The sequence below is a fragment of the Cryptomeria japonica genome, chromosome 11, assembly GCF_030272615.1.
Source record: "Cryptomeria japonica chromosome 11, Sugi_1.0, whole genome shotgun sequence".
In the NCBI taxonomy this organism is placed as follows: domain Eukaryota; kingdom Viridiplantae; phylum Streptophyta; class Pinopsida; order Cupressales; family Cupressaceae; genus Cryptomeria; species Cryptomeria japonica.
This window is the reverse complement of record NC_081415.1, coordinates 68,143,190-68,215,278: the sequence shown is the minus strand read 5'-3', so window position 1 is coordinate 68,215,278 and position 72,089 is coordinate 68,143,190. Positions and strand designations below refer to the sequence as shown.

Genomic DNA, 72,089 nt, shown 5'->3' with positions numbered 1-72,089 from the left:
AATGGAGATAGTTGTTTGTAAATCTTATGACCTTGAGATGGTAGGAGTATGGCACATTAAAGGGGATATTTCTAAGGTTGGAAGACAAGGGAAAAAGGATCATGAAGGTGTTAGATGGATTCATCCCCCTAGAGGATGGATAAAAGCCAATTTTGACGGGTCGGCCAAGCGAAATTTGGGGCCAACTGGGAGTGGGGGAGTGTCAAGAGACCACTATGGAAAATTTGTTTTGGCGGTGGCACTCCCCTTGGGCTCTCAGTCCAATCACCTTGCCGAAGCCATAGGAGCTTTCCAGTTATAGACGTTGCTAGCAAATTGAACATCAAAAACTTTTGGATAGAGGGGGACTCAAAAGATATAATTGAATCTCTACTAGGTAACCCCCCCCCCCCCCCCCTCATGGACCATTAAAAGTTGGATCGATGAAGCCAAATCCCTTCTATCCAAATTTGAAAATGTCAATATATCTCATGTGTTTTGGGAAGCAAATGCGGTGGTAGATTTTTTTGCCAATGAAGGGGTCAATATTTTCGGATGACGGACGTGGCACTCCTATAATGATTTAGAAGTGAGATCGAAGGAATTATTTGGATATGATGTAACGCATGGAAATTTTTTGATTTCAAACTATGATTGAGCGGATTAGAGAGGGGTACCATTTTATTCATTTCAAGGACAATGCCTTAATTACTTCCACAAGTTGCAAGGAGTGGCACATTTTGTGGGTGCCTAGGTTCTGTTTTAGGTTTTCTTCCAAGTTAAGCTACTCTGTATGAACATAGAAGCTTGAGAAAAAATGGGGGGTAGCAGGAAGAGGGTGGAGCCAAGTTGCTGTGAAAAGCATCAGAATAATCAAAAAGTTTGGAGACAAATTGAAAAAGGAGAACTAAAACCTTTTCTGGAAAAACTTCACAATGCTAAACCTAATGTGGTCAAGAATTTTGTTAAAAATTGGAAGGAGGAAGGATTAATTCTCTCTAGAAGAAAAGTGATTATAAATGAGGATCTTATTGGGGAAGTTATCGACCTTTCCACAAAGGGGATGAAATTCTTCTACAATAGAAAGATCTCTGATGAAGCAGTCATCAAATTCCCAAAATCTGAAGAGGAAAGGAAAGCACTGGTGAAGGTTTCAAATAACTATATTGAGGCTAGCTCCATTAAGAAGCTCTAGAGGGAAGTTCTGAGGGTTGTGATGTAATACATAACTGTGGACGGTCACTTCACCAGAGTCTATGGATACCACTTTGTTCTCCTCAACCAATTTCAGTACAAGGTTAGGGTTTCTTTCCCCTACTATTTGTTGAGCTCTCTTAAAAATTGTATTTTGGAGCACCGTAAAAACCCTAGGAATTTCCTGGTTCTGCATATTGGTTTGATTCAGCTCATTCATGAGCACTATGCTAATATGCCTACCCCGTCCAACCCCATTTCGATCCCGAAATCGGATAAGTATGATACTGAAACTAGTATGTCTGAGGGTAATTCGAATGGATATTCTGATTGGGAAGAGGAAATTACCCCACCATCTAAAAAGGTGCCTAAAAAATCTGCCTTGAGTAGACCTTCCGTAAAACTTGATCTCTTTGTAAAACCTCGACCCAAAGCTAAAAAGATGGTGAAGTCCCTTAAGAAAAAGATGGTTTCATACTCTGAGGACTCTGCGAAATTCTCTTTTAACACCTCCAATCCCTCTGAAGGATCCCATTCCTCTCACTCTGCCACTGATATCTAGAGAATAGGTTGAGATTCCCAAAAAGATCTTAAACCTAAAAAAAACCTTGCAGCTTGAAGGGGAAGTCAGAAAAATCAGGGAAACTATGAACTCCATAATGAAACAAATCCAAAAGATTGTGAAAAACTCTGCGACCACTATGACCAAGCTGGTGGACAAGTTGGACAAGAATTAGCAGGGTTTCCTGGTTGTGGACCTCGGCGCTAACAGAGAAAAAGACTAGAAAGAGGAGTCCTGTCCTTCCAAGAGAACTAGAGAAAACTTGAAGAGAAAGGTGGAGTCCTCTAATCAAGATCCAGGATCTGAAGAAGGCAGCCCAAGAGATGACCACTCTAGAAAATGAGATAGCTAAGACTTTAAAGTCTCTAGGTTAACAGTTATCAGGTTTTAGCTTCTGCTATTTTTCAGGTTTTAACTTTTGCCGTCCTTTTGCTTGTTTTGATATCTTTTTGTCTGTTTGACAACATTTATATTATAGAGAACTCTAAATGTTTAATTTATATTAGTTTGTAACTCCGTAGTTTTGGGTCTCTGTAAAACTTGTTTTTTCCCTAATAAAAAATATTCACTAAATATACAATGATTAATCACTGAAATTAAATATAAAAAGTTATTTGTTAATAATAAGATCCAAAGGAGAAAAAAATATTAATTGCATGTAGATGATATATTATTACATCAAATAATGGAGGCCTCATAGTGAATGTAGTTGAGATTGTCACTTTGAATTGATGGATTATTTGGCTTGTATAATATCTTATAGTGTATATTCTAATTGTCAATTGACTATTCTCTTGTACAAGAGTTATGTCCTTTCAATTCTACTTTTATTTATATAAATAATAATGAAGACTTGACAATGAAATAAATAATATTAATTGGAGCTTCACCAAATTAGATCCATGTTGAGTGAAAGTGACCTAGAGCTGCAAGATTGAGTTGCAAAGAATTTACTAAAAATTTAAAAGTATTTTCTAAGTTGAAAGTATCCATTTTTAGTCTTGAGAGAAGCAAATTTCAATGTGAATTATATATAACCATCTATTGGGAAAAATATGTTTTCTCAATTAATGGTGTCTACTTTACCATTTATAAAATAGTGTTATACATATTCACAAAAAAGGGTGGGTGGAAATAGTCACACCTTGAAAGTCTACATAAGGTTCAACCCAAATTAGACACAATTTTATATAAAGTCATTATACAAAAAAGGTAAGAGTAGAAAGGAAGGAGGAGGATCCATCATGTGTGATTTGACTTTTTTTATGAATGGTGTCTATATTATGATTTATAAAAGAATATTACACATACTCAAAAAAAGTGGGTGAAAATAGTCACACCTTAAAAATTCACATGAAACAAAGTCATGATCAAAACATAATTACATAAAATAATTATGTGAAGAGAGAAATAAAATTAAAAAAAATCATTCACTCATTTTAACTACTCATTATCAGTAATTATTAACTATGATTTAAAGGGTGGAACTTATGTGAATTCAATTATTGATCAACATAGCCATCATGTCTAAGAAACTAAGAATTTGGGACTATATGTAAGTTTGTATTGTGTAATATAAAGGTAATTTGTCTATTATTTATCAAATGAAGAAGAAGATTCATGACAAATAATTACTACCAGTCTTGAAAATTAACAAATAGTATACTTGAAAACCAATATGACGAGGCAAATGCAACCTACATTGGTATTGAAATGGTAGTTTCTAATGGCTATCAGAAGGTCTGGCTAGAAAGTGAATCTTTAAACATTATTAATTGTCTAAGGGATGTTCAGGCCCCTAGCTGGACAATCAAAAGTTTAACCCTTGATAGCATTGAAATGCTTTTCTTTGGAGGATTATAAAATTTCCCATGTTTTTCGTGAGGCTAATAAAGTTGTAGATGGATTTGCTAATATTGGTGTCAAGCAACATCATATTGTTTGGTGGGTGACTTATAGTCACATCCCCATGAAAATTAAAAATCTAATCTCTTATAATATTAGATTGTGCTAATTGGATAGCTTTCCTGGTAATGATGGTTCATTACTCTTGGCTCATGTGGTGGAGATGGGTGAGATTTACACTCCCCATTATAGAAGGAAAAGGTAGATATTTTATTTTCAATTTTTCTTGTCTTGAGGTGATTACAAGTTTGGCTTTCACCTAATTTGTTGGGTCTCGTTTTTCTCTGTTTAGTTGCAGGATTTTCATTAGCTGCAACAAAGCTATGCATGGACAAAGAAACAAGGTAGATCCATCCTCTTATGAGAAATGGCAAAAAAAAAAGTTTGTTTGAAGTAAACTTCTGGTGGGTGGTATTACCCCTTACTTGGAGAAACTTTATGGCGATAATGCTCTAGTGACCAATGCCTTTTAGGATGGATGGGAGAATGGGGTTCTAAGGGCTTACAAGGTCAAAATATTAGTAACTGAAGACCTGATTGTAGAAATTACCTGAATGTTGGTGGAGGGAAAGAAAATTTATAGGGACCAAAAGGCATTTGATGAGGTGGTCAATATCTTGTTTAAATGTGTTGAATGGAATAGGGTTAAGAGGACTATTGATGGGGGTTATAATCAGGCATCCATTAAACACCTTTGGGATGAAGTTACAGAGGTTATCATGAAGTACCTAACCCTCAATGATTGCTTTACTATCTTGTTCAGTTACCATTTCATTCAATTCTGAATAGTTGATTTCTCTAGCCCCTAATTAGGCAAGCGACCCTAGATGACAATCACTTTGCTCAATCCATAAGGTAGCACCCAACCCAACTGATTGGATGTGCTAGAAAGTCTCCAATTCATTTACTGCTTGTTTACTACAGTCTGCATCCTTCATGAAGGCAAAGTATTCTCCTTCTAATGGAGCATGCTAAAGCCTTGTCCATTCAAACTAAATCCTCTGACTCCAATTGTAAAATTGTGTTTGCCTAAAATGTGTGCTAATATTTTTATGATTCCTCCACTGACTCTAAGGATGCACCTTCTAATGATGATGCTTGCTACCATATTGGTAGCCACAAATTCCCTAGGAAGGATAAGTCCACCCCCACATGGCCTCATGGGTATGAAACTAATAAGGAAGATTGATTATGTACCCTCAAGGGAGTATGTTTCAAACTCTTTCTCCCTTGGCTCTACCAAGAAGAGTAAATCCCAAGTGGGGGAACCATGTAAATCTGTTAAATTTAAAAAGGTGAAACATAAGAAAAAAGGTCCTAATTTGTCTTTTTTTTCCGTTAGGGATAAAAAAGCATCTGGTGTCATCCATGTTAAGAAGCCTTTGGAAAATTTAAATAATAATAAAATTGATGAGATGGTAGGGGACAAGGTCGACACTCCTGATTCTGGTGGGGACCAACAAGGGATGGACTTCCACATTGAAATCACTGTTTAAAATGAAAAAGGTACCCTTGTGGGAATGTATAAGGGTTCCTTTATCATGGGAATAGGGGACATGCTGATGGTGGTCAAGGATGTGATAGAAGGACAAAACAATTTGTTTAAATGTATGATTTCTAAGCTCAATTTGCTCAAGGAAAGGGTTAATAACATTAATAATAAGATGGATATGGGACAATTAAATGTGAACAAGCCCTCGTCTATGGATAATGTAGATAATGCTTGTTCTAATCTAGAATGTGGCCAAGGATGTGAAAACTGTGAAGTTGGATCTTTAGGAAAGGATTAGGTCTCTGGAAGATACCATTGATAAAATTTATGATAAGCTCAGGGTTGTGGTGTCTATGAGTAGAACTACTATGCATAATAGTTCTAAAGGCCTCATGAAATTAAAAAAGAGGGAAAGCACTCTTAAAAGTCTATGAAAGGGTAATTCATGCTCTCCCTCTGCTTCTGTGAAGGATGATGGGAAGAATGTTGTTGCAAATCAACAAGGCACGAGTACTGAACCTATTCTTGGCCCCTTCATTAGAATGTGCAACTATGATAAAGGTAAGAATGAGCATCCATAGGTTTTTCATGATGTTCTAACCATCAATGAAGATGTTATTAGCAAGAATGCCAAAGTTTCAAATTCGTTAGAAAATCTCCAATAGGCTTTCGGGTCTGATGACCCTTTTTTGTCTCTTCTATTTTCTTGTTGGCCAGCTGTATGCTTACATTTTTTTTTTTTTTGGTGCTAGCTATCTTTTTTTGTAAAGGGTTTCAGATCTTCTTCAAAATGTCTATTTTACTCTAATAAAAAACAAACAGTATACTTGAATATGAATTGATAAAAATAATTGCAAGTTTCATTAGAATAGGTTTGTGTAGTGCAAAATCGACCAACAATTATGGGACGATGTACTCACATTTTGAATCATTTCCAAGCGAGAAAGAATCCATTTTTATTATTGAGAGAAGTAGACTTCAATGTGACATTAGATTTGATTCTTCACTATTATTTTATGGTAGAGAGATCCTAATATAGTAAGATATCTTCTCATGGAGGATATTTTTTACATAAAAAATAAATGCAACTTTAATTTATCTTAGTTTAGTTTAAAATCTAGTCCAAACAATTTACCACAATGCAAGACAAATGAGTACAGTTGTATTTTCCCACAAAAATATTGATGGATAGAGGTAGAGAAGAACACTTAAAATATATACATAGTTATTTTACACAAAGGAATATAGATCTTTGACACTTACATAGAATAATCTAGAAGCTTAGCCAACATTCCTTATCTTTATAGAAACTTTTCATAACCTTCTCAATAATACTTAGATATTATACTTTGCAAAAGAAATTATTTTTAGACAAAAATAAATTCCTCTGAGCCACTATTCTTATTGTTTTTTTAATCTTCACTTGTATCATTATAGATAATCCTTACTATATAGGTACAACCCATTAATAATTAGTATGGAAAGTAAATGATGCACCTTGCACTGCTTTCCTTTCTATTGTTGTGTGACTTCGTGCCTTCATAAATGAGTTGTCTTCTAAGAAAAGAATCATGACCAATCATGTGTGTGCACACACACACACCCCCACAACCCCACACACTTAATAATATATCGCCTCTATTTTTTTTATGAATATATCCTATTTAACTTTGAATTAATTAAAAAAATCATAGTACAATATAAATAGAAAAATGAAAGATTGCGATAAGGCACACCCATAAGTCTAAACATAAGGATATACCCTTAAAAACATAAAATCAAAATAACAACTGATCCTAATAGAAACTTAAACAACTATTAAAATCTTGGTGAAAGATAGCCATTATTATCTAGTTTACCCCAAACATCCATGAGGACGAAGTTACGAATGGGCTCTCAACCAATAAGAACATTATCTTCAACATTTTCTTTCAAAGATAACTGGATACGGATCAAAGAGATGACTAGTGGCACACGAGGAAATTCACTGATGTTTGGCCATTTAGTGTCCCATCGAGGAGCAGGTGGACATGAAGGTTGGGATCATCCTATATGAATAACAAAGTCGTCGTTATTCTAAAGAATGGGATCTGTGATTGTCATGACTGTGTCATCTGAAAAAACAACTACACCCATATTGACGGCCATAAAAAAGGACCTTCATTTTTCTCTTTTATTTAAAATAAAATAATTGCCTACAAAGAAAAGTAGCGATTTCATGTCTAGCAGCCCATAATATGAAACATTAAGTATATAGTTAAGTACAAAATTTTCAATATCTTACTAAACACAGCATAAATTAAAATATATCCGAAGAGAAAATATAATTGAAATGTAGGATATAAAACCACTTCCCAAGTGTTCAAAAATTTTAGTAGCAGTACAAAACATCATAGGAAGAGATAAATAATAGTAAGACTAATCAGAGGACATAAACATGCTTATTTAATAATGCTATTGCAGAATCCTGTCTGTATCGCATAACACTACGTTCAGCTCTCTAATCATGACAAAATCCTTTCTTTCATCCATATTGCAAAATCATATTTAATTTTGATTACATTCAACGGTCATATTCGTAGTCGAGATTAACATATTTCGACAGTCGGAAGTCCTAAAATTTTAAATTTCATTTAGTCACTTTTTTTTTTAAGTCGCACATGTTCCACCAACCTCCCTTGGGTGGATTTGGTAAAATTTCACCCAAAGTTAAATTTTTTTAATTGTAAAAGTGATTGGTTTGTTTAATATTCTTTTTTTTTTAGTGTTTTAATTATTTGTTTTATAGTTAAAATTTTCAAAATATTAGGTGAAGATTGATGATTTATTCTTTTGTTGGATTTTCATTCAATTGATATATATGTTTAAAAAATATGAATTATTTTTATAAATAAAGTTAAATATATTTATATGTTTGAGATTTTAGAAGTCATTAGCTAACCTTTCATAAATAAAAAGTACTCAATTCATAATAACTATTAAACCTTTTGTTTTGACAAAGTGAAGTGTAGTCTATGTGCAAGAGTGGGCATAACTTTATTCATTAAACCAACAAAATTACAATAGTATCTCTACAAAATCTCATTAAATAAAATACAAAATAAGGAAAATGTGCGTTATTCGATTTCATCCAGCTTGGTAACCATGTCGAGGCAATCCTGAATTAAGTGCTTAATTGTCCTGCTAGGAGTCATATGATTAATTAGATGATTAATAATATTTAAGGAGTCACTTTCAAACCATACAATTTTATGACCTCCCTGGAAAATAAGCTTAAGCCCAAGTTAAGTTGCATTTGCCAAAGCAAAATGGTTTGTCTATGTACCTAGTGGGAGTGCCATTGCAGAGACAATCCTACCATTGTAATCATATGCAACTCTCCCACAACCTACTAGCCCAAAATTTCCCTTAGCCACCCCATAAACATTAATTTTAATCCACCTTCTGGGCAAGGTAACCCAACCAATATTTGGTCTAGTCTGCTTAAGCTTAGTAGGTGGTTTAGAGATATCACAATTGATGTGTCATATCTTAATGATCTCCCAATCCAACACCAAGGTACTTGAATAGACGAGTCAAGCCAGCGAGATGGGTGGGAGGAAACAAAATTTTCTTGGTGGAATTCTAAATACGATGGGCCACAGAGAAGGTTGAAGACTCTTTGTCCCTAAAAATATGATTGTTCCTTTCCTTCCATATGCCCCAAGAAATGTGGGGAATCATGAATCTCCACAACACAATAAGGGATAGGTTATCAGAAGGGCATCTCCATTGAAGCCAACAATCTAAGAGGCTAAAGGGGAAGCTCCACATAAGCCCCAAGAGATTGAAAAAATAGGACCATATATCCTAGGCAAAACCATAGTGAATCAACAAATTATAGACATCCCCAACATTGTCTTTACATGAGAAATATTTATTCAGGATCAACATCGCATGCTTGCACAAATTGTCAATAGATACCACTTTATTCTGCATGAAGATCCAAAAAAAAATATTAATCTTGGGCAATAGAAGATGATTCTAGAGGTGAGACCAAAAAGGTACAGGAGCACAAGTTTTGGACTGCAAGGCAAAATCTTGAGAGACTGAAAATCCACTAGAGGAGGAGCCACCCCAAAACATAGAATCCTCATCGGGGGATGCAGGAATATGAATAAAAGAAAGCCAAACCTGAAGAGGCTTCAATGCAGGATCCAATTGAAGAAGATCAACCCACTGACCTTCCTGAATATAACCAATGACCCATAAGCCAACCTGATCCACACATAAAGCTCTATGTTGAATGGCTAAGGGATTATCAATTAAGGGACCATAACCAGCCCACCAATATTCCTAGAATTGAATCTTCTGGCCACTTCCAAGACTACATCTCAATCCTTTCAAAATGATGGATTTCGTAATTAGAATATTAATCCAAATAGCCGACGCTACCTAAGGGAAAGTAGGGTCTTCTAACACTTATTGATGAGAGCAGAGCGGGCTCGGATATTTGTTCCAAATGATAGAGATCCACTCATTAGACTCTGTAAGACATCTCTATAATTGTTTAGCTAGGAGGGCTTTGTTAAATTCTTGAACCTGTCTAATGGAAAGACCCCAAAGCCTCTTAGGGAGACAAAGCTGATCCCAAACGACTAGATGAAGGAGATTCTTGGTCTCCATACTAGTCCATAAAAAATTCTTTTGGATTTTCTCCATTTTGTCCGTAAATTTCAGAGTGATCTTGAGTAAGCTCATCGCATACACATGTAATTTTTGCAAAGAATCTTTAATCAATTGGAGCTTACCCGCTTGGCTCAAAAGAGCACCAAAAATCTTTATGTGTTTGTGCTACTAAAATCCAACATATTATAGGTCATCTCAATGTCAATCCCATGACCTTATTTTCTATATTGCATGTCATGCACTTCAAACTCTCCATTTACTAGCTATAGAGAAAAAACAATAGCATGGGAGGGTCACTGAAATTTCTTCATGTTGATCATGGTTGGCACTTTAATGGTTACCAAGGGAGTGGGAAAGCATATTGATTTAATTTTGGGGAAAACCGTTCTTATGTTTATTCATTTATTTTAACATCACATTATTCAAATATTTTGACTAGGTCCATAGAGTTTTGATCAATAAAAGCAGGATAGGCTTGCAACATTACATATCCACAGAGAAACACCAAGAGTGCATGAGGGATGCAAAAATAGCAAAAAAATACCCACCAAAACATAGCAAAAGCCCAACAGGGTGAACAACGAGACAAAAACTAAACTAAAAGACTAGCAAAACAAAGAAGAACCGAAACAACCACCCAATACAGATAGAAAGAGATGGTCTACTACATGAGGGTACCCTTTTCCTGCCAATCCTGCCACAAACTAAGCACTTTATTAGAAAAAAGACATTTTTTTGCTCGACCCAATCCTAGAGTTAGAAGGGACCAATGTGGAATCACGTGTGGCTTTAAGCAGAGATGTCGTGGGGCTAGAACCCATATCCAGGGACTCTATGCATTTTATTTTGTTCACCCTTTTCCTTTCCATCTCGACCTAGACTGTAGGGAGGCATTGTGCTTACTAGCCGTGTTCTTGCAAGCAAGGCTAACCTCCTCAATTTTCTTTTTGAGGGCCTCCTGGGTTTTCTTGACCTCCTCCAGCTCAAGCTTGGTCACTTCCATCTTTATCTTGGAGTCCATATCATTAATTTATCTTACAATATTATATTATTTAATTTATTAGTTGTATATGAAAATTATTAGGTGTTGGAGACTTTTTAAAATATGATTAAATAAGTGATATGAGTCTTTATATGGATAATATTAAGAAAATATATTTAATTATTAACACAAATCATTTCAAACTCTAGGTATCTACCCCTGCCATTAATGAACATGCTAGAATAAGAAAATATAATAGCCCTCTATAGGGGTTTAATATTGTGGGGTGTGTTGTATAAAGCAGGTCCCACAGACAATTCTAGTTCCTCTAGATCAATCGGGTCAACTCCATACTAAAATGGATCCACTACAAGAACTAACCTAGAGTGAAATTTTGATTATATGCTACGATACCTCTATTCACAATTATCTATCATAGATTAGGGGTTTAAATAACCTATTTTAGACACCTTTTACAAATGAACTTATTTGAGGTATTATATTTGATGATGTGGATATAAATTGATTGATTTAAAATAGTAAACTTGGGAAGTAATCTATTATTAAAACCTAAGAATAACTCAATATCACCATATATGATTTTGAGAACCACAAAATAAAAATGCACAACTAGTAGATTTTATTAATGGGGTAATAAAGCAATAGTAGAATTGCAAGTGAGGAATAAATGAGTAGAAGAATTACAAATCATGAATAAAGGAAAATAATATTGTGAGTGAGGAATGAAGAAGTAGAATAATTGTTATCGAAGTAATAAATAAAAAGAAAAGATATTTTCCACTTTTTTGTGCGAATGAGGTGTAAAATTGTTATTGAATGTTTGATTATAAAAAAAAGATATTTTATTATTCTTCTATGTTATAATTGTTCTTAAAATAAAGGACCTTGAATTCAATTTTTATCTCTTATACCTCCAAATATGATGAATATCTAATTTCCTTTAAGATTAAAAATATAAAAATATGTTGATCATGAGAAATTTTGAAGATTTATTATATAAATTTAGGTCTTATTAAACATATTTATATGATGTTATTTATAATTATCTAAATTTTATTTCTAAATCATAATATTTTACCAATATTTCTTTTTAATATATATATATATATATATATATATATATATATATATATATATATATATATTGAGATCAAGCGCTTTTGACTGGAGCTATGAACCAATGAGATCACAAGGAGGACCTCATCTCCGAATCGAGGGTCAATGCATCCTCTTTGAAGCACCCTACACAGCTTGAGAGCTCAGTTGTGAATTTCCTAACCAACGAACGAAGAGTAATCGACCAACCAGCATCGAGGGGACCAAGAGCATGCTCCAAATTTATTCACTCACTCCTCGGTTGCACCAATAGTGAATAACCTCTCTGGCCAAGTCAATGGATAGGGGCCGATGTGGGCGGTTAGTAGTGACGGCGGGTGCCGACGGGGGCGGTCAGTAGTGAATGGCGGGGGCCGGTGAGAGTGGAGAGGGGCCAAGCCTCGAGCTTCGAACTCATGACCTCCACTATAGGAGGCTCGCAGCTGTATCGCTACGCTATGGGGTGAACCCATTTTTTAATATATTTTTTAATTCTAAATGTTATTTTATTATGTTATGAATATCAATTATTTATTATTTAATTCACACAATATCAATTTTGATATTGAAAGTGATTAAGATTGGCTTATATGGGATCTAAACAATACCCTTTGTTGTTTTGTGGCCATTGACTATAAATTCCTTATTAGATTTTTGGATTCCTAATAGGTTTCTCCATGTTAGTGTTTTTGTTTCTAGGATGCCTTTCCTACCAACATTGTTATTCATTTTATTAATTATTTTTCCTTTTGTTTCATTGTTTTAGGATAAAGGAAAAAATTACTTCTAATAATCACGAAATATACTATAATCATCATGGTTACAAGGGTTTATATCTTGTTTATGGGGTTTATAGGGTTCCTAGACTCTTCTTTTGATGATCTAGCTTTAGTCAACTTGACTTTTCAAGAGTTTTTGAAACTATTGTGCCAGGAGTGTTCTTAAGATTGGTGGACTTCATATGTAATAATTTTCTTTTTTGATATATGTTTTGCCTTTATGAACTAAACTCAATTTGCTCTATCTTATATTATTTCCAAAATATAATTAAATAAAAAATAAAAATAAAAACATTTATTGGTATTAATTATTCCATAAGGTACATTCAGATTAGATTATAAAAAATCTTCGAGATATACATTTTGTAAATTATTTTTCATTGATCAAGGTAACTATTATCTTGGTCAAAGACAATGAAATGGTAACAATGCAGTCTTTTTGTTTCAAAATCACTATTTAACTGTAAATAATCAAATTAATTATCAAACAATTTTATAAGTCAAACATCCTTAATAAAGTGAATAAAGTTAAAATAAAAGGAAGTATTATCATCATTATCCACATTGTTTGCTTTGCTAGTTTCTTGTTTTAATATTTTTTTGGTTTATGCTTCGTTCATAGTCTCATTTTTAAAGATTCCATATTTTCTTTTGTAAAATAACATTCTTCAAAATGTTCAAAATAAATAAATGTTGGCAAGTTATCTCCTCCCACACTTAATTAGTGAATATGGTCTTTTTTATTCTTGATATTATAACTTGTATTTTATTCAATAGAAATTAACTCATCTTCAATGATTGGAGGTTCCTTGTAGATTGAATGTATTTATTTTTCCTCAACTCTGAAAAAACAAAAAACAAAAAACATCTTCAATATCGTCTTTTGATAGTCATTAATGCACATGCTATACAATGTAAGAACATGATAGCAATTGATCTAGTTATGTGAAGGTGAACAAACCTAGAGTGCTTTACTTTACTTTAATCATGTCTAGATGTAAATTTGGATATTTTAAGATGGAATTTGTCAAGTTGGATAAGAGATGTTGGGAAAGGTCTTAGTTTCATTTCTATTAGATATAGTCAAAGTCATAAGGTGAATATGTTTTAGATAAAAATTGAATATTATTATCTGATTATATATAGTGAAAGTTATAAGGTGAATATTTGTAGATGAAATTTTAATATCTGTGTTGAGTAATTTGAATGCAAGGTTGGAAAGCATATCATTATTGACATGTTAAGTGCAATTGTAATAAAAAATGATATTATTTTTGAAACTTAAAAAGTGAATATGCAAAAGTATATATATATATATATATAAAGTCGTGACCTACGTATACTAGATTTTAAATATGGATAAAGTGAAAAAAAAAGATATATTTAGCACATTTAAATGAGGTGATTCAAACTTTATTTCAATATGAGGAAAATGAGGAATGAAATATATAACTTTTATTAATCTTTCTTCTTTGAGAAAAATAGAAATAAAAGTCTATAGTGAGTTTAAAGTCTTCAAAATTGTTCGTGTTTAGTGTTCAAGAGAAAATCATATATATGTTTCTTTTCAATATTTTTTTTCATAAATATGATGCTCAATTAATTACACTTTGTATAAAAGTTAATGGCCCTCTAGCCATTCAAACTAATGTACTCAAATTTCCGTCATAAATACCTACCTAGGAATTACATATTACATGAAACTTTATTATGAGATCCAAATTCAAATTTTCATATTGCTTCAATTTTTAAAACTTTGTTATCTTGATTAATACACATTATTCTTTATATCATATTAACAATATAAGTAGCTATCACCTAGGAAAGTTTTGGTGTGACGCAGTTAAAGTGTAGATTTTTTTTGTGAATAAAACTCATTTACATTAATAATGATAAAGTACACTATTCACAAAAAAAACTAGGGGATACTATATCACCCCTTCAAGAGCCAAAGCAACAGTGTCTAGATAGTAAGAAAATACGTTGAACATGTTCTAAGCCTATAAAGCAAAGAAATTAAAATGACCATTAGGTGACTAAAGTAGTGACTGAAGGAGGTGGATCCTTGCCATCCTTAAGACCCTATACAATAGCAACATCAAAGTTATCATCCAAAAGGACTTCTCTTCTTTAGTAGCAGCCTCCTCTTTTTTCTTGTCTTGATCTATCCGAGAGGGAAAGGTTGCAAAAGTCAAACACAAAAATCCTTTAGAAGAACTACGTCATCTGTTGTCACCACCAGAAGTTGACCACCACTAGCACCACCATCAGTTGGGTCCACACCCTCCAAGCCCCACTAGGAGGTAAAACCCCTGCATGATAGAGAGGTGGAGCACAACCTATTGAAAGCACAACCACCACTAGACTAGCGATAGGAAGCTTGAGACTAAGGGGTTTGAGATCGTCGAGTAGAAGAGCTACATCCACTTCAACAACCATGGGTCAGACACCGATTACGGGAGGCTAAAGGACCAATAGAGGTATGGGTAGAAGGATCTAGAGGCACTCTAGGGATCATACAAGGGATATTTCCCCAATGATCCAAAAGGGTTTGAAGGTTTTCCACTTCTAGTGAAACCTTGTTGACTTGCACTTGAATTTGTAGCATAACATTATTACATATACAAGCTTTAGTAAAAAGCGAGACATGAATATCAATAGAGCTATGAAGAAAAAAATAACATTCCTATCTTTCCATATTGTGAAGAGAATTTCCAACCTAAAAGCATGCCAAATTTAGGTAAATTTGAAAGGGATGTGAGGAAAATCCCCAGAAGGGCTATATGCTAAGAAAAGGGTTCTGCTTGGAAAGTTTGAAGGAAATCATGAATCCAAGTCCACTAATTATGAGCATAGTGGTAGAACTACCAGAAGAGGTGAATGAAAGTTTTAGGTTGGCCATAGAAAGGGCAACATGGATCAGGGATACCCATATTTCTTAGACGAGAACCCAATGACAAGCCTTGGAAAGGAATACACCAAGAAAAATGAGCAAGTTTGGGTTCGATGATAGTAGACCAAATATTATGGAATTTGTGACTCCAAACCATTTGAGAGGACTACAAATATCATTAAATATTTAAGGCTAGCACCATAGGCTAGTGTAGAGAGAGCTAATGGTGTCCCATAAAGGGTTTGTAACTACAAAAGGAGGTATTGGGGAACCAATGCCAATCTTTCCACCAAGGTTTCATAGAATGAATACCTAGCTTGTGTAGCATATTATAGGTAGAGCATATATGATTGAGTTGAATATATTTGTCGATATGAGTAACCAAGCTAGAAATGGGTTCCCATATCTTCCCATGAGAAAAGACTCATAGTAGCTCTAGAAAAAATGTCCCAAGGAGTATGAATTCCACACTTATGAAAGAAAGTACCATGAAATCTAGGCACCCAGGCCAAGGGAAGCCCTTGAATCTAAATGAGCGAAGACCACCAAATGTTGTGCTGGCTGAATGAGAGGCCATCTTTGAACCTTGAAGAAAAGGCAATGTTGGACAAGGATTTTCCAGGCTTCATTGCTAGATATGGCTCATGTGATCCATTTGTCATGTAACATGAGAGACCTTTCTTCTAAGTAGAAAGAAGCCTAAGTCCACTGGACTCTTGTAGAAGGCAACAAAACTCCTAGGACACTCTATGAAAACCATAATGGTTAATTGAAGAGGCCCATAAGGAATCTTTGAAAATATTCTCAATCTTATTGTAATTTTTTTTGCATTGAGCCCAACAAGAAGAGGAGCAAACATGAGTTGCCACCGAAATCTTCCAACCGATCTAAAACTTCATATTTAAAGAAAGAAATTTGGTGATCCAGTATGCCAAATTTTTCTCTATTTTGGCAAGGACCATGTATTCCAGAGATCCATAGGAGATCCCTGGAAAGTGAAATGAATTCCTAGAAATTGAAATATTTCACGATGACCTATCAACTTCTACCCATATTAGAGGATCCAATTGGGGGCCAAAAGGAAGGATTGTCAATAGCACTAGGTTTTGTGCCATTAAATTGTCGACCCAAAAGCTAAACAAAAAGTGTCAAGACATTGGAGAACCTCCTAGACATTGTGTTCATCTTCAATGAGGTTGAGAAAAGACTCATCAACAAAGTGGCCATTGACAAGTTGTGTAGGTGACTCAGGTAGGGAGTTTCCCCTAACCCGCCCGACGGAGATGGCATTGGCAAGAAAATACCCAAATCCCTTGGCAACCATCACATATAAGGAGGGAGCCAAAGGGCAACCTTGGCGAAGAGATCTGTATAACCCAAAAGCCGAGGAATAGCAACCATTAATGGTTATGCAAGCGGAAGCATCCCCTAAAAACATCTTCACAAACTGGATGAACCTACTTTGCTTAATTTGAGATTAATTCAGTTGACATGTAAAGAGTTTCTTTTAAGCATTTTGGAATGTATAAACTACTATTGTAGTTTATTTTCAAGTAGAATAAATAAATAAATAGAGATATATACAAAGAATATTTTGTTTGTGAGAATAGTTAGATCATAAAACATAGTTTGAAGATACAAATAAAAAGAAATAAGAAAACTTGATTACATAGCTATAATTGATATAAAGAAAATAGTTTTTCGTTATATACATCGAAATGTAATGTTTAACATAACTTGATATCCATACTTATGACTATTTTAACACCAAAACATAAAATTACAAAGAAATAAAAAAACTAATACATTTTATGAAAATGTAGAAATAAAAAGAATTTATTTTTATCAATAAACTGTTTTTTAATTAAGCTGATAGGCTTTTTGTATGGGGGTTTCCTTGCCGGGAAAGTGTCAGCCATCCGGAAAAGCCATCGGGAAAAAAGGCGGGTTATAGTTCACTTGTCGGAAAGTTGCCGCTTGCTTGTTAAGCCGATATTTATTTGACCGGACACACATTCATAAATACCATTTATTACTGGCAGTTGGAAACATTACTTCGCATGTTGCAAACTCGAAGGGTTTATTTCGCCGGGCATCAACTGGGCAAATGGCATTTATTTCACGTGTTGTCTTCGTAACACCTGTACACTGCAGGTGCAGGCCAGTTCATCATTTGCTGATGTAACAATTAAGAAGCACGGAGTAGGGATTTAGCTCGTATTGTTTTTTGTTTAGCTCAATTTGAAGCAAGCCCTTGCATGGTATTCTCACAGCATACATTTCTTCGAAAAGCTCAAACAGATTGAAGAAGGTACATACAGGTAACTTAAAAATTTTATTCTCCCTTCATACCCAATTGAGTGGAATTCTGTATTTGTTTATTTTATTGTTCAAACTTGTAATTAGATTTTTAGTTTCTTCAACCTTTCATGGATGGAGCCCTAGTTCTGTTACAAAATTCATTTTGTGGTCTGTCAATAATTATGGGATTCAAGTGGTAATGTTCCCTTCATTCGCAAGTAAGTTTTTGTTTGTCTTCCTGCATTTCATCAACGAAACCCTGCAGTTACGGTTTTTACTTTCCATGATTAAAGGCGCAGTGTTGTCTCATAATTCGTTTTGTAGATTTATAACAATTAGGAAAATAAATTGTAATGTTTCCCCTCATACGCAGGTAACTAGAATCTGTTTTTTTAATGCATTTTGTCTGCGAAACCCTGCAACTAGAATCAGGATAAAACATTGAGCACATTAGATGTTGTTGTATTGTCTTAACTTTCTTCTTCTGTTTGTGTTTGCTGGCGTCAGTAGGCTCAAGCCCTTTACCAGACTCTATACGTCGCCAGCTTCATCGACAACTACCGACAGGAGCTCGCTACATACCCTGCTTTGACTACAGGTTAGGTTCATTGTTTGTCTGATATTATTGCCAGAGCTTAATTTCCTGCAAATCTACAAGTTTGATTATAATATGTGTGCATTTATATTCAACTTTGAGTCCGAATTCTGAGTTATGTTGAATCTATAATCTGCCCAATTCGTTCATGTTAGACTTTGTTGTGCAGAAATCTTTCTACTCCAAGATTTAGAAACAGAGTATATATATTGTGATCCTTGTCTTCTACAATTTCGGCATTTGGATCCTTGGTTTGAAAATTTGTTTAAAGCATGAAATCTTTAGAGGGTGACTTATTTTTAATTGAGGTTTGAGTGGATTCAAAGAGCCGGAGAATTCTTTCCTCGCCACATAAAGTTGGAATAGTTCTATGATTTACAGCAGATTCTGTGGCTCTTCCAGTACATAACATGTCTTATGGAGATCTGAATATGCGGTTTTGCCATAGTTTTAGGTTTATGTTTATTCCATTCAATTAGATTTTAATACCAGACAAGTTTTCTGTGGATTTGAATTTTGGGTTTTACCATAACTTATGTTTATTGTTTGTCTGATATCATTGCCAGAGCTTAATTTCCTGCAAATCTACAAGTTTGATTATAATATGTGTGCATTTATATTCAATTTTGAGTCCGAATTCTGAGTTATGTTGAATCTATAATCCGCCCAATTCGTTCATGTTAGACTTTGTTGTGCAGAAATCTTTCTAGTCCAAGATTTAGAAACACAGTATATATATTGTGATCCTTGTCTTCTACAATTTCGGCATTTGGATCCTTAGTTTGAAAATTTGTCTAAAGCACGAAATCTTTAGAGGGTGACTTATTTTTAATTGAGGTTTGAGTGGATTCAAAGAGCCGGAGAATTCTTTCCTCGCCACATAAAGTTGGAATAGTTCTATGATTTACAGCAGATTCTGTGGCTCTTCCAGTACATAACATGTCTTATGGAGATCTGAATATGGGGTTTTGCCATAGTTTTAGGTTTATGTTTATTCCATTCAATTAGCTTTTAATACCAGACAAGTTTTCTGTGGATTTGAATTTTGGGTTTTACCGTAACTTATGTTTTATTTTTTTATATCATACCATTCAAGTAGGCTTTCAATGCTAAACATCTGTTATGATAATTTGAATTTGGGGCTTTGCTACAATTTTGCATTTAGTTTTCATCAGCTCAAGTATCAATATCTAACATGCCTTTAGGATTTGAATTTTGGGCTTTGCTATACTTTTGCATTCAGCTTCATTCCAGTCAATTGAGCTTTACAATATCACACATGTCTTCCACAGATTTGAATTTTGGGGTTTTCTATAATTTTTCATTTAAGTTAATTCCATTCAACTAGGTTTTCTGTAACCACTATAGATAGACTTTCAACATAACCGACAAGTGATCTCCCACCAAGGATCTCATATGCACAACAATAGAAGAATCTAATCAAGAATACTATATTTCTTCTATATATAAAGATTCTATTTTTATTCATCAATGCAATACTGTGCTTATTAGCAGTGTTGTTTGACAAAGCAAGCTAATGTAGTTGTGAAGTACAACAGATGTAATGCAATTGATTTTGAATTGTGATTATCAACAGTATTGTTTGTAGAAGCAAGCTAATGTCTACATTTTAGCATTATTTCATATTGTAAACAAATCACAAGTTGTTTGGATAGTAGAATAGTGACAATGTAGAGTTTGAACTATAGATCATGGAAGAGCCAAATGAAGAAATTCATAAAACTAAAAATAGTCATAGAGCTAAACTTATGAAATCGAAGGACTGATCTAATAGAGCTAGAAAAAGAAATAGAAACAAGAAAACCGGTCACCATACCTACCAATGTCATACAAAATGTGTTAGCAGAGACGAGGCACATGAACTATTTGTTGAATGCCATAAGATTTTCTCATCGGTTTTTAACAATAAAAAAAAAAAAAATAACTAGCATTTGCTGTTTATTCATTATATTTTTGCTGGCATTCTATAAATTTATTGTTAAAAATTAGCTGATAAATCCTTCCAAAAAATTAAAAGAATTTCTTTGTGTTTTATTCATTACACAACATTCAAAAAACAAATGGTGTGCCTTGTCTCTACTAACACAGTTTGTATAATGTGTGTAGGTACACAACAAGTACAAGCAATATACAATATTACTAGGATTCATGCTTGACGAAATACTTTTTGAACACATATCTTTGGCTATAGGTATGGTCGCTGCTTTTCTTTTTCCTATTCCTTCATTAACCTCTAGAACAATGCAAAAAACAATTTTAAGCACCCATTGAGGTGCACTTTCTATTCTTATCTCCAATTTTCGCTAACTAGAGAGACGTCAAAGCTATAAACAGTTGGTGCTTTTATTTCTACATAATCCGAATGTTGGTTATCCCATTCTTCATTATAGACTCTTAAAGATTCTAGCTGCACATGGAAAGCTGGTTGTCCCACCATCTGCATAACTAGTTTGTATTTAGTAGCCAGAACGGATAAACAAGTAGTCTTAAGAAGTCCACTGGAAACCAATCTCCCTGAGAACATTTCAATCTATATACAAAAAATCAACCTTAGAAAATGTATTTTCTATGTTCAAGGTTGAAATCATTCCAATTTTCCAGAGTAGTCTCTTTCCAGTTTCTGATATATTTTAAATTTGAAAACTGCAAATACACATTGAAAATTGCCATACCCATGTTGTATTGCTCGCCCAAGTTTCTAACTCAATATAATTGAACAGTTTTTGCAATGGATCTTATCATAAATTAACATGGACTTGATTTCACTATGATTTATTCAAGTCCAAAACTTTTAATTACTCAACCATTGAGTTTTCCTATATCAGTAAATGATATAGTACACAGTGCAAGACTGGCAAGCCGAAGTCATAAAGTTTACTGATGTAGTGCACAGTGCAAGACTGGCAAACCAAAGCCATAAAGTTAAAAACAAGATCTGGACTCTTAGAAACTTGGACCTAATACCATGCACCTCTGACAGTCAATCAATTTAGTTAAGGTGTGGAAACATAAATTTATATTTCATTTCTTTGCCATATAGATGACTCAAATAATTTTATAGGAATTATGTGCAACCACCTTCCTTCTCTTGTTGAAAGATTTGCCTGGGAGGTGCAGCATGAGAATCTCCAAACACAACTCCACAAGTCATGACAGATCCAGATATTGATTCAAGAACAACTTTTCAATCAACTCCATCCTCTTCTTCGAATATGAAAATTACTACCACCAAGAAGGTAATTTAATTCACTCAAATAAGAAAATGGCATCCAAGCATCATCTATTGCCGCCTCGCTTGTAAAATCTAATACTGCAACCCAAGAAAATAAGAAGAGTAAATGACAGATTTTTAATTGTTAGTCAAGAACTTTTGTTTACAACTTCGAATAATATAATGCAACGATTACTATATAAATTGACCTCAGAAGCTACTGTCAGCTTAAATGAATAAAATTTACAATTATGAATGTGTATGTGTGAGCATACCTTAAATAGCTACACATTTTAAGTTTTGGGATTTATTTTTCATGAGCACCATGAAAAATATAACAAGCCAATTAAAAGGCAAAAAATTTACCTTCAATTTGCACAAACTAATAGGGAAGAGCTGAACCAAAAACATAATAATATCAATCTATCAAGCTTTGAATTATACACAATGTTTCTAAATTAATTTATTCAACCTAAATGCATGGTACCTATTAGAATGCCTAGCTTTATAATTCCATATACTAAAGAATTTGTAAGCTGTTTTAAGAGTGGGGCAAACAATGAACAGTTTCAAGAATAAGTGATGCTACAGGTAAAGCTAAAAGTTTAGAAACCTAAAAATGGTATGGCGTCAAAACTACCTCTGAAAATAGCCAATGCTTAAAGATGAAGAGATCAATGCTTTTGGAGGGAAGAAAACATATCTGGTAATACAGATGATAGAACATAGTTAAATTTAGAGATATTTGTCAAACTCAAAGACATCCAAATATAATTGTTTTCCCCACACATATTTACAGGATTCGCTGAATCAAAAGCACACTTAAGACATTGGTGTGGGGCTTAAATCGCTGAGTTCAAAGCTCCTTAGGACTAAAAAGAATTAGTAAACTTCAAGATTGGTATGGCGGTTGCACATGGCAGGCTACAGATTTCCAGATCTGGTGACTACAAACCCTAAAGTGCAATACGTCTGATAATTACTACTACATAATTTAAGTGTTTCACATTCAGGAAAAAGAAAAATAAAAATGCAAACGAGCGAATTAAACCGATGTTTTTGGGTTTTCTTTAGGTTTGCTGCAATTTCACCCACTGATACGACATGGGTTTTAACCATAGCAAGCAAAATGGCATTGTGCAGTTATCTTCTCTTCTGTAAACTACAACAAAATAACCAACAGGGATGTACCCCAATGTTATTAACAAGTTTTAATACAGGGTCTCCATGAAGGCAACAGACTTCCATGAACTATTCTATCACCCAAAAAATTAATATACTCTACTATGATAATAAAATCTGTATGGTTCTGTTTAACATCCCTGTATAAGAGGCAAATTTAAAACATGCATGTTTAGTAAGTTTTTGAAGTTGCATAGCTTGCAGATACCTTTGTTCTTACGATTTTATCGATGGCTAAATCCGCCACTATTGCCCTGTGGTTTAACTTCTATGCCAATTTTCTCATAGTTTGATTATTATTTTATTTTGTTTGGCGATGGTTATCTTGATACTTATGACTGTTAAGCTCACTAAATTTTAGAGAAACACTCAGTACCACAGAACTTAAACATGATAATAGGTCACTAAGATGGTAAGATGACATCATATTTCAATTCTTCTACATTGTTTTGACATAAGCTTTTTTATGGTTATTCAAGTCGGTTACGCCCCTCTCAACTAAAAAAGTAAAGCTTGCGATAAACCAATCTGATAGAACATCCAATGCAGAGTCAATTCATTGTTTGTGAAACCCAAAGCTCATACACAATCTTTTTTGAAATATTTGTGTACCTTTTTTTTGCAAATTCACAGTCTACATTGAGGTGGTGTATACATTTCTTACCTTGCAATGTAATGGCTATTAGAAAGTGCCCTTAAGAGTGATATCTCCCTTAGTGTGCTGACAGAAACTCCCTCATCATTATTCTCGATCTTGAGCTTCTTAAGCGCAAAAAACTGACCTGTGTTAATGTCCTTCACTTTGTATACCTTACCATAAGTTCCTTCTCCAATTGCTCAATCTTCTCCAAGTTCTCGTAAACTTCCATTTTCTTTTCCTTCTTAGAAATGGCTATGACTCCGAAGATTGCAGGTTTTAAATTGTGAAAATCTGCTTAAGTTAAACCATGAAGGAATATTTCTATAGAAGAAGAATGGACAAGGAATTAAGAGTTTTGGGATTTGCCACTTAGACCTCTGTAGTGTTGAACCGTATGTCTTCCAGTGAAAAAAAAATACAGAATATCAAAAGACGCACTTATTGACCATTTAATTTTAAATTCGGACAGCATTGCATGTCTTAAGATTTGTGAATTAATTATACCCATCGATCGCTACGAAACTGGCCCTCCAACTAAATACTCTGAACATCGTACATTTAGGAAGCTATGAAATAAATTTAACTTTGTTCGCATTTAATGTGCAGCCTTAAATAGCTCGCAACACCAAATACAAAATTCATTCTACTTCATTAATTTCATCTAATGTAGCTTATCACGTCGGAATATAATTGTTTTTTTCACGCATATTTAGAGAATTCATCGAATCAAAAAACACACTTGAGACAAATATGCTATACTAATGTGTCATAAATACATCACGAAGTAACCAACACGGATGTAGTCAACTAAACCTAAATATTGAACATTTGTGCATATATAAGTAATTAGAAATTTACTGGAGTCTAAAAAGCATTTATTGTATCTATGCAGCACTTGTTTTATCACTGATTAGAGCATTTTCTATTTTTCCTTTCACTAAAACTCTTTGAAAGCAGACAAACCTATTCCAAGTATTCTTGATAAGAGCTTGTCTTCAAACTATACATATACATTGCTGATTGTAACTTTGAAATTTCATTGCGATCTCGTTGGACTGAAGATTTTCTCTTGATCCCAAGTACAATATGAGTTGTGCTGACCGTTAAAATATATTCGCTTGTTTTAATTGTTGTGACATAGACTCACTATTTCACCGTTCAAAACCCCATTCCTCATCTCTCAAACACAGTGGCCACCATGTCATCTCCGATGGCCTCTCCTGCTGCCTCGCAACAACCTTCTACAGAAACTTCGGTGAGCTTGTTTATACATTTGTTTTCTCTTATTCATCTTATTTACAAAGATTATATCTCTATTTGTTCTTTAATTTTCCGTAGACTTCTCATCCATCAATGCAAGTGCATATACCAACATGTGTCGCTGCTTGAACTATTTTTTTGCATCTGTTTACGTATTTATATATATAAATAGATTGAAATAGATGTTCTCTACATTGTCCTTGTGCATTTGTATGCTCCAATACATCAATCTATAATCTGTCCATGCACACAAAAAAAAACCTGTAAACAAAAACACACATAGCTAGTAATACAAATTGGAAGCTTAAACAAAAAAAGGGCTGTCATGCCCATGCCAATGCGTATGAATGTACATGACCTTGTGTATCTATTTGGTTGTCTTCTATTATCCTTGTAGGAAGTGGAACAACATCTACAATTGACCCCACATGCACTGCTCTGCATCAACGCTGGGGATGATGTCCCCTCTCCACTGCTTCAGCTTTTGTCTTTTGAAAAATTGATAGACGATGAAAATGACAATGCCCGGTATAAGGTTGTTTTGTCTGATGCCACACACATGCAATTGGCGATCCTCCCACCTAAGTATAGTGGTTTGCTGCTTTCAGAGGCATTAAAGATTGGCACTATCCTATCATTGACAGCCTATGCTTGTAGAAATGTTTGGAACTCAAGGTATGGCCCTCTATATGTTATGTTGGTTTCTTCTTGCCTTTTCAAATCCCCCTTTCCACACTATCCAGCTTATTCAACCTCTTATTTTGCTCTTTTTACAGGACTATAATAATATTCAGCCTTGCTGTCAAATTTACCAATTCTCCATTGCTTGGGAAACCTAGATATCTGTTTAAAGAGCAAGAACAACAAATGTTGGGTCGAGACACACCTGCCACAACTAAACGATCCCTTAAATTTGGAATTCACCTCCCACCTGTGCAGCACGAATCTTCTGTTAATATCAGCCCGATTAAAGCCTTGAACCCCTTCCAAAATAAATGGACAATAAAGGGGCATGTGACAAACAAGAGGAAGATGCATCAATACAGTACACCAAAGTCCACTGGCCAAGTATTTAGCTTTGACATGATAGATAGTGAAGGTACTGAAATTAGGATAACTTGCTTTGGCGATGTAGCAGAAATGCATTATCATAGGGTTGAACCAGGAACATATTATACTGTGTCAAAAGGTTGCGTTAAAGAAGCTAACACTAAATGGAATAAGCTTAACAGCCATCTTGAGATAACTTTGGACAACAATTCAATATTGAAGCGTTGTGATGATGTTGTTGAATGTGAAGCAAATAATTCTCAATTCACACCAATCAATGAAATTACATACTGCACCAACAACACTTTAGTTGATGTTATTGGTATTGTAGTTGCTGTTGGAGAACCCTCATTAATTCGCAGGAAGGATGGAAGCGAAGTAACAAAGAGAATTGTAAAAATAAATGATGCCTCAGCTTTTACTATCGATGTTAACTTATGGGGAGAAACATGGCAAGGGCTAGGTGAAGATTTGAAGAGCATGCACACAACCCAAACAGCTGTTGTCCTTGCAGTCAAAAATGCTCGTGTTGGTTATTTCAATGGAAAGGTGGTCAACACAACCACAGCAACAACCCTAAATATAAACCCTTCTATACCTGAAACAGAGACACTTATGTCAAGAGGAAAGATTTCAGATGCCCTTTTACCGCTATCATGTGTTGCTGGCCAGCTTAACTCACAATACAGTAGGATGACAATCACAGCTATTTTAGAGCGTACAAGTGTTCTCTCTGAAACAGTTGAAAGTACTATTAGGGCTGTTGTGAGAATCATTAAAACGGATTCTTTTTGCTATCCAGCCTGCCCTTTGAAATTTAATGGAAAAGAATGTAAAAAGAAATGCACCCAGCAAAGTGATAATCAATGGTTTTGTTCAAGATGTCAAACTGCTGTGCCAGAATGCAATTACAAATACTTATTGCAGATGAAGCTCCAAGATCATACAGGGGCTCTTTGGGCTACTGCCTTTGATGAGGTTGGCACAAATATACTGCAAATATCTGCCAAGGAGCTTTACATGCTGCAGTACGATTTGACTACACAAAAAATGCCTCAGTCCATTATCAAGCATGTCCTTTTGTCTTCCTTTGTTTTCACACTCTCTATTACAACAGACATGTACAATTCAGAACCCAGGCTCAAAGCGACGATAACCAAAGTTGCCAGAATTGATTACCAGGCTGAAAATGCTCTTTTGCTTGCAGAGATTGCTCAGATGACTACAACTGCATAGTTCCAAACCAATTGGATAGTGATGCTTTCCACGTGCCTTTTGATCTTCATACAATATATAGCTTGTTCCTAGTTTTTAGTGGTCATTGACAAACATAACTAAATTATCAGTCGTTGTCTATATCGACACTATCTAAAGTGCTTTTTGGGCTGCCTAGGACTTTTGGTTTTTGACATTGCTTTTGTTCTGTCATGCTACCAATCATACAAAAAAAAATCAAATGCAGTTTCCCTTCTTTCCAGCTTATTATCTTAGATACTTTTGTACCTTTTTATGTTATGTAATTATTGAACAACCATGTTTGCCAAAAACACTTATTTTTTATAACTATATTTATACTATGCTGTACAAATATGATAAGAAACAAACCATACAGATTACACATTGACGCAAACATTAAAACAAGAACCAATAGCTCCAACCTATGTTGTTTTAACACATTTCCTGATCTCAAAATCATGATTTCTATATTGTACTATTTCACCACGCTTTCCCTGCCCATTTCAAATTATAATCTGCAATGTCAATATCTTGTACAATGTTGTTTTATGTTTATTGTTATTATATATTCAAAGCATTTTGTTGACCTGTCTCTTTCTTTTATTGTAATATTTTGAATCCTTTTAGATACGTTTTGATACTTGGTCCAGACACACTTATGCTTCTCATTAATGTTGAACTGTAAATTACAATGCAAGTTTTGACCTTCCAACAGCTTTCATATTCTTCTTTGTATTCATTCAATTTATGTAAATGTTTGTTGCCTTATATGTTCTCTCCAATATTTACCGCCATGCATAAAGATAAATATCTCCATTTATGTATCACGATATACAAAGATACATATAGATTTCTATGTGCATTTACATATATTTCCATACACATACATGCATACATATGGTCCTCCACAGCTGCATACTCACATACATACAACCATATATGCATCTCTATACATGTACATACAAAGGAAGGCATTCACAACAGATATATATACACATGAACAATCTTATATATCTTGAAAGTTATGTGCCTGCATACATAAGTAAATCCATCTGCAACATCTTTTTTATGTGCATGTATGCACCACTGCATAAATGATTGTATGTATGTTCTTGTGCTTCTGTATAGAAATACGTACACATGTATGTGTATATCATGAAAATTGGTATATACATTTATAAAGAAAAACCATACAAGCACATTGTGACATAGCTGCAAAGTACCACACACCTATAAACATGTTCACACAAAGGAAGCCACTCACGGTGAATAGATATGAACATACACAACATTGTGTCTCTTGAAAGTTATGTACCTACATATGTAAGTAACCTTGTCTCTAGCCATATTCTTTTATGTGCATACATGTCTCAATGCATGTATACTTATCTGTATGGTCATGTGCTTCAACTTTGTGCAAAAATATTTAACATGTACAATTCAAAGATTGCATCAAACAGAAGTTTCAAATGTAACTATATAGATTGCAACATAGACACTATCTTTACCGGTTGTTTCTTGCACACTCAATATCTTGTACAATGTTCTTTTATGTTTATTGTTATTATATATTCAAAGCATTTTGTTGACCTGTCTCTTTCTTTTATTGTAATATTTTGAATCCTTTTAGATACGTTTTGATACTTGGTCCAGACACCCTTATGCATCTCATTAATGTTGAACTGTAAATTAAAATGCAAGTTTTGAGCTTCCAACAACTTTCGTATTCTTCTTTGTATTCATTCAATTTATGTAAATGTTTGTTGCCTTACATGCTCTCTCCAATATTTTACTGCCATCCATAAAGATAAATATCTCCATTTATGTATCACGATATACAAAGATACATATAGATTTCTATGTGCATTTACATATATTTCCATACACGTACATGCATACATATGGTCCTCCACAGCTGCATACTCACATACATACAACCATATATGCATCTCTATACATGTACATACAAAGGAAGGCATTCAGAACAGATATATATACACATGAACAATCTTATATATCTTGAAAGTTATGTGCCTGCATACATAAGTAAATCCATTTGCAACATCTTTTTTATGTGCATGTATGCACCACTGCATAAATGATTGTATGTATGTGCTTGTGCTTCTGTATAGAAATATGTACACATGTATGTGTATATCATGAAAATTGGTATATACATTTATAAAGAAAAACCATACAAACACATTTTGACATAGCTGCAAAGTACCACACACCTATAAACATGCTCACACAAAGGAAGCCACTCACGGTGCATAGATATCAACATACACAACATTGTGTCTCTTCAAAGTTATGTACCTACATATGTAAGGAACCTTGTCTCTAGGCATATTCTTTTATGTGCATACATGTCTCAATGCATGTACAGTTATCTGTATGGTCATGTGCTTAATCTTTGTGCAAAAGTATTTAACATGTGCAATTAAAAGATTGCATCAAACAGAAGTTTCAAATGTAACTATATAGATTACAACATAGACACTATCTTTACCGGTTGTTTCTTGCACACTCAACATCTTATATGCTGCGTTCATTTAAATTCTCTTAAATATTAATGCAGAACACACCACAAGGATGCAATCTTAGGAAAGCGAAAAAAAGAGAACAGAATTGTCGCTATTATGCACAACATAGAGAACAAATCTCTAAAAAGCGTCGCCTGGAGCGAATGAAACACAAAATGCTCTTGCCTACACCTCCACCATGCAACACCCCACAGATGATCAATTCAGATTCGCCTATTTTGAATCAAAGCCTTCCTTTCTCATCTGGCCAGACCAGTATTGTATCAGAGCAAATACAACAACCTTCATTGCATAGTAGCAAGCTACAACAGAAACATGTAACACAAAACAGGCAACCTCTACACCATCAGACAATATTGCAGCCTACAACAACACAACAATGCACAACAAATTGTTTCTCTTCTGTGCAGTACATTCAAGCATTGCAAGCCTTCCGCCATCGCATTGATTCGCTGTCCATGCTTCAAACATGTAGTATTTGTAAGGAAAGATATATTGGAATGCTGCTATGCGGGAACCAACAACCCATTATTTGTTCAAGATGCTTTTCTGAAAATGGTGTTCATCGTTTCTCCTTGGCAAATAACTTAGACCCAGGCGAGCAACCTGTTGTCTTAAAAAAACTTACACAAGTAGAAGAGATGCTTATAGCTAGGGTTGCTCCTGTTTTGCAAGTCAGACATGGAAAAGGTGGCCAATACAAATATTCTGGTCACACAATAAGTTTCCCCCAAGATATTTCAGAAATTGCAAAGCTTTTGCCACGAAGACTAAAAGACCTTGAAGTTCTTATTGTCCATCGAAGTAATATACAAGGCACAAAATATGATTGTTATGTGAATAAATTCCATGTTATGGATGCATTGAGCTATAAAATACAACATGACCAGTACTATAATGATGTTGTCATAGACTTTGATGCTGTCAACCTGCTTCCTAATACTACAACAGATATATCAAATATGCTACGCTCTTTAGAAGAGCATACTGATGTAACAGGTATTCCACCAACAGAAGACCTTCTGGACAATTGCAATGAATATGATGCAAATATGTCATCATCTTTTGTTCCAAAACTGCCTCCTCCACCCCGCGAACTAGATACAGTTAAGAGAACCTTGCAGTTAGATGTTGATACTAATAATAATATCCCTTGGCCTGAAATAAACTTGTCTCCGATAAATGAATATAATACAATAGGCTTGTTAGGCATGGCATTCCCAACCCTTTTCCCATCTGGAGTTGCACTTCCACTACAGCCACGTATCAAGCATGTTTATTTACATGAATATGCTCTCCACTTACTTAGATATGCTGATCAAAGATTTGGGCAGCATGTTAGATTCCGGTATTATATTTACAATCTAATTATGAGACATCGTTCGCAACAATCTGCAGCTATCTTCATTAAAACTAATTTGGGAGAGTCTGTCCCAACCACTATCGAAGCACTCCATGGTCGATTGCAAAACACTCCTGATGATCAGCTGCCTAGCCAATTGTTGCGCTTTGGCGCAACTCTTCGAGGCACCCGTGCATATTGGCGTAAATCTAGAAAAGAGCTTGCTGCAATGATCTCCCAATTGGGGCCCCCAACACTGTTCTTTACATTAAGTTCAGCTGATACCAAATGGCCTGATTTGCATAGGCTTTTCTTTGAAAATGATGGCCAAACCACACAGTTTACAAGAAAACAACTTACAGACCATGTGATCTGCAATCCACATATAACAGCATTATACCTTCACAACAGATTTACAATATTTCGTGAAGAAATTATTCAAAAGTTGTTCCAAGCAAAGGATCATTGGTATAGGTATGAATGGCAACATCGAGGCTCAGGCCATATTCATGGCTTCTTATGGCTCCCTGGAGCACCAAATATGGAGACCATTAATTGGACAGATGATAATGAGGTGCAAATGGCAAAAACTTTCTTCGACCAATATGTTTCTGCTTGGAACCCTCGCATTGCAGCAGACCGCATGAATGCAATGCCCTACACTGCAATGGATGACCCTTGCCTAGCTGATACCAAAAAAATCTTCACCATGGATGCTGCATTGGATTATGAAGCATTGCTTAATAATTTACAGAGACACACAAAATGTACAGAACAAACATGCCTCAAGAAAAAAGGTCCCACATTTGAATGTCGTTACAAAGCTCCATGGGTTCAACAAGAGATGTCTACATTGACAGTTGGCAATGACAACAACCCATGCTATAAACCTGCAAGGAATGATGATCGTTTAAATATTCATAATCCTTGGATGCTTTCACTATGGAGAGCTAATATCGATTGTCAACCAGTCACTTCAAAAAAAGCTGTCCTCCAATACATTTCAAAGTATGCTTCAAAATCAGAAAACAAATCACAATCCTATATTGAAATGCTGAAAACAATACTAAATACAAGTAAATCTGAAGATAGCATTTTATTAACATATCAGAAATTTATGATGGGCATAGTAGTAGACCGTGATATCAGTGCACAAGAAACTTGCCATATGTTACAGAAATTGCCTCTTCTAAGTTGTAGCCGACAATTTGTCTCTCTAAATGTTGGCAGAAAAATACTGCACCGTGTCATAAAATCAGATAATGGAGCTGACCTTTCCACAACTTATATCCATGCTTATATGCAGCGCCCTTTTGAATTAAATGCAACAAATTTGCTACAATCAGCACAAGGGTTTTCCTATAATTCTCAACGCAAAAAAACAAAATGGCACATCAGGGATAAAAAAGCAATTGTGACTGTATATCCTCAGTTTACAGAGCCTCCAAATGAAGATACCAATCAGTTTGAGATTTTTTGTTTGTCTGAATTGCTGCTATACAAACCATTCCGTGACATCCCAACTGAAATAGGAGCTTCAAAGGAACAAATTATAAAAAATTGGAAAAACTTTAAAAAGACAAATTACAACCGTTTGGGAAATCAACAAATTATAGATGATTGCACCCTTCCAAACGAAGATGACAGTGACAATAATGGTTCCCAACATCAAGATGATACAAATCTGTACGAGTGGGAGCAGCTCTCACAAATGGGAGCTTCAAATAACTTTGTCCAGAATGATCTGCAAATGCTAGGCCGTCGTGATTACGATATTAGCCACTTTTGGGGAGCAACTGTTGTGGTTGATCAACTAGACTCCACTGCCCTTCAGTTCATAGCTACAAGCAAGCTAAAATCCCAACACACTAGCATGCAAATCTCCAGCCAAGACACAAAAAAAAAATAGCTATCACCTCAGCAAAAAGTTGCGCTCAACATCATTCTACAACATCATAATAATCAATCTGCAACAACACCTTTACGAATGATTGTTCAAGGCACTGCTGGCACTGGTAAATCATTTTTAATAGATTGTATTAGAAGAGAATTAAACATATCTCCACCTATGACGGAAAACCCATTGCTTGTTTTAGCACCAACAGGAGTTGCTGCATTTAATATACAAGCGACAACAATCCATGCAGGGTTGCGCATACCTATAAGAGAAATGCATCCTTTGACAGGGCAATCATTAATGACATTGCAAGAGCAATTGAAACATATCAAATATATTCTGATAGACGAAATGAGCTTTTTGGGCCCGAAACTACTACTTAAGATAGATAACCGTTTACGCCAAGCATTCCCTAACAAACAACATGACAACTTTGGTGGCGTGTCCATGATTCTTGTTGGTGATCTTGCTCAGCTTCCCCCTGTTATGGATAAACCTATATATGCTTCACACTCTACAGGCCTCAGTTTATGGCATTCTTTTACTATTGTCATAACATTGGACACTATTTTCCGCCAGCAAGGTGCATCTATAAGACAACAACAATTCAGAGCACTTCTTCACAACTTAAGAAACGCTCAAGCACTCCAACATGATTGGCAGTTTCTAATGTGCCAGACAAATGCAACATTAACTATTCAACAAAAGAAAGATTTCAACTCTTCAATCCACTTGTTTGCAACAAATGAATCTGCACGCTTGCACAACAGGAAAATGCTCAAAGAATTAAATTTGCCTGTCGCTCTAAGTTTAGCTAAAATTGCTAAGCAAACAAATACTGAATATGACACCAATGAACAGCTACCATTGGAAGTATTACTTTCTATTGATCAGCAAGTGATGTTAATAGCTAACTTGTGGATCAAAGTTGGCCTTGTTAATGGTGCTATTGGTCTCATAAAACAAATTGTATATGAAAACAATACAAAACCACCAGACTTGCCAAAATATGTGGTTGTCCAATTCAATGATTATAATGGTCCTCCATGGGATATAGCACATCCAAAAGATATACCCATTTTGCCAATAACGCGAGGTAGGCGTACGCAAGTGCCTTTAACAATGTCTTGGGCCATCACTATTCACAAATCCCAAGGTCTTACATTAGATACAGCTACCATTGACATAGGTAATACTGAAAAGCAAGGCCTCACATTCACAGCTATTTCCAGAGTCAAGACAATTGATGGAATACGGATCGAACCACCATTCTCTTTTGAAAGGTTTTCCAAACTGCAAAATAATCCTTATACAACCATTAGAAAGAAAGAAGAAACTCGTTTGCAGCTACTCTCTGCGCAAACAGATATCTATTCACCTTAAAAACTTTTGCTCCAAAACCATCTTTCTTACATTCCACTACTTTCAACAACGTAATTACAATTTTACATTGTCATACCTCTTCACAACATGCACTTTCTTAATCGTCCCTCATACTAACTCTTTTTCCCTCGCTGTTCATTTTAGATTGCATTCATTCTAAGACATCCTCCATGCTGCATTGAACACCAAACACAAGTCTTCCTATCTATACACGCTTCAATAATTGTCTACAGATATATCAGGTATAATACAGCTGCAATGCATTGCGCATTCACATTGCTCACTCCTCCAACATATACAGCTATCTCAGGTATGATATGTCACTTTTATTGCTTAGAATGTACTCTGTTAACAAACTTTTATACTAATCAATGTCAATTATACAAAGTTATACACAATAAAAACAATGCTATGCTTAGTATGTTCTTTTTGATTGCAAAACATCTGTTCCTCACCCCATAATTAAATTTCTAAGTATTTTAACACTAAAATGAATATATTTCTAATCAGTTTAAAACTTTATACAACTCAAACATTTGTAACAGCTTTTATCAATCTCATTGTTAGAGGAACTATATATTATACCTCTGATAAGTTTTGTTACAAAAGTGTCTCTTCAATTCAAAAGTTACTGCAACAACACAAGCAACTCTCCCAGGTATGATATTTACATTTTTTTGGCTTCAAGCATACTTTATTGACACCTTTTACTGCTCTAACATTGCTCTCTGTCACTTTTAACTAGCTTCCCTCCTTGTACGCCAGCTACAGTACATTGCCTCTCCAGTGCAAACCTTCTCAATCAAACATTCAGTCTAGATTTCCTACTGCAAATTGAAGGTATGCATACCTACCCAACACATATAGTTTACATTCTCTTCTTTTTATGTGGCCATGTAATTCTTTCAAGGCATATTCTAACAAATCTTCAAATAAAATCAATTAATAAACAAACTTCTCTTTACCATGCCACTTCAGTTGTTTTGGCACATAAATTGTATATATGTTAAATTTAAGAAACTAATTCTATTGCTTCTTTTTGTTGTAGAGATACATATTAACAAAGAACCACATACCCATGCTTGGACACTTCTCACTTTTCAAGTTAGCACTGGTTGTAGCTAAAAAGTCTTCTCAATGTCAATTATACAAAGTTATACACAAAAAAAACAATGCTATGCTTACTCTGTTCTTTTTCCCTACAAAACATCAACTTTCTAACTCTTTTAAAACTAAAATGAATATATTTCTAATCAGTTTTAAACTTTACACTACTCAAACATTTCTAGCAGCTTTTATTAATCTCGTTCTTAGAGCATCTATGTATTGTCCTCTGATAGCTTTTGTTACAAAAATGTTTCTTCCATTCAAAACTGACTGCTGCAACATAAACAACTCACCCAGGTATGACATAACAATGCTATGCTTAGTCTGTTTTTTTCCTTTTTTTTTTTTATATGCAAAGATAGAAGAGAGAGAAATAATAGTATCTAAGTTTCTATATATGCTATGAAACATTTGTTTCAATCTATACCACTATTAAGCTCCATCTCACAATATCAGAAATATGTATCTGTACAATTTCACAGTTAAATAGAAGACGACATAAAACTTGTGGATGACTGCATCTTTCCCTCTCATCTGAAACTTTTGTTTTACAAATACTTTCCACATGTGATTTCAAAGGAAGGATGCAAGGCCCGCAACACATCAGGCAACCTGAGCCAATCTCAAAGCCTCCAATTTCCATATACCAGTTTTCAGGATTAGACCATAGCAGGTAACGCCTTATAATAGAAAACCATAGCCCAATTTTCTATTTACAATGCAAATGCATTATTGTAACTTCTTAATTATTAAAACCTTCTCATACGTTATTTGATTAGAATTTATGTTTCATAATGTACATTTCTACTTTTTGAATGATAAAAGATTCTTTTCCTGCTAATGCATATCAACATACAAAGTTATTATTACAAGATTCACATATGTTATTTTATTACAAATTATGTTTCATACTGTACATTGGCACTTTTTGAGTAACTAAATATTCTTTCCCTGCCAGAGCATGTCAACATATGAAGGTGACTTGGTGGCAAAATGCTACTTTACAAAGCACAAGTTAGTACCGGATGCATTCCATGCAACCCTGAAGAGAAAGATACAGATACAATTACCTTTCTAACTCTTTTAACACTAAAATGAATATATTTCTAATCAGTTTTAAACTTTACACTGCTTAAACATTTCTAATAGCTTTTATTATTCTCATTCTTACAGCACCTGTGTATTATCCTCTAGTGACTTTAGTTACAAAACTCTCTATTCCATTCAAAAGTCACTACTGCAACATTAACAACTCACCCAGGTATGACATTAACTTCCCTTTGTCACGCCACTTCAGTTCTTTTAGCACATGAATTGTATATATGTTGAATTTAAGAAACTAACCATATTTCTTCTTTTTGTTGTAGAGATACATATTAACAGACAACAACATACCCATGATTGCACTCCATGTCGATTACAACCAAACATTTTCTGGTCATATCTAAATTTATACTTTATATCTGCTTTCCAACTTTACCAAATTAAACCTTCTGACATGCCTTTCTTCAATGCAGGTAAAACCTTTGACCGACCACACTAAATCACCTTTCCTATTTCACCAATATCCATTCATTTTGTTCCCCATATTTCAGGTCATATTCCTTTTGGTTTCTTAAAATAATTCACATTTGACCATTATAGCTATTGACCACTTCTCCCATTCTTTATTCTAATGTTTTATCTCCTCATTGCAAACAGATTTAAATATCTCAAATCTATCACTGTGTTGCCCTTGCAAAAATTGCAGACAACAAACAAAAAAATTTAGGGTGTTTTCAAACTTCACTGCATTCCAGATTTATGACACTGATAAGGTCAGTTACAAAGTTATACACACAAAAAAAAATGCTATACTTTGTACTTTTTCTTTGCAAAACATCGACTTTCGAACTCTTTTAACACTAAAATAAATATATTTCTAATCAGTTTTAAACTTTACACTGTTCAAACATTTCTAACAACTTTTATTGATCTCACTGTTAGAGCATCTGTGTATTATCCTCTGATAACTTTTGTTACAAAACTATTTGTTCCATTCAAAACTCGCTACTGCAACATAAACAACTCACCCAGGTATGACATAACAATGCTATGCTTAGTCTGTTCTTTTTCTTTGTTTTTCTTAATATGAATAGATAGAAAAGAAAGAAATAATACTATCTAAGTTTCTATATATGCTACAAAAAATTTCTTTCAATGTACACCAAAATTAAGCTCCATCTCACACTATCAGAAATATTTAATTGTACAATTTCACAGTTAAATAGAAGACAACATAAAACCTGTGGATCACTGCATCTTTCCCTCTCATATGAAACTTCTGTTTTACAAATACTTTCCAGCTGTGATTTCAACGGAAGGATCCAAGGCCTGCAACACACCAGGCAACTTGAGCCAATCTCAAAGCCTCCAATTTCCATATGCCAGTTTTGAGGATTGCAGCATGGCAGGTAACAGCTTATAATATAAAACCATAGCCCAATTTTCTATTTGCAATGAAAATGCATTATTGTAACTTGTTAATTATTAAAAGCTTCTCATACGTTATTTCATTAGAATTTATGTTTCATAGTGTACATTGCTACTTTTTGAATGATAAAAGATTCTTTTCCCGCTGACGCATATCAAGATATGAAGTAATTATTAAAAGATTCTCATACGTTGTTTTATTTGATTGTACGTTACATAGTGTACACTGGTACTTTTTGAATAATAAAAGATTCTTTTCCTGCCCAGCATAAAAAGATATGAAGGTGCCTTCATACCAAAATGCTACTTTGCAAAGCACAAGTTAGTATACGATACATCCGATTGAACCCTAAAGAGAAAGATAGGCATACAATTAACTTTCTACCACTTTTAACACTAACATGAAAATATTTCTAATCAGTTTTAAACTTTACACAACTCAAACATTTCTAACAGCTTTTATTATTCTCATTGTTATAGCGCTTGTGTATTGTCCTCTGGTGACTTTCATTACAAAAGTGTCTGTACCATTCAAAAGTCACTGCTCCAACATAAACAACTCACCCAAGTATGACAATTACTTCCCTTTGCCACGCCCCTTCAGTTCTTTTGGCACATGAATTGTATATATGTTGAATTTCAGAAACTAACCATATTTCTTCTTTTTGATGTACAGATACATATTACCAGACAACAACATACCCATGATTGCACTCCATGCCGATTACAAACAAACATTTTCAGGTCATTTCCCAATTTATACTTTATAGCTGCTTTCCAACTTTAGCAAATTAATCATTCTAACGTTGCTTCCTTCAATGCAAGCAAAACCTTTGACCAACCAAACTAAATCAGCTTTCTTATTTCACCAATATCTGTTCATTTTGTTCCCCATATTTCAAGTTATATTCCTTTTGTATAAGACTTGCAAAGCTTGGATAATTAGTGAGATGTTACTTTATAGATAATGGTAAAGGCACTTTTTGGGTTATGGTCAACAGACATTCTTTAGTTATATGAGGCTGCCTTTATGTAAGCATTTCACAATACAATTGTTTTTCTGTTTAATCAACAGTACAACATTTCAATCGTGTTTATATTTCCACTTTATACATGATTTCTAATGAATGTTTTGACACACAATTGTAGGTGGATGTCACAAGTTCTGCACATCTCATACAACAGATTCCCGAGATTGATGCTTAACACACTCTCCGACACCAAAATCAACTGGTATGCCGTTCTCCCTTGCATTAATAACATTCTTTGCATTCTTCTTTCTCATTTTTAACTATTCTGCTCTGCTAATGATGTTCCCTATTTCAATTCACTACTTCCTTTCTCACTTTATTAGTGGTATAACTAATTATTGTCATTTTGTTTCACAAATAACCTTGCTCTCAACCTTTCTCTTTTGTGAATGGCCACCACCACATACTCTTCTCGGTTTCCAAATCTTTGCCTCTTCTCGATCCTATTATATTCGAATTTTCTATTTTACGACGCTTTGCTTATGTCAATATATTATCGTACTATGCAAACCTAAGTCCCATGTGTTAACTTTACTGTTCTCTTTTTTTAGTGGAGTTCATCATTTAGTGGATTCCAACTCCCATATAAGTTTTACTTGTAATTTTTTAATAAGATGTTATTTGTTTCAAGAATTATTTGTTCAACAATCTCCATTTTAATTATTTAAATATTCTCAGAATGCTCCTTCTCTGGCTATATAAATTCACATTGCAAATGTGATGTACCTACCTATCATTTAAAATGGTAACGAACATACCTCCATCTTTAGAGATGATTTTAGGACAGCATACTGTATGGTTAGATAGAATCCTTAAGATATAAATAAACAAGAGATCCTATCATTGATTAGCAATTAAAACTTGGTTCGCACTTAGAATTATATGTTTCATAAATTCAATAGTTCATTATTTTATAAATCGGTATGCTTGGAAAAATGATTTCTATTACCACATTAAAGTCTAACAAACTACTTGAGATGGTGAGCACCGAGAGTATTTAATTATGTTTTGTTCATAGATAACCTCTTTTTCAAATACACAATATGTGCTTATCTTCACTTCAGGAAATTGCTTCTGGTTTTGGTCATGATGTAGCTGTGCCTAGGCATACAAGTAGAATGTTACTGTATTTAATAAAAGTCGCTTTTAAATGAATATACTTTTTATTCCAGTAACTTATAATCTTCACTGGAACTTCTTTTTTGAAACTGCTCCGGGAATTTGGAAAACCACTCTCTGGGAAATAAATAGACTATTATGAGATAAATGAAGCATTCTCTGTAAGTTTGATTTCTATAAATGCATACTTTGCTACAATGCATCATTGCCAATCTTAATGATATTTAATTTTTGACATACTACTTTGTGCTACACATTTTTTTAAATGGCATCCACACAACACTCCACAGGTCAAACTTATATTTTCAATGATTTAGACCAACTCTCATATTTGAATTTTTATTCACTTGTTTAGACTTCGCCATACAATGTCCACTTCCCACTGTTCCATTTTATTGCAAGAAAATTGCTTTTCTATATTAAAATATTTCAAAATGCTTGATTAACAATCTCCTTTTATACTCTTCTCGGTTTTCAAATCTTTGCCTCTTCTTGATTCTATTATATTCGAATTTCCTATTTTTCGACATTTTACTTACGTCAAAATGTTTTGCAGCGTTTTGCATAGTTTGTTATAATGTCTCATTGAGAATTTTAATGGTATTTAATTTTAGCCATTCTGCTTTGTGCTACTCATTTCTTTAAATGACATCAACACAACACTCGTAGTTCCACCTTGTATGCTCAATGATTCAGAACAATCCTCATCTTAGAATTTTTATTCACTTGTTTAGACTTCATCATACAAGGCCCACTTCCCATTGTTCTAATTTAGTGATTCAGAAAACAGAATTTTTTCACATTAAATCATTGTTTTCTGCCTAATTATGAATATGAGACACTTTGCCTGATTTTTTCACATACTTCTCTCTACAGGATTGCACTTCATTCAAGTTGCAATGGTTACAAATTGCCTCTTACAAAACTATGAAGGTTGACTTGCTTGATATACATGACCTTCCTCACCATGATAAGCAAAATATATATTGCCAGTTCCTCTTTCTTGTCAGGTATTACTTGTTACTCTCATTTTCACATGCCAAATTTTTTTTCTATTTATTAAATTATTTTATAAATTGTAGCATTGTACTATTCAATAAAAGTAACACTTGAAAAATTCCAAAGTTACAAGCTTTAAAACTCTTTCTATACTGCAATTTTAATGTATATTTATTCTACTTTACCAGGTCATTTCCTCACTCCATACTACTAAACATGACATAAATAATATATTTAACACTTCATTCATTGAAACACAAAATTCACTTTTAAATGTGCCCAACACTTTGATACACAACTTTAAAATTTACCGTTTTCCACAATTTGTAGGCTTTAAAACTCAGCAGGCGTTGTAATTTAAAACAAGTTGATCGCATTGGCTTTATGTTGTTGCTCATCAAGAAGTAAGTTTTTCTCATTTAGGTTTAAACCTGGCATATTTCGTTCTCAGTAACACTTTCTATTGCTGACAAATGTACTTACTTGATTTCCATGCACTGCAGGTCAATCCGTCATCAGCCATTACACATCTTGCAGCTTTCAACAGCTTTCAAATTATTTGATTCTTTCAAACCTGCTATTTTACATCTCACAGCCCTATCTTCTCAAATATTAACATGTTCAAGATGATGACACCGTTACCATATCATCTTTTAAAGAGTCGTTAAGATCTAGCCTCCCACAGTGACTGCTTACACTTATTGACATTGTAACATTCACGGTTTCTTACTTATGTTACTCTCTTCCATCATTGCTACATTTCATTCAATGTTCCCCTTTGCTGAAATCCGCTATGTTTAACAACTGAATTCAATGAATGAGCATAACTTGCTGCTTTCTCTTCACCCTTGTGCAAATTTGTCACTCAAATATTAATACTTTCTATACAAAGTTTCATTTCTGCTATGATGCATTTTTTTGGTGGTGATTTGGTAAAACATAGATTAAAGAAATTTGGAAAATACACACTTTTAAAAAAAAAACTGCACATATTTCTGCTTCATTAACAAAACCAGTTCCCCAAACCATTTTACCTATCGGCTTCCCGTTGCACGCACACTAGCGTGCAACTGCTAGTTATATTATAAGCGAAAATAAATTCAAATTAAAAGAAGAATTTAAAGGTTCACAAGACTACTAATTTCACCCCCAAAAGAGTTCGTACAAATGTGAACAGTAATGGCAACGAACCTTCCTCATAGTTAAGAGCATACTTACTGCATACTTTGTTGGTATAAATGGTCAATAATTACCTTGAATAAACTCAAGGCTTTGGACTCTTCGCCTCTATTCACAGTAGCCATAAACCCTCCAAGAATTTCAGAATCTACAGGTCCATTTATTTTCAGATTCCGCTGCCCTGTGTGTACAAGTGTTACTATCCGTTCTACATCAGAATGAAAACCACGTTCTAGCTCAGAATAAAGAGCACCGAATTCCTCCAGGAAATGAGCGCAACCAGGCGATATATGGAAAGCGCATATAATGATTGCAGTTGACGGGGTTCGAATCTCCTCCAACTTCTCACAATAATCTCTACTACTCTGAATCTCAGCGATTGCATGGCAACCGATCACGTCAGAAAATAAATTTACGTTTAATCTTGACACGGCTTCATCCACTGCGTTCCCTGCTATAATGGTATAATCTGATGGTAGTCTCTGAAACATTTGAAAAATTACAAGTGTTAAATTCCCCAACATTAGCAATGCAATAAAATATCACACATTAAGACGGTGTAAGTCGCACCTTTAGTCCAGAAATGAAATTCAATACTTTTGCAGGTCGAGACGCTTGAATTACCAGAATTTTCAATCCTTGCAACTCTTCAACACCTTCTATAGTTTCCAACTCATCACATACAGCAATCTCAAGGTGCTCGAGCCGACGTAGAGGGGCAAGGCTTGGAAACTCTCTCAACACAGAACACCCATTTATGAATAGCTCTCGAAGGCTTGTTAGAGAAGAGAACCCTGATATTGTTCTCAAATTATCACAATAATCAAATACAAGCATATCCAGCGTGTTTACCAGCTTTAATTCCACTTCAGTTAGTTCCTTCATTAATGCAATGTGCAGATGTTTAAGGCTGGGACATACCTCTCTACTAATTACCAACTTTGAAAAACCTACATATTTGAAGGATATTGTCTCTAGGCTATTCAACTCAAAATAAGAGGATCCTCTACTATTGTTCAGAACCAGTTCTCCATATGATGGCACCTCATGAAACTTCAGAGTTTTAAGATTTCTGAGTTTTCCAAGTGATTTTGACAAAGATGTACCTTCAATGCCTAATTGGCAGGGTGCATTGATTAGTTTTAGTTCTTCCAATCCACTTAACATTTGTATTAATTCTGGAAGATTTCGCAATCCGCCACAACGGCGAAGAATCAGCCATCTTAACTGGAAACTGTCCTGGAATTCACAATTAATTTTCAAGAATGAATTGCTTCTCAATGGTAAAACAATCTTCACCAAATTACTATTCTGAAATGTGTTTTCTTTGATTTGAATCGTCGATAAAAAAAACTAATACAATCAATTCTAAAAACATCTTATATTGATATTTAATCTGCCCTGAAAAGAGTTGTAATTTGCAACAAAGAGAAACAAAATACCTGGTCATCGATTTCACTTGCGGAAGTGCTCCACAATCGATGTAACATTTGTATCAAATCTGGAAGAATTGGCAATCCCCCACAAGAGCGAAGAATCGGCCATCTCAACTGAAAACTGTCCTGGAATTGACAATTAATTTCCAAAAATGAAGTGCGCCTCAGTGGTAAAAAAACTTTCACCAAATTACCATTTCAAAATGTATATTCTGATTACGGAGTTTGATTCGAAATAACGGGAAAGAAAAAAACTCTAGCGGAAAAATAATCTCTACCCCGAAGGGAGTTGTAATTTCCAACAAAGTACCTGGAGTTCTTCAAGTCCCTCGACTACTAAATATTGCAACTGTCTCACAGGAATCCATGGAGGAGCTCTTTCCCATCGTGCCTTGTCAACCCCAAGCCAGAGGAGAGCAGTTGACGTGCCAGAGTGGTTATTTGAATTTCCTATAAAATATTCAATTCTTGCATTGAGGGTGGAGTCCCAGAAATGATCGTAACACCGGTGATTTGTTTCTTGTAAAATTTTTTTGAATCCCTTTTCTTGCTGCATTCAAGGATCATGGTTAAACTTTCGTACATTGCTACTAGAATAAATAAAATAAGAAACAAGGACCTTTTATGATTTTAATTTCAGAGATACAAAAGAGCTGCGCACCATAGATCTAAGATGCTCTGACTGCCACAACCGAGGAGGGACCGCTTTTTCATCCTCCATTTGTCTTCCCAAGTCACGGAGGTGATCGTGCATTCTAAATACATGTCCTTTAACCCACCTAAATGTATATGATTCTTTTTCCTCTACTTCAACAAGGCACTTCTCTATCAGTCTTTGAACTGAGTGTTCCGCCGTTCTCCACTGGGACGCCTTCCATATTGTTATAGCCATATCTTTTAATTTGGCATGAAAGAAACAAACAATATCCATAAATATCTGTTTCTCCTCACGGTCCAAACCGTCAAAGCTGATTTTAAGAGATTTCATAACATCATTAGGCTGGATATACTTAACTTTCTCCAATTCCAAGTTCCAATATTTCTCATCCCTTCCACAAACATGGGTGCCCAAAACTTTGAGTGAGAGGGGTAGGCCTCCACAGAATTTTACGAACTTTTCAATCAGCTGCTCGCATGGAAAGGCTGGGGCCTTTCCGCCGAAAGCATGGCTACAAAAGAGCTCTTTAGCATGATCTTTGCTCATTGTTTTCATCGGATAACAATTACTGATTTCTGCACTTATTAACACACCCTGGTCACGGGTTGTGACAATTGCTAAGCTGCCAGGACTTAGAAGATCTCCAAACAAAAGGGCACGCAACTGGTCGAGATGATCTATATCATCTAGGATTATAAGAAAACGCTTGTCAGATCCTGCCCTTTTCAGACAATTCTTCAGCGATTGCGTGCCTTCATCAATGTGTTGTAATTCCTCATTTTTCTTGAACAGATCTTTCAGAAGCTTCCTTTGCAAGTTATGCAATTCACGTTTGGCGTGAGATTCTCTCACATCATTGAGAAAAGAAGATGCATTGTAGTCTGAACGCTTTGTGTTGAAGATTTCTTTTGCTAGGGTGGTCTTGCCGGAGCCGCCCAGTCCAAAAATCCCTACAATCTTCACTGATTCTGCGAATCTCCTTTCGAAATCTCTGACAAGTTCATCCAGTCCAACAGGATATGACCCAACATCTAACTTTGTGCTCTTTTTAATTTCATTTTCCACACAGGACACAATCTCTTCACACGAATTGCTGAAACCCAAGGAAAAAAATTCAGTTCTTTACAAAGGCATACCGCTAAGATACAATCAATACTATCTTAAAGGGGAAAAAAATGATGAATGACAATAAATCCAAAGCACAAAAAAGTAAACTTACTCTTCACAACTGCAAAGTTCAAAGCCAACTACTTCTGAAGCAGATTGAAGGGCCTTTTTCCATCTATCCAGCTTATGAAGGTTTCTGCCTTTATCTTCATATTTGGAAAATGCCGCAGCATACGCTCCTTTCTCAATGTAACGAAGGTCAGAAGGCTTGACATAATAGAACACAGAAATGAAGAGCGATTTTCCATTTTCTCGTTGTTCTAACATAAGAACGAGCTCGTCTAAACACCACGAGGAGTGTGCATATCCAGGGGAGAAAATGGCTATCTGAACAACAGATGAGCGTATGGCACTCTGAATAGCAGATGTAATAGAATCTCCCTTTTCTAACTCTAGACGATCTAAAAATGCTCGACACCCTCGGTTCGCAAGAACTTCATAAAGGTCTTTGGCGAGAGTTTCTTTGACGTCAGGGCCTCGGTGGCTAATGAATGCATCATATAATTTCGACGTTGCAGTCCACCTCCTCCTTTCCTCTTGATATTCCACAATTTCCTGGTGAGATGAGGAGGAGGAAGCCATTAATTCAAAAAGGTTGCAATGAAGAGAGTATCTAAAACAAAGCGAGCTTGATTTAATGAAACCATACAACTATAGGTAGTCGAAGAGAAATGCAAAGTGAGTTCCTGGTTGTCAACGCCCTAACACGCCCTTATAGAAATGGTATTTGCTAGTTGTTATCAATTGCAACAACAAATGATGGAGACTTGACATTGGGCAACATGCCAAGTTGCAGAATTTAATTATATTCTTATTATTATTGACTTTCATAGAAAATTAAATGCACTAGACTGCATAGGAATCAACTTGGCAATCTCAAAAACGCTGACACACTTACAATTCATACAAAACGACATATCCATCCTATACGATGACGATACACGAGATATTGCGGGATCCTTCATTTCTATAAGGAAATTTTTTATTTTTATGTTTTTAGTCAATTTATTAAAAATTGTGAGAATAATGATTAAACCTTTAATAAGAAAATATTTTAATATGATATATGCACATTTTTAATTTTTTATGTTTACATTAAACGCAAGTATTTTGTTGTTGATTGTTTCAAAAATATTTTTAAATGATAGAGGAGGTTTCAATGTATGATTATGAGATAATCAATGCAATTAAATGTCTTAAAAAACTACAGTTCATAATATCAAATCACTTAAAAGATGTATTCTATTGACATTGAGTATTAAATATAAAGCAATCTAGTTGGTTGGTGATATTTGAAATTTAAAAAATTTGAGGATCATGTTGACAACGACAAAATTTATCTTGGATAGTAAAATAATTATGTATGAAAAAGTAACAACATCAAAGTAGATGCATAGATAAATGTATGATTTAGTGTGTGTTTGTGTGTGTAAGGATACAAAGCAATATTGAACTGTGTGTACGAATAGGTGTTATAAATGTGGGAATAAGGGAATATAGTGGGATATGTGCAAACGAACCCTAGATAAGCTAAGATCTAAGTGAAATGAAATAAGTGAATATAAATATTAGAGCTATCAGATTTCCACAATCCATATTAATATTCAATAATTGCTCCTGGATTCAATTCTGTAAGCTAGTTTTTATTATCAATGTTTCGAATCACACTCTGTGATTCATCATTAGGAGGAACAAGAATACCAAGGAGTGTGATTTGAAACATTGATATTGGTGATGAATCATGGAGTGTTATTCAAAATGTTGATGATAAAAATTGGCTTACAAAATTGAATCCAGAAGTAATTATTGAACATGAATATAAATATGTTAAAGATAGGTGAATGAGGTCAACTCCAAAACATTGCAATTTTTGTTAGAAATTATATGTATGAAGATTTATCCTCAAAATTGGATAAAAATCTAAATGGAGATTGATAAGGGCATGAAAAATCTAAAATGATTGTGTTTCTCAAAGTATGTGGAATTAAAGTAAGGATTAGAATAGTGGCCTATACAAACAATGGAGATAACTTGAGTCCATTTATCAATATGCAAATCTAATTTATTTTGAAATGTGATACTTAGCTACTAATTTAACCACTTTTAGAAATGATGAAAGGATACATATAAATATACACAAGTGCAATATGGAATTCATTTGTGGAATTTGCAAGGAGGAGAGATTCGTCTTGGTTAAACTATTAGGATATTGATTCAGTGAGTTTTGAAAATAATGAGGGACAACATTCAAACATGCATAAATACCTAATGATATTGATGCAAATAAATAGATGTAGAACAAATTCTCATAAGTTAATATTCATAAATTGGATTAGATTTCGATGAGTAAGATCATATTATAAAAAAAAACGATTCAAAATGAATTAAGATTGGATTTAAAATTTTAAAAAAATAGGATACAAGTGAAATTTCCCATGATTCAAGTCAACACACAATAACCACATAGAAAAGAATAGATCAAGCATTTTTTTTTAATTAAAAATTTGAAATCACTTCAACAAATCACAAAAATAAAATAAGTGAGAGGGGTCAAAACTTGGGAAGGCTCCAATTATTCATATAATTCTTGTTATAATACCTAGTCTTGTAACATATTTATACTACATATTGTCAATAATTAGTTCACATTTAAATAAAAAATAATAAATGTTGATCAAGATGGACCCTAGAGAAGAAGATAGGAATGACTAGCTGGAGAAGATCTATCTCCCTAAGGAAGCTATCCTAAAAATTTGAAAGAGGCACCATTCCTAACCAACATTGGTATTTCAATTGGTTACTCTACTTTTGTGAAAGGGGAGAAAACCAATTTTGAAATTGGACTAGAAGGTGTGGAGGGAAGACAAATCTACTAAGAAGTGATGTGCATTGAAATGTTGAAGAGTTGAGAAGATACTTTTTTTTGGATGCTATAAAACTTTATTTTTGGGAGCTTAATGGTTCTAATTTTGGATGCCAAGGGATATAAGCACATGTGGCCAGAGAAATGTAACTACTAAGAAATTATTTTTGGATGATGTGAAGATGGTGGATATGTTTCTGTAGGGATCCCTAAAGCTGGATAAGTAAATCTTATGATTCTTTTTGTCCAAGTTTCATGCTCTTCATCTATAAGGCTCTATTTCTAGTGAAATGATATGGTCTGGGTTGCCCTCATATGGCTACAAGCAATATTTATTCTCTATTAGTCTTATTATAATATTGATATCAGGATTCAATTAGGTAGTCTTCAAGTCAAACTCATTGACCCATTTTTCATGAGTAGTGATTCACAAGAACCCATCTCTCATGAGAATGAATGGTCCACTTAGCACTCATTGCATCAAGGCGATTTTCATAGAGGTGAAACATTGGGCCTTGCTAGGAGGTCACCCATCCTAATACTACTTTAACTCAAGTGCGCTTAACCACAAAGTTTCCTCCAAGGTTTAAGAGTTTCCTCTATTAGTCTTGTTTTGGAGCATATATTGTAATGTGTCTATAAAAGAGTTTGTATGGTGGTTGTAGACATTTGTATAAATTTGTATGTACATTTTTAGATGGACCCATACTTGAACACAATAATAAAACATAAATACGTCTATTAAAAAATGAAATAAATACTCTTTTTCAAGTAAAAGATCGTAACTAACCATTATAATTGTTTCATTTGTAAAAATAAGGTGTTCATTTAAACAAGGTATTATTACCATTATAAAAAGTAATATTCTTATGGGTACAACTATTAGGATAACAATGTATATGCATTTAAATGTTTCCTATTAATAGTTTTGTTGGATATGGAGGGAATTGTTATGTGGATGACTTAAGGAGACGTCATTGTTCTCAGAAAATGATAGATTGTGAGGTGCAGTTAAATGCCCCACCATGGCTTGGAATCGATTGACATGTCCAGATTGTTTGGTACCATGGTTTCTACTAGAGCTCTTTCTAGAATATCCTTATGCATGGGAGAGATTTTAAGAAGTTCTAGTATGGATATTTGTGCTGGTGTCTTTTGCAATTGTTCTACTAGGTTGTATTGATTTTGAGGAATAGTAGATATCTTAGAAGTGTTGTCTTTCAATACAAACTTAGACTCCCCTTTAGTGGTCACATTTATTGGTCTATTTTCTTGTTTATCCTTGATTTTGATGACAATTATTTGGTTGTCAAATGTCGAAATGTGATTGATGACATTGTCGTAGATGTAATTCGCTTTTCTCCCTTTGTTGTTTGATGAAGAGGGTTCTCCCTTTTCATTATTAGGAAGAGGATCTTTGAATGCTCCATGATCATCATTTGTTTTGTGTCCTTCCACTGTTATGTCACCTTTATCGATCAAGTCTTGAACTAAATGTCTTAATCTTTGGTAATCATTAGTTCTATGACCTTTTCTTCTATGAAACTCACAATGATATGTGTCATTCCACCATGCTAGTTTGACTTTTGGCTCAAAATCTCATGTATTTGGCAACGTTATGAATTTGTTTGCAAGGAGCTCTTTAAATGCCAATTCGAGTGACTGCCCTAAAGGTGTAAATTTTCTTCGATATGGTGCAGATGCTGATTTAGATGTGTGTTATCTTGATTTTTTGAGGGTGTAGTACTTGATAAGTTTAAGATTGGTTGCTTTGGTTTTATATATGTGTATCAACTACACCATTGTTAACAATGTTCTTCTTTCTTGTCCAGAATTTAGATTTAACATTGTTATTGTTATAATTATTGGAAAAGTTTGTGCCTTCTTTAGAGAATTTAAATACTCCACTTTTAACTAAGACTTCCTCAATTTTTAGACCATTTTCAAACAGTTTTTTGAAACTTGGTGGACATTGTAGCTGGAGTCTATAAGTCCTCTCATTGTTTAGATTGTCAATATTAAAGATATGCATCTTTTCTCTCTCAAGTACCAGAGGAGAATATCTAGCAAATAATCATCTTCACCTTTGTAAGAATGTAAGGAATGATTAACCATTTTTCTATTTTATTTTACATAATTCAAGCATAGTTATCTCATGTTGGATGTTGTATGAATATTGGGATGCAAATTTGTTTACAAGCTCTTCAAATGTTCTAATACCTGGTGTAAGTTTTGATAACCATTCCATGGATTATCCACCCAAACTTCTTGGAAATAAACGTATTAAATAGGTGTCATTGTGTGCAAATTCCAAACTCATGGTGAAAATTTTCCTCACATGATCTTGTGGGTCAGTTTTGCCATTGTATTAAAGCTATGAGATTTCCACAATCCATGTTTATATTCTTATATTCTTTCCTATCTTTGAAATTCTTTTCATCCTAATGATGAATCACAGAGTATGATTTGAAACGTAGATGGGAAAAAAAATACACACAATCGAATCCACAAAATTTCATAAGATTTTGCCATTATATTTATCGTATTTTGGAATTTCACAATTTGATGGAAATGGTATCATGTTCACATTCCAATCAAATGGATAGAGGCAAATGTCTTCCAGTGAATATATCCTCATTGTTCCCCTTTGCATGTTGTTGGTTCCCAAACCAATAGTCCCCGAGTCATAGAGGAATTGCCACCAACTGATCGACAAACTCGGGGAAGGGTTTTGGCCAACTTGACAAGACTTTGTCAAAAGACTGAGATCTCCTACTCTTTTGGCTCCGTGAGACCAAAACAGGTGAACCTATGTAATGTCCTATAACTTTCATCTTCAAAAAACTCTTGAAATTACATATTATAGTAGATCATCCCAATGAAAGATACTAAGGAAGATGGATAAACTCCTAGTTATGGCTTTAACCTTAGTTTGTAAGCATCTAAGAACTCATTGAGGAGGTTTCTACACTACTCCTACTCCTAATGCTGAAAGGAAATGCAGATATAAAAGATACTTTGACTTAAGGAATGATTCTGAAAACTAAAAACAAATCCCATGACTAATGCCTTATCAGGGCAACAAAGTCATCTTGCAACAAGTAGCAAGTGAATCCAAATATAGTGAACATAACCGGCCAGGTCTGAGTATTGATGCATGACATCAAAATTCTCCATTGAAGCTTTCCTACAACCATGCTTAGAGATCTTGCATATACAACATACCATTTCTCATTCTACCTTAGGCATTTAAATCCCTTCCTTGAAGAGAAGCTGAAAGACAAAATGACACCAAACTTGTTGGGACAAAATAAAATGATCCTTGATCATATATTTCATAAAATGAGAACCATACATGAAGGAGATAGCTTGAGAAAAACTCATAAAATTTTCTTTTATACTGACTATATCTATTTGAAAACAAAAGATTACATGTTGAAAAACAAAACTCTAAACTGCTCTATCTTAGAACCATGCATGTAAGTCTTGCTTCCAACATTTACAAAATTTGCACCCAGAATCCTCTAACTGAGAAGAGAAGAGAAAGATATATTTCAAAGAGGAGAAAACCTAAAGAAACCCTAAAGAAAACTCTAAAAAGACTTGTCCTCCATCTTGAAATCTGCACTGCACTTTCATTGGCTGTCCTCTCTTCCTCGACCTGCTGAAACCTTTGAAAATCTAGAGAAAACCTTCCTTAGGTTGCTTGCTCAATTCAAAATCTGCACCTTGCTAGATGATGTCAAAATCTCAAAAATATGTCCCATGCAAACAACTGTCAAATCTAATTTCTGTACTTTGACTGAAAATCTCTACTTTGACACCCCTGTCCACTCCACCTTCTGTCCACTTGTAAAAGTTTGCCATTTTTTCTCACTGTCCATATTGACTGAAAAAACTCACCCTTTCCTCTCTGCAAAACTGAAAATACCTCCTTTGGTGAAGAAGACCTCTCTGACCTTTTCTCATTCATATTCTCCATTGCAATTACTCATCTTATTTCACTTTTTGAGTAAAATAATATTATCCTTTTGAGTGAAAACAATCAATAAACAATTTCAGGGGTGCATAACTTTACTACCATAATATTTTTGAGTGAATGAGATTTACTTTTACTCATATCTTCCCATTTTCGTGACCAAACCCTATGAATTAACTTCCACCCCCTGGGGTACCCTATCTTATTTCACTTTTTGAGTAAAATAATATTATCCTTTCCTCTGACCTTTTGAGTGAAAACAATCAATAAACAATTTCAGGGGTGCATAACTTTACTACCACAATATTTCTGAGTGAATGAGATTTACTTTTACTCATATCTTCCCATTTTCGTGACCAAACCCTGTGAATTAACTTCCACCTCCTGAGGTACCCTACCCTTGAAGATGACTCATCACAGCAACAAAGTTCACCTTGTAGATCAAATCTTAATTTTTTTTATTTACAACTTTTTGCATTGTCCCTTTGTATCTCTGTGCATGAGTCTAAAATAGACAACAGTCACTCTAATATGTTCTCTCCTTACTCCCATGCTCTTGTTTTCATCAAAACCATTTCATACATATGCATGGTCACAACGACCCCCGTTATGCATCGCCAGTGTGTTGTAATACTTCAGAATACAATGCCTTCTCTTACTAAAATTATTTGCTTTAAAAGCTTAAACACCATCTCACAGGTGCACCTCATGCATTGCTTGCAATCATTTCTTTCCTCACAACACTGTACACACCTCAATACCAATCGACACTAAGTATGCAATACGCATCTCCGCGCACACATTACACAACTTGGAAGCTTTCAAAGCCCTTCATTCATTCATTTATTTTGGGTTACTTCATCAAACATGACGCACTATGAAATCTGGTTTTATGGTGGACTTTCAAGCAATACAAAATTTATCCATGTGGTTGTGGTATGTTACAGGATCTTTAAAATCAAGGATATTTCACAAGGTCCCTGTAGCCTTTTTGTGCCCTATCTGCACACCAATCTACATCTGCTCATTTCTATGCTCCATATCTCGGTCAAAATAATAAAAATGCAGAGCATTATACATCGAGCCCTTGCTCAAAGTCCAAATCCCACTTGCAACTTTTCTCATCAATATCCTGAGGCATGACCATAATCAAAATTCCAGTTTGATTATAATGGCACCAAGATAGAAGAATATAATCGCAGCATTCTTGAGAAAATGCCGCTCCTTTTAGTAGATAATATCTTGATCTGTCATTCAAATACATTAAAATATCTGAGCTAGATTACGCCTTCAAACCTCCATCGATGCCCATATCGCTCTCGTAGTAGCAAGTGCCCTCGACATGCTTGCAAAAAATGGTTCGCGATTTTTCGTCTGTGTAGAAAGTTATGTCTAGTTAAAGTTAGGATAAAATTTCATATAGTTTTTTAAATTTTTTTTGTAGTTTTGGATTTTATTATGTAAATAAACAAATATGACTGTTGGATTTCGATTCGCAAGGGGTTTTGGCGACCCTTGGTATCTCATGAACTGATATATGTTGGATTTTCGAATTGAATAGATGACTTTTTGATTTGCTTCAATTCTGTGTTTACCTTGCTCATGTAAACAATTCCACAATACCGCAGGTTCTCACTCAGGTGTTGTCATCCGAATCCATAATTTGGATCAGTGGTATTAGAGAAAGTTCATTCCTGTAATTCATATCACACGTGATCAACATATCAAAGATTGGGGTTGGAAATAAGAAATCCTTCAGAATACCTTCCTTTGAGACGCACATGATCGCAGATGGCTAAGTTGCAGACCGACGATGACATTAAAGCATTGGTTGTAGATGCATTAACAAAACAATGTGAAGAAATGATGGAGCAGTTCAAGCAAATACTAGAAAGTCATGGGTCACAAGAAAACCCACCATTCACAGGGTATACACCATTCAAGGTGCAACTGAATTTCGATATACCCATGTTTCAAGGAAATATTGATGCGGATGTTGTTGATGATTGGGTTTCAAAATTGGAAAGGTATTTATCTGTCAACCGGTTCTCAGATGAAGAGAAAATAACTTTCGCTCTTCTCAAATTTGAAAATCATGTGAAAGATTCATGGGAAGCAAAGTTAGCATCCAAGGTAGTAGAAACTAGCAGTACTTTTATTTTTTTATCAAAAACCCACATGAGGAGAATTCATGTGGAGCACATAAAGGAAGGATATTTTTCCTGTAGATACATATGAACAGAAATATATGCAGTGGCAATTGCTTCGATAGAAAAAGGACCAAACTATTCAGGAATATACTAATATGTTTCATGCTTTGGCAACAAAGCTTGGCATCAAAGATTGTGAGAAGCACCGAGTTTTGAAATATCAGAGTGGACTCCATAGGTATATCCAAACTGAAATGAAATTCTTAAACATAGAGACTTTACCTAGTGCATATAAATTTGCTACAAAAATTGAGGAGAAATTCAAACAGAAATGAAGGAGGGATAACTTCGCAAATAAAAAATGGAAGGGTGAAGGTGGAAAAACTACATGGAAACAAACCTCCAAGGAATCTTCTCCCATTTCACCAGCAAAAAAGACATGGGGTATGAAGAAGGCACAAGAGAACGATATGTGGTATGAATTCCATAAGAGTCCCTCTCATAACACAAAAGATTGCAGAACCATAAAAAGTTTAATGATGGAGATGCACGAGGACAAGGCAAAACCTAAGGTGGCAGAATCTTGCACAGAAAAAAATCATGAACAGGTCATTGAGGCTGATCCATATGCAACAGTAGCTACTACAAAGATATTGCCCTAGGAAGATGAGGAAAGATTGTTCCACTCATAGATGTGGGTCAGAGGAAAAGCCCTGCACTTTATTGTTGATAGTTGAAGTCAAAAGAACCCAATATGAGCAGAGACTGTGAAGAGATTGAATTTGAAAACAACAGCACACCCGCAACCCTATTCAATGGGATGGGTAAGTCATGGGAGAGATATTCAAGTGCACCAATAGTGTCGCCTATCATACTCTATAAAGCCTTTCAAAGATGAGGCAATCTGTGATGTATCTCCTTTAGATGTTTGTGATGTTCTGTTAGGACAACCATATATGTACTAGTGCCATGGTGTTTATGAGTCCAGACCTCACAGTGTGACAATCAGATTAGGTAAGTAGAAATACTGAATACCAGAGGTAAGCCCTGCATACTCTACCTCTTTGATTAGTGCTAAGCAATGTAGGAGGTTGGTTGCCAAAATGGGAACATTCATATTATTAATGATTCATTCTGAAGAAGAAAGGAAATCAGTATATAATTCCCATGCCATCGCAAACACCACAACATTGCAGAAAAGATCAATGGATTAGATTTTGATAAAATATGAGAATCTGTTTAAGTTACCAACTGGGGTACCTACACACTGCCAAGTGAGACACACTATTGATTTGATACCAGGAACTCCATTACCTAATGAACCCATCTACCGTAGATCAGTATTATAAAATAATGAAATTAAGATGCAAATACAAGAATTGATTGAGAAGGGACATATTCGTCCAAGTGCATCACCCTGTGGCAGTCCCATTGCTCTGGCAAAGAAAAAGGATGGAACTTGGAGACTTTGTATTGACTATAGGGCATTGAACAAAATTTTAGTCAAAAATAGGTATCCACTTCCCCAGATAGATGACCTCTTGGACCAGCTTAGAGGGGCCCGATTCTTCACAAAAATTGATTTGAAATCAGGATGCCATCAAGTACCAATTGACTCAACTGATGTGTGGAAGACAACTTTCAAATCTAAAGAGGGATTGTTTGAATGGCTAGTGATGCCTTACAATCTAACAAATGCCCTAGTGACATTCATGAGAATGATGAATGATGTACTTAGACCATTCACTGATTCCTTTGTTGTGGTATATTTGGATGACATACTCATCTTCAGCAAAACTTGGGAGGAACATTTGCAACATGTGGAAAAAATTCTCTCAACTTTACAAGATCATGGGCCTTATGCAAACAAAGAAAAGTGCTCCTTTGGTATGCATAGTATTAGATACTTAGGGTATGTTATTGACAGTGAGGGTGTCCATGTTGATCCTGAGAAGATACAAGTGATTAAGGACTGACCATCTCCTAGAAATCTCACAGAGTTATGAAGTTTCCTCGGGTTGGCGAACTTTTATCACAGATTTGTGTTGGGGTTTTCCCATTTGTCTTGGCCTCTAAACTAGTCATTGCAAGGGGAACACAAGCAAAGTTCAAATGGATAGGTTCTCAACAAGATTCATTCAAGGAGTTAAAATGAAGGTTATGTTCTACACTAGTTTTATCTCTTCCAGACCTACAACAGTCATTTGAAATACGAACTGATGCATTAGAATATGCCCTAGGAGCAGTCCTCATGTAGCATGGTCATTGAGTTGCATATCATAGTTAGACTTTTTCTAATATAGTGCATCAATATGCCACTTACGACAAGGAACTGTATGCTATTTTTCAAGCCTGTAAGTAGTGGAAACATTATATTTTGAGTAAGGAGACTGTCATCCACAGAGACCACAAACCTCTTCAATTTTTGCAAACACAAGGGAAGTTGTAGAATGATCGGCATCAATGATGGTCAGCCTATCTTCAACAATTTCATCTCAATATTAACCACAAAAAGGAAAGCACTAACAGAGTAGTAGATTGTTTGAGTAGGCCTCCAATTGCAGCTATAAGTATGGTATTTGACTCATGTGGTCATCAAACTAAAGCTTGGGCTTGCTTGTATGAAAATGGTGTTGAATTTGCAGATGTTTATAATCAACTGGTGAAGGGGAATCAAGTGAATGACTTCTATTTGTAGGATGGAATGCTTTGCCACCTTGGCCAAATCTGTGTGCCCAATGCAAAACGCAAAAAGCTGATATGGGAAGCTCACTATAGTAAGGTTGCTGGTGATTTTGGCATAGGTAAGACTATTGCTATACTTCAGAGGTATTGACCAAAGTTGAGAAATGATGTCATTTCATATATTCAACCTTGTACTACATGTGTTATTTCTAAGCCTACCAATCGTAAACTTGGATTATATTCACCACTTCATGTTCCTGAAAAACCTTGGCATTCAGTTTGTATGGACTTTACATCTAGTCTTCCTGCCACCAAAAGAGGCCACAATTGTGTGTATGTTGTGGTAGATAGGTTCTAAAAAATGGCACTAATAGTGGCTTGTAAAAAAACAATTTCTACAGAGGACACTGCAAATCTTTTCTTTGAACACATTTGGGTTCATTTTGTTCTACCGAATACCATTATTTCAGACAGGGACAATAGGTTTCTTAGTAAGTTCTGGTCTACATTATGGGAAAAGATAGACACAAAATTAACAAAGTCTACTAATTTCCATCCTCAAACAGATGGTCAAATAGAGGTAGTGAATCAAATGATCATTCACATCCTATGCATGTATCACTCAAAACATCCCCACACATGGGATGAAAGTCTTCCATATGTTCAACATAGCTACAACAGGGCAATTCATAGTTCAACTGGTCACAACCCATTTGAGGTTTGTCTTGGTTATCAACCACTTGCACCCATGAATGTTTCCATACCACTTATTCAACCCGATCTAGTTCCATGTATTGGTAAGGAGGAAGATAAGGAAGCCTAGTTCATTGATAGAATTCATCATCTGCAACAACAAGTTCATGAAATCTTGGAGCATTCCAATAAGAAATATAAGGAGAGACATGATGATCATCGTACTCATTATAATTTTCAAGTCGGGGACAAGGTGTGGTTGCATATCCAGAAGGAACGATTGTAGGGTGCCAATAGGAAGCTTCGTCCTCTGCGTTATGGGTCATACACAATCAACAAGCAAGTTGGTGATAATTCTTATGAGCTTAATTTACCCCCATTTCTAGGTCTTCATCCAGTCTTCAATGTGGAACTCTTGAAGCCATATTTTCCTCCACTATTAGATGTTGCAGATGTGGCAGAAACAATTTCCACTATAGAATTGAATATAGATACAGCGTCTCCATTCCAATGTGATTAGATTGTGAACACCATGGTGAAAACACTCAAACAACAACAAATCTATTTGTACAAAGTGGTTCGAGCAAGGCAGATTGCTCAACAAGGAAAGTGGTTTACCAGGGAGTAGCTTCAACGTCATTTTCCTCATCTCATTCAAAGTGTTGATGCAATGGGGCCCATTGCTTTTAAAGGGGGAAGTAATGATCATAAGAAAATTTAAAATATTGAAAAAAATATTTTCATATTATTTCTAGTTTTTCTACATGTTAGTAATTGGCGTTTTTGAAGGCCTTCGGGGCATTTTCAGCCCTTGAAACTTTGGCCTATCCCTTAGAATGTTGTCATAGGAATGTTCTTTCAGGACTTCACGTTAAGCTCTTGGAGACCCTTCCAATGAGTTAAACGGCTTGCAATTTTGAGTCCTAAGTAGAAAGTTATGTCTAGTTAAAGTTAGGATAAAATTTCATATAGTTTTTTGATAAATTTCATAGTTTTAGATTTTATTATGTAAATAAAAAAATATGACTATTGGGTTTCGATTCTCAAGGGGTTTTGGTGATCCTTGGAATCTCATGAACTAATATATGTTGGATTGTCGAATTGAATACATGACTTTTTGGCTTGTTTCAATTCTGTGTTTACCTTGTTCACGTAAACAATTCAACAATACCGCAAGTTCTCACTTAGGTGTTGTCATCTGGTTCCATAATTCGGATCAGTTTGTGTGTGTAAGGATACAAAGCCATATTGAATTGTGTGTATGAATAGGTTTTATAAATGTGGGAATAAGGGAATATAGTGGGATATGTGCAAACGACCCCTAGATAAGGTAAAAGCCAAGTGAAATGAAATAAGTGAATATAAATATTAGAGCTATCAGATTTCCACAATCCATATTAATATTCAATAATTACTTCTGGATTCAATTGTGTAAGACAGTTTTTGTCATCAACGTTTCGAATCATACTCTGCAATTCATCATTAGGAGGAACAGGAATACCAAGGAGTGTGATTTCAAACATTGATCCTGATGATGAATCATGGAGTGTTATTCAAAATGTTGATGATAAAAATTGGCTTACAAAATCGAATCTAGAAGTAATTATTGAATATGAATATAAATATGTTAAAGATAGGTGAATGAGGTAAACTTCAAAACATTGCAATTTTTGTTAGAAATTATATGAATGAATATTTATCCTCAAAATTGGATAAAAATCTAAAGGGAGATTGATAAGGGCATGAAAACTCTAAAATGATTGTGTTTCTCGAAGTATGTGGAATTAAAGTAAGGATTAGAATAGTGGCCTATACAAACAATAGAGCTAACTTGAGTCCATTTATCAATGTGCAAATCTAATCTATTTTGAAATGTGATACTTAGCTACTAATTTAACCACTTTTAGAAATTATGAAAGGATACATACATGTAAATATACACAAGTGCAATATGGAATTCATTTGTGGAATTTGTGAGGAGGAGAGATTTGTCTTGGTTAAACTATTAGGATATTGATTTAGTGAATTTTGAAAATAATGTGGGACAACATTTAAACATGCATAAATACCTAATGATATTGATGCAAATAAATAAATGTAGAATAAATTCTCATAAGTTAATATTCATAAATTGGATTAGATTCCTATGAGTGAGATCATATTATAAAAAAAAAATGATTCAAAATGAATTAGGATTGGATTTGGAATTAAAAAATATTAGGGCACAAGTGAAATTTCCCATGATTCAAGTCAACACACAATAACCAAATAGAAAAGAATAGATCAAACATTTTTTTTTAATAAAAAATATGAAATCACTTCAACGAATCACACAATTAAAATAAGTGAGAGGGGTCAAAACTTGGGAAGGCTCCAATTATTCATATAATTCTTGTTATAATATCTAGTCTTGTAACATATTTATACTACATATTGTCAATAATTAGTTCACATGTAAATAAAAAACCATAAATGTTGATCAAGATGGATCCTAGACAAGAAGATAAGAATGACGAGCTGGAGAAGATCTGTCTCCCTAAGGAAGATATCCTAAAAATTTGAAGAGGCACCATTCCTAACCAGAATTGGTATTTCCATTGGTTACTCTACTTTTGTGAAAGGGGAGCAAACCAATTTTGAAATTGGACTAGATGGTGTGGAGGGAAGCCAACTATACTAAGAAGTGATGTACATCAATGTTGAAGAGTTGAGGAGATACTTTTTTTTGGGTGCTATAAAACTTTGATTTTGGGAGCTTAATGGTTCTACTTTTGGATGCCAACGGATATAAGCACATGTGGCCAAAGAAATATAGCTACTAAGAAATTATTTCTGGATGATGCGAAGATGGTGGATAGGTTTTTGTAGGGATCCCTAAAGCTGGATAAGTAAATCTTATGAATCTTGTTGTCCAAGTTTATGCCCTTCATCTATAAGGCTCTATTTCTAGTAAATGTATGGTCTGGGATGCCCTCATATGGCAACGAGGAATATTTATTCTCTATTAGTCTTATTATAATATTGATACCAAGATTCAATTGTGTATTTTTCAAGTCAAACTCATTGATGCTTTTTTCATGAGTAGTGATTCACAAGAACCCATCTCTCATGAGAAGGAATGGTCCACTTAGCATTCATTGCATCTAGGTGATGCTCATAGAGGTAAAGCATTGGGCCTTCTTAGGAGGTCACCCATCCTAATACTAGTTTAACTCAAGTGCGCTTAACCACAAAGTTTCCTCCAAGGTTTAAGAGTTTCCTCTATTAGTCTTGTTTTGGAGCATATGTTGTAATGTGTCTATAAAGGAGTTTGTATGGTGGTTGTAGACATTTATATAAAATTTTATGTACATTTTTAAATGGACCCATACTTGAACACAATAATGAAACATTAATACATCTATTAAAAAATGAAATAAATACTCTTTTTTAAAGTAAAAGATCACAACTATCTATTATAATTGTTTCTTTTGTAAAAATATGGTGTTCATTTAAACAAGGTATTATTACCATTATAAAAAGTAATATTCTTATGGGTACAACTATTAGGATAACAATGTATATGTATTTAAATGTTTCGTATTAATAGTTATGCTAGATATGGAGGGAATTGTTATGTGGATGACTTAAGGAGACGTCATCGTTCTCAGAAAATGATAGATTGTGAGGTGCAGTTAAATGCCCCACCATGGCTTGGAATCGATTGATTTGTCCAGATTGTTTGGTACCGTGGTTTCTACTAGAGGTCTTTCTAGAATATCCTTATGCGCGGGATAGATTTTAAGATTTTAATAATTTCAATCATAAGTATCCCTCGTTAATTAGACCCCATAAAAATGGCCTTTGTAACATTATTTAAATTGAAGTGGTTGAAATAATACATTTTTATTTTAATTGGTTTTAATTGGTCTTGTTGGGTTTTAGCCCTAGTCAAGCCCCAAAGTGGGCCCAGCTAAAAAATAATAATTTCATTTCTATGCAAATGAACTATTGGGAATGACTTGATTCACTTCTTGGATGAATCCTAGATGCAAGAAAATGAGCTCGGAATCTTCAAATTTGACTTTTATTGCAACTTTGATTTTTGTTCAAAACACCCAAGTAACTCTAGAAATGAGTTTTAAAAACTGAACAAAACATTTGATCCAACCCCAGGAGCTGGCACGCTAAAAGGTTGTAAAATATAAAATCTAAGGCATTTGACGGATTGTGATCATGATATCCGAGGCAAAATAAATCCACTGTCAAAGATGCCCATTGAGGCTTTTCTGAAACTGAAACTCTCAAATCAACCTGAGTAGCCTTCTAACCTTGATTTGAAAAAATATCAAATCACCATTTCACGAGCCATCACTTGGCACATTGGCACATCAATATAGTTTGAATAAGTGTGCAAGAGGGTTTGACCTAATTAGGTCACATGTAAAACTTATCCACCCTCAATGTTGGCCTCTTAAAATTCTGAACATTGCTGATCCTGAACCCTGAAAAGTTGCATTTTGAATGGGTCTCAAAAATTGATCAAAAATTTTATAGGGAATAATGGGGCACAATAATTTTGAAATGTAGGTCAACTGGACGCAAAATATTAATTTTCAAAGTGGCCCTCAAAACTTCTATTTGACAGTGTTCAGTTGTAGAACATAACTTTTTGCAAATGGAATCAACTTTGAAAACTTGTCAGACGGATTGATGGGACTTAGCCACTTGGCATGGGGCTTCAAAAAATTTCAGAGGATCATGGTAAACTCCCTTTTTATCTTGATGATCATTAGACACAAAGATATAATGTCTGAAATAGGGCTACTCAAAAAAGTGCAAACATGTGCAAAATGCAGACCTAACCTTAGGACCTCCGAAGGAGACTTCACAAACACATCATAATTGATCTAAGGAAGCTGAAAATGGGCACATGGAATGTCTACAAGGTGTATAACAATCCGCCAAGAGGATTTCTCTTGACAATTCACTGGTGCAAAGATATGTGCTTACCAAATGAGCTACTCAAGCTTGCTCAAAAAGGTGATTCTGAATGCAACAAACAAAATTTTGAACCTCGGGTCCTCGAATTTATGCAAAATTTAGAGGTCCCAACACATGCCTTGCATTTGTTGTTGAAGAGCTTGAATTTGTTGGGTCAAAACACTTAAGAGATTATTGTCATTAGTTCTCACCTTAGTTTCTACTTTCTTGGAATTTTCTTTTAGTTTGTTTATATCAAAATCAGCCAGTAGTGTAGCACCTTGACTCTCCAACATTAGAAAGTATTTTTCTCGATTAGTTTCTAGAAGTTTTTCCATAAATTTATGTAATTTGGGTCTTGTTTGGCCTCTTAAATTAATTCATCAGTTATCTCCTCTATTTCAATATCTTGGTACTTGTGAAAAGGATTTTCCTCTCCTTTTTCCATGATTGGTTGTTGTTCTATTTCCTTCCCTTTGAGTTTTTGTTTCTAAGCTCTTGTCAAAATGGGCATGCAAGTGATCTAATTGTGACTGTTTTTGAAAGATTTGATTTAATGAGAGGCAATGAAAGGTTACCCTGGACGGGGATTGACTCAATAGGTGATTTCTTGTTGAGGTAGATTGGACAAGGAGATTTGACCACTTCTATTGAGAGATTGAGACAAGGCATATATTTGTTGAAAGGAACAGGATCTCAAAGGTTCTTCATCAAATCTATTTTCATGACCATGTAGATAATCACGAAAACGGTGTAGGAATGTACGATGTTTTAACAAGAGTTTGCATTTTGTGTAGATAAATATTCTCTTCTTTAAGATTTCATTTGAGTAGGTTTTCCCTTTTTCAATTGATGATAAATGGTCATACAAATGATTGAAATTGTTTTAAACTTTTGATCTTTTTTGTGAGTTCCAATTTAATATACCTAAGTCGAATAGGAAAGATCCCTCCTATTGATACACTAGACTAATCTGATTTACAATGTTTGTTTTGTGATAAAGGATAATAAATCTTGATAGTGAAACTTTGCTGAAAATTAGAGATCAAATTGATAATTGAGCACTTAAGTTGTTTGATCTATGTTTAGATGAAAGGTTGCACTTACAATAATCGAATTTCTCCATATTTAAATGATGGTGTGATGTGAAGAGATCCAACTCTGAAAAGGGTATCTGAAAGTGGTCCTAGTTTTATGAGAAAATCACAGTTGTGTTCTCTATCTTAGGTGATAATAGGTTTACGTGCTAAAACAAATAGTATATGTGCTAAAAGATTCAGTGTATGTGCTACTCTGGACCTCCAATGCATTAAGTTGTCCTATGTGTAGACGTATAAAACTGACCACATATTAAATAAATATTCAATATTTTTTTAATTCATTAAATTCACATTCCTCTATTAATTAAATTATATTTAATTAATCCCCACTTTAATCTATTTGATTAAATAAATTATTTATTTTATTTAATTAAATTCAGCCATTTTCTAGCTTTTAATTAAATAAATTACTTTATTTAATTAAAACTGCTTTCCCATTTAATTAAATTCATATTTAATTAAAAATCCCCTTCCAATTTAAATAAATCAAAATTTTATTTAAATTAGGCAAGTTGCCATCCACTTTTCAGAATAAATCACTTGATTTCAAAATTAAAATCCAAAAATACATCCCACTTGCATTCTCCTAACAAATGCACTTGCATGAATAATCCTCTTTTAGAGCCTTCTATATTCTTCTAATCATCCTAATTAGCCTAATTCATCTCTTAAACATTTGCACATTCCTTAAGAGAAGTCACTTCTCAAAAATGCTTGAAAGTCTTTGAAATGCATTGAAGGCATTGTGTCTTCAACAAGTTAACCTTCAAAGTCTTCCTAACCATTAATGGTTAATCCAACCTCAACCAATGGTTAGAGATTTTCTCTCTATCTTAACCCTCATTTAACCTAGGGGTCTCATCAAGCACTCGTTGTTTTGACCCTAGTTATCTTATTAACCCTTGCACAAGAGTTTACCCTTTGGGTAAAAGCTTTATCCACTGGTTAATCCTAATTTAACCCTAACCACACCCTCCTAGGGTGATCCTCATGTCTTCTCAGGCATTTAATGCCTCTTACATCCCCTCTCAAGCCACCTCTTGTTGACAATTGTCACCATTTCATTGGTGAAAATTGTAAACATGTATTGAGTAAGTTTCAATCCTAACCCAAGTGTTAAGATTATTGAATCTTAACCATCCATTTCCTTATTTCTTCTATAAATAGGACTCATTTCCTTCAATCACCATCTACACTATAGTCTAATTATATCAAGCATTTTAGCCTCTCTTTGATAATAACATTTTAATCATTTAGGAGCATTTCAATATAGTATTTTAATCATGAATTGTTTTAGCATAGATATATAATTAGTTTCATTATCATATCATCATCTTTATCATAGCTTAAAATCATATCTTAGTAAGATTTGTTAGATCTAGAATGCATTGCATATAGATCATTATCATTCACTATCCCTCATTCTTGGAGTTGTCATTCCTAAGTCATTTGCTCAATGATCTGAGAGAAACCATTAACTTGAGGGATCCTGTGAGATAGAGAAGAATGAGACATGCCTTGGGAAGTTAACTTGTTTAAATTAGTTTAAGCTTAGTTAGCCTTTGTACTCAAAATTTTCATTGGTATGTTAGCTTTTGATCTTAATTTTTATATTTTGATCACACCAAATCTTGCATACATTTTTGGCACCCACCATGGGGCCCGTCCCCAAATCTAATATCATTTTTCATGTCGGTTGAAGACAAAAATCATGTTAGAATACCAGAATAGTGCATCTACGGGCTCGTTTAGCTCTTATACAGTATCTTTTAGTGCATATAACCCACTGTTAGTTGCATAGGAAGCATAAAATAGCACATAACAACATCATTTTAGTACTCTAATCTTTTAGCATGTTAGAGTGCCAGTCTAGCGCATCTAAGCATCAGTATAGTGTATACATGTTGTCTTTTAGCACTTCTGCTTCATCTTGATGCTACAAAAGGGTACAAATTCTACAATCCTGACACAAAGAAATGGATCATTAGCCGAGAAGTGGTTTTTTGATGAAGGGGGAGTTTGGTAATGGAAGAAAGGTGATAAAAAAACTAGACCATTCATCATGGGTATTGAATATGATCGTGCTCCTCCTATCACCACAAGTTCAAGTGGAAGTTCTAGCTCCAGTGATAGCTCAAGTGTGATCCCTTCAAGTTTTAGTCCACCAGATTCTCCAGATAGTTCATCGTTAGTTGATAGCCCCAATTCAAAATCTATTCCAAGCCCTTTTTGCAAGGTACAAAGTTTGAATGACATTTATCAAAGGAGCTCTAATATTAATACTACTATCAATTTTTCTTTGTTTAGTTCAATTTAGGTTGAGCCTTCTATGTATGAAGAAGTAGTTAAAGAATAAGTTTGGATTGATGCAATGAATGAAGAGATTCATACAATTGAAAAAATAATACATGGCAGATAGTACAACTTCCTAAGGGCAAACAACAAATTGGTGTGAAGTGGATCTACAAGGTTAAGTATCATGTTGATGGTTCTATAAACTGACACAAGGCATGATTGGTTGCACAAGTATTTGCCCAAAAACCTAGAATAGATTATTCAGAAACCTTTGCTCTAGTTGCACAATTTGATACAAACAAGATTATCTTGACTATTGCTACACAACACAAATGGCTAGTTTATCAGATGGATGTGAAATCAACCTTCTTGAATGGTTATATTGATGAGGAGGTGTATGTGGACCAACCTATTGGCTATGAAATTATAGGTAAAGAAATGTTGGTTTGCAAGTTGAAGAAAGCACTCTATGGATTGAAGCAAACTCCACGTGCGTGGTATGCAAGGATTGATAGTTATTTCTTGAAGGAAGGCTTCCATCAAAGCTCCTTTGAGCCTACCCTTTATATCCAACATTTGGGTAGTGATATTTTCATTGTTTTTCTTTATGTGGTTGATCTCATTTATACAGGTAATAGTGCATCTCTCATAGAGAAATTTGAAGTTGAAATGAAGAAGGAATTTGAAATGTCATATTTGGGACTCATGCACTATTTTCTTGGTGTTGAGGTGTAACAAAACTCTGAAGGAATATCCATTTGTCAATCCAAGTATGTAGCTGATTTATTGCAGAAGTTTAGAATGACATCATGCACTTCAGTTGCTACTCCTGTAACACTTGGTGGGAAATTGACCAAGGAAGATGCAAGCTCCAAGGTAGATGCCACCTTATACAAAAGTTTGGTTGGGAACCTCATGTACCTCACTACTACTAGACCTGATATCATGTATGCTCTGAACTTTATCTCTTGGTTCATGTTGGACCCACATGAGACTCAATGATGAGTTACAAAAAGGATCCTATGGTATGTGAGTGGAATGTGAAGTTTGGGCATTAATTACTCTACTACTCACAAGTTTGAGCTAGTTGGTTACATAGATTCAGATTGGGCTAGTTCAGTTGATGACAGAAAATCTATTTCAGGTTATGTTTTCTCACTTGGTTGTGGAGCTATTTCATGGAGTAGTAAGAAACAGGCAACCGCGATTCTCTCTTTCATAGAACTAGAATACATCATAGCAATCGCAGCTAGTTGTCAAGCCATTTGGATTCACAAGACCTTGGAAGATATTTATTTGGTCTAGGACTATCCAACCACCATTTTTTGTGATAATAACAATATAATATCCATGACGAAGAATCGGGTCTTTCATGCACACACCAAACACATTGAGATCTGCCACCACTTCATTCGAGATTTAGTTCAAGAAGGACAATTGGAATTACAGTTTTGTCCTACATCCGAGCAAGTTGCCAATATATTTACCAAGGCTCTTCCTACAGCTAGTTTTGTTCATTTATGGACTCAATTGGGCCTCATCTCCGTTGTTCATCGACCCAGGAGGAGATTGAAGACATGCATCTGTCGCAAGCTTTGGCTTCGCAATGGCACTATTTGTCTTATTTTTAGGCATAGTTTCTTAGTCTCTATTTTTAGGCAAAGTTTTATTTTAGCAAAATAAACTACAATAGCTACTTCATGTTTAGCTACTTCAAGTTCTTTCGATAGTTATCAACTACAACTATCACCATTAAAGATTTGCTATCTTTAGTTTCTATTACGATTAACAGTTTTTTAGTGGTTTGATTTAATAATAGCAACACCATGCATTCGAATGCATGTTGATGCTCTATGTCTAGAACTAGTTGTTTCTAGCTTTTTTTATCAGTGGAACTATTTTATAAATGTATGTTGCTTATACAATTGTTTCAAGGAAAATACAGATCAGTTTCTTTGTATTGCTTAATGCATAGCTCAAGGATTGAATTCTTTATTTCATTGCTTGAATCTACTATTCAATTGTCTATTTCTGTTTTAATCTATTTTCAGCGTAGTGCAAAATCTCTTTATTTTCATAATGTTCAGTCCAGTTGGTAAAGCAGGTAATGGGCAAACAGAAAATTGAAGGAAAGCAGGAGAAATGGAAGCGTTACTTTTATCTCCATGACTATTAATTAGTTAAATTCTTCTATGCACTTTGGATTGACAGAGGTTTTTATAGGCTTACGAACAAGAAGCAAGTGTAGTTATGAGTTAACAAAGTTGTGACTCCTACGAGTCATGGCTGAATTAGATGTGGAGAATTGAGTCCACAAAAGTATGCAGTGCACAGATCTGTATTCCAAGTGGTTTGGAGTGAAAGAGGCGCGTCCATCATCCAATTGGGAGGTAAAGGCGTCTTTCAAAAGTAAAAAGTGGGGTCATTCTAAAAAAATATCGAGGAATGTGAAAGAAGTATCCATCAAATATAAAGAGTACAGTAGATTGCTCGTCTTTGAATATAAAAGACAAATAAATTAATTTTCTAGAATCTATGATAGTTGTTGAATTGTCATTTCTGGTTTGATTGTGTGTGATTTTTTTACATCGATATTTCAGATCACATTCTATGAACCATCTTCAGGATGAAAGAATGCTCAAGAAATAGAAAGATCAAGTAGAAAGATGATGATCTTTCTACTTCTTGAGCATTCTTTAATCTTGATGATGGATCATAGTGTGTGATCCAAAACGTTGATGCAAAAAAATCACACACAATCAAAACCAAAACCAGCAATTCAACATAAAAGACTATTTCTTTGGCCGCCTTTTGATCTCTAAGATGTATGATACAACACAAAGGTTCTATGAGATTATTATCACTTATATTAATTTGAATGCCACAACACATGTCTTAGGGGACCTCATTATTGTTTGATATTTCTTTGTACCTTTGATATGTAAGTTGCTCTTCAAAATAGCATAATCATAATCACACAATGATATAATACTAGTGGTTGATCTGTCAGTTTACTAAAAATATTGTTCTCATCATCTTAATCCTTGTCACATTTAACAACTATTATTGTCAAAAGAAACTAAAGAAGTGATTTACTTAGGAGAGGAGAGGCATTAGAGATGAAAGGAGAAGGATATGGTGAAGCCACAATGGATGGTAGAAGGTACTCAAGTTTGACTTTCTTTAGGCATTTTTATGTATATTATCTAGTCTTTCTAGCCTTCTATCTAGATCGACTTTATTTATATTTTGGATTAGAGATCATAAAATTCTAATATAAAAGATATGTAATTTGATTCTAATATAAATATCATAAAATAAAATAATTATTAAATAGTTTTAAAATAAAATATAATAATTCTTAAAAAACACAATATCTTATAATCGATATCTTTTACAATTTTTAGATATATTTGTTTAGAATAATTATGACTATTTAAAAAGAGATAATGAAAGATACCAAACCACTTTTATACTATTTTTTCTAAAATGGGTATCTTTGTTTTAAATTTCTCTCAGAATTAAAACTAAATCAACTAAATAAATATTTTGATAAATAAAATAATTTTCAGCTAAATAAAACATCTCTTCAAATAAATATAGAATAAATTTTAAATGGATAAAAATAACTTTCTAAATAGAATAAAATATTTTAAACAAAAAAAATTCATGTATCAGATATAATAAAAAATAGTTATAAAGTAAAGTGAAAAAATTATGTATTTAATAGGTTAACATATGAACTAAATAATTTTTAAAATTTAATTTAATAAATTAATATAACACTTTCACATTAATATTTATAAATATTTTTTAAATAGATGATTCAAGATATCTATACTAAGTTTTCTTTTTCTTATATATAAACTAACTATTAAAAAGAATTATTAATAAAAAAATAACATTCACTAAATATTCTTTTGGATTTTGCTTCAGAATAAAGTGCTGACTGTGGTTAATCTTTGAAAATGGAGTTTTCATCATCCTAATCATTGTTTCTTATGTAAGGAAGAGGTGGAATCAGCTAATCATCTCTTTATCTGCTGCCCGTTTGTGCCTTCAATCTGAGGTAGAGTTCTCGCCCTCGGGAATTTATCTCGGGTCTTTCCTGAATCTCTAGAAGACCTATTTTCACAATGGTATTCTCCCTCCTTAAACCCCACTATTCGTAGATTGTGGTCTTTTACTTTCCCCCATGTTGTCTGGAGAGTGTGGAAAGAATGAAATAATAGAATATTCAGGAACAAGGAGGATCTAGAGAACATTGTGTTCGAAAGAATATGCAGACTAATCATGGAGAATATGAATATCATACCTTGTAAAGAGATGAAAATGGAGATAGTTGTTTGTAACTCTTATGATCTTGAGATGGCAGGAGTATGGCACATTAGAGGGGATATTTCTAAGGCTGCCAGACAAGGGAAAAATGATCGTGAAGGTTTTAGATGGATTCATTCCCCTAGAGAATGGATAAAAGCCAATTTTGATGGGCAGACCAAGGACAATCCGGGGCCATCTGGGAGTGGGGGAGGATTTCTTCAATGACATGTTCAGAAAGAGGGCAGTATGTAAAAGTAGACCTCACCAATTTCAATTTCCTGAAGATTTAATTAGAAATGAATTCAGCTTAGACGAGCAAGAATTAAGAAAGGAGAAGTGGGTTGCATACAAAAGAGGACTTGATTTTATTCATCAATTTGATTCTAGCTATGACCCTCTTTCTAGTTTTACCCCTTTTGAAGAGAAGGTTAAATTCTTAATTCTTTATTTTGAAGACCTAATGCAAACCCTAAAAGAAAAAAGGGAGGCTATAATGCAAAATGATCCTGATAGGGCTAAATTGGTCTTAGCTAAGCCTGCCTTTGCTAAGGCTATCTCACCTAGTAATTATACTAAAAATATTTGATAATGTTCGAATTTGAATATTGAATTAAAAAAAAGAGATTCATTTCTAAAATTATAAAAAAAAGATTGAACAATTATTATTTATAAATTTAATTTCAGATAATATAAAAAAAATTTAAAAATAAAAATCTGATTCTTTCATTGAAAGGTAATACAATAAAAAAATAAAACATGAAATCTAAGCTTATTATTTTTATTTCATATGAAACACTCCCATATTGAATTTTCACCCTTAACAGCTATTACCTTACATCAATCACTGTATATAAATTACCAAACACTTTAAATATCAATTGAGGACTGATTTAGACGTTGTGTCATCAAGAATCCAACGACGTTTCTTCGTATTAAATATCAATCGTTGACTGATTTAGACGTAATATGAAATGGACGTAATATGAAATGCATCAAAGAAAATAAAAAGAATTTGTAAATCAAATCTAATTCATTCAATGATGTGATAAAATTTTACAAATTCTATAGAGTTGGTGAGTATTTGTTCAAATCAATCTATTTCTCAATCATAATATGTTTGTATTCTTATATTAAAAAAGTTTCACTTGATAAGATTATATATCAAATTCAATGTAGTTGGTAATTATTTGACTATAATATAGATAGGATGAGTCCATTTCAATCAATCTATTTTATTTCCCATTCAAAATTTGTAGATATTTTTCATACTAGAAAGTGAAACTTTTCACTTGGTTAGATTGCTAATTAATTAGATAGAATAATGTTTTTAAGTTTGACAAATTTAAGAGAGTTAGTAAGGAGAATTATTTATGATTGTCCCTATTTTATTTCTAAATCATGACTTCTAGATATTATCACATACTAGGAATATATTTAAGGATATGATATTTTTGAGAAATTTTATAGCTGGTGATCATTCATTACAACCAAAAAATATATAATTACAAACAATATAAGAGAATATAATTTACAAACAATCTCTCTAATTACATTCAGGTATCCATGTAAACCTTCCAAGAGTTTAGGAGATCTTTTAGTTCGATGGAGTACCGAAGAATATCATATTTAATAAAGGTAAG

The 72,089-nt window shown here is 34.2% G+C and overlaps 4 protein-coding genes and 3 long non-coding RNA genes across 9 annotated transcripts; 6 read left to right on the top strand and 1 right to left on the bottom strand.

Moving 5' to 3' along the window:
• The first annotated feature begins 24,730 nt into the window (after nt 1–24,730).
• Nucleotides 24,731–27,066, top strand: LOC131055897 (replication protein A 70 kDa DNA-binding subunit A-like). The gene is made up of 3 exons (XM_057990215.2): nt 24,731–24,775; nt 25,178–25,455; nt 25,557–27,066. Exons 1-3 carry the CDS (start codon nt 24,731–24,733, stop codon nt 27,064–27,066), a joined length of 1,833 nt encoding a protein of 610 aa, XP_057846198.2.
• Nucleotides 27,067–29,641: 2,575 nt separating this feature from the next.
• LOC131029126 (uncharacterized) lies at nt 29,642–32,863 on the top strand. Its single transcript, XM_059214374.1, has one exon. The coding sequence runs from the start codon at nt 29,642–29,644 to the stop codon at nt 32,861–32,863; it is 3,222 nt and encodes a 1,073-aa protein (XP_059070357.1).
• Nucleotides 32,864–32,941: 78 nt separating this feature from the next.
• LOC131029117 (uncharacterized) lies at nt 32,942–34,234 on the top strand. Its single transcript, XM_057959515.2, has one exon. The coding sequence runs from the start codon at nt 32,942–32,944 to the stop codon at nt 34,232–34,234; it is 1,293 nt and encodes a 430-aa protein (XP_057815498.2).
• An 819-nt stretch (nt 34,235–35,053) lies between these two features.
• On the top strand, nt 35,054–37,146 carry LOC131859908 (uncharacterized). 2 transcript variants are annotated; one of them, XR_009359486.1, is made up of 7 exons: nt 35,054–35,638; nt 35,921–36,014; nt 36,300–36,355; nt 36,515–36,602; nt 36,709–36,778; nt 36,859–36,936; nt 37,043–37,146. It is a non-coding gene; the product is annotated as an uncharacterized LOC131859908 (long non-coding RNA). The 2 variants fall into 2 exon arrangements; XR_009359485.1 differs by having other exon boundaries at nt 35,054–36,014.
• Nucleotides 37,147–37,292: 146 nt separating this feature from the next.
• On the top strand, nt 37,293–39,022 carry LOC131859763 (uncharacterized). Of its 2 annotated transcripts, none has more exons than XR_009359342.1 (3): nt 37,293–37,417; nt 37,687–37,794; nt 38,963–39,022. It is a non-coding gene; the product is annotated as an uncharacterized LOC131859763 (long non-coding RNA). The 2 variants fall into 2 exon arrangements; XR_009359343.1 differs by lacking the exon at nt 38,963–39,022 and adding an exon at nt 38,294–38,378.
• A 1,849-nt stretch (nt 39,023–40,871) lies between these two features.
• On the top strand, nt 40,872–41,585 carry LOC131859760 (uncharacterized). The gene is made up of 3 exons (XR_009359341.1): nt 40,872–40,973; nt 41,293–41,366; nt 41,466–41,585. It is a non-coding gene; the product is annotated as an uncharacterized LOC131859760 (long non-coding RNA).
• A 411-nt stretch (nt 41,586–41,996) lies between these two features.
• LOC131860028 (disease resistance protein Roq1-like) lies at nt 41,997–45,984 on the bottom strand. Its single transcript, XM_059214373.1, has 7 exons — nt 45,455–45,984; nt 44,239–45,328; nt 43,888–44,127; nt 43,584–43,703; nt 42,712–43,380; nt 42,216–42,623; nt 41,997–42,032 (listed from the first exon to the last, which is right to left on the bottom strand). The coding sequence occupies exons 1-7, from the start codon at nt 45,982–45,984 to the stop codon at nt 41,997–41,999; spliced, it is 3,093 nt and encodes a 1,030-aa protein (XP_059070356.1).
• Nucleotides 45,985–72,089: the final 26,105 nt, after the last annotated feature.

What these genes read in the sequence shown, in the direction of transcription:
- LOC131055897 (XM_057990215.2), top strand. Translation starts at nt 24,731, where the DNA reads ATGGCCTCTCCTGCTGCCTCGCAACAACCTTCTACAGAAACTTCG. An exon ending in AACCTTCTACAGAAACTTCG is followed by an intron (nt 24,776 to 25,177) that starts GTGAGCTTGTTT and finishes TTATCCTTGTAG; the next exon opens with GAAGTGGAACAACATCTACA. An exon ending in AGAAATGTTTGGAACTCAAG is followed by an intron (nt 25,456 to 25,556) that starts GTATGGCCCTCT and finishes CTCTTTTTACAG; the next exon opens with GACTATAATAATATTCAGCC.
- LOC131029126 (XM_059214374.1), top strand. Translation starts at nt 29,642, where the DNA reads ATGCAGAACACACCACAAGGATGCAATCTTAGGAAAGCGAAAAAAAGA.
- LOC131029117 (XM_057959515.2), top strand. Translation starts at nt 32,942, where the DNA reads ATGATTGTTCAAGGCACTGCTGGCACTGGTAAATCATTTTTAATAGAT.
- LOC131860028 (XM_059214373.1), bottom strand. Translation starts at nt 45,984, where the DNA reads ATGGCTTCCTCCTCCTCATCTCACCAGGAAATTGTGGAATATCAAGAG. An exon ending in AGGGACTTGAAGAACTCCAG is followed by an intron (nt 43,704 to 43,887) that starts GTACTTTGTTGG and finishes TGTCAATTCCAG; the next exon opens with GACAGTTTTCAGTTGAGATG. An exon ending in AAGCCTTGAGTTTATTCAAG is followed by an intron (nt 42,033 to 42,215) that starts GTAATTATTGAC and finishes TATAACTAGCAG; the next exon opens with TTGCACGCTAGTGTGCGTGC.